Genomic DNA, 72,089 nt, shown 5'->3' with positions numbered 1-72,089 from the left:
AAACCGAAGTCTACCGCGAAGACTATCCGCGCAGAAGTCGCCTAAGGGTGCAGCCGGACTAGCACAACAAGTGCGTAAAAACCGAAGTCTACCGCGAAGACTATCCACGCAGAAGTCGCCTAAGGGTGCAGCCGGACTAGCACAACAAGTGCGAAAAGAAACCAAAGTCTACCGCGAAGACTATCCGCGCAGAAGTCGCCTAAGGGTGCAGCCGGACTAGCACAACAAAAGCAAAAACGACAACACCAAACTGGCCGCGCCAAGACCCACTATATGCGCACCAGCACAGCATAACAAAACACACCAGAGGAATAAAGCATTCGCAAGCATAGCCAAGTGTGCGGGGGCACACAACCTCATCATACAAGCCTTTACACATGTACAAGCGAGGGCACCACACTCTACATCGGCTCAACCTTAGGAATAATTCCCATCTCCCTATAATTAAATAACATTATCCTAAGCTCCTCACCCGCAAAAGACTCCGCAATTCCCCTTCACCTGTACTCACAGCGGCTGGCAAAGACAATAGTCCCTGCCGGCCAGCCCTACTCACACGAAGCCGACCTCCCTCTGCTTCACTCACTCTGCGTTTCGCAACCGCCCTTCGTCGCCGGCGCCCAGTACTAGGACCAGGCACATCTTCTGTGTCCGCAGCGTGCGGTGAAGCCTCCGCCGTAGCCACATCCAAGGCCGCAAAATAGTCCAAATCCTCCTCCGACGACTCCTAAGTCCACTCAACCGAGCTCCCAGAGTCAGCAAAATCAGAAAACTCAGACGCAGAACCATCACATTTATTACCACCATCCACGGTCGAAGCCGCCAAAAATTTAGTAGTGGCGGTTGCGTGCGCAGGCCCAAAATCTTGAACCTGCGTAGCAACCAAAATTCAGCAACATATCCAAAATTCCCTAACTATCTACACCCACTACGCCACCTGCGAAGACCCTGTCGTTGCGGGAGCCTCCGCCGTTGCTTCCGCCGCCACCGTCGCAGGATCTTCAGCACTCGGCGCAGCGGCTGCGGGGGCATCAGGCGCGCCTTCGGCGGTCTCTGGGGGCAGGTCTCCGCCGGCCGCTGCGGATGCGGGGGCATCCGGTGCGCCTTCCGCAGTCTCCGGGGGCGGCTCCAGGGCGGCCCCGGACACGGCCTCCGCCGGGGTCGGCTCTGGGTCAGGCAGCGCGCTGTTCAACGCCCCGAAGTCGTCCACCCTCTTGCCACGCGCCGCCTAAGACACAACACACAAAATTCAGCAAACCCACACACAGCCCACATCCAGCAAACGCCAAACATACGAAAACGTTACCTGAGCCCTCGCCGTCTCGGCCCGCTCCCTGACCACCTCGCGACCGTGCGGACCCCACATCCGGTCGTAGATGGCTCCGGCGGATTCCTTCACTATGGGGTCCTCAACCTTATAGATATCTCGCTCAAAATCTTCATCGGCTTGGTCGAAGACCTCGATGTGCCGGCACCCTTCGCGGGAGAGCGCGTTCATCGCCCCCTCGCAGGTGACCAGGGAGGCATACGACATAAACCCCTCCACGACAATGGGGAGTGCCTGCAACTCCTCCTGCACCCACTCCAGGCAGCGAAGTCCGGGCTCTCGGTCCGGCACTTCGAAGTCACCGGTCCGCGCGCCCAGCTCATGGTATGTATCCATAAGCTGTTTGCGCGTCCGCTCTGCCTCCGTGCGCGCCGCGGCCTCGGCCCTCTCCACGCGGCTCTCCAGGGCGGTGAGCCGCTCCTGCAGCTGCTCGGCGCGCTCCCTGGCAATATTGCCCTCCGCCCGCGCCAATTTGGCCTCCGCCTGCGCAGCCTGCTCCTTGGCGAGGGCCTCGTTGGCCTCCCTCCTCTCCCCCGCTAGTTGGCGCCGGAGGTCAGCCTTCTCCCTCTCCAGTGCGGCCACCTTGTCCGCCAGCTTGCGGCACTTACTGTCGGCGGCTGATTTTTCACAGACGGCGTCAGCATGTTGCGTCCGAAGTCTCTCGACTTCGGCAGACACAACTGCCGTGAGCGCCCCCGACGCTGTGCGGTCGACGAAGTCAGCCGCCTGCAAAACACACGTAAGACCGCGGCCCCAGCAAAGCCGCCGTAAAAAAAACACACCGAAGTCTAGCTCAACGGACCTGACTTAGTGCCTCCTTCACCTCCTTCAGCCGGCGGGACACGGCGCCCACCTCATCCCTGACTGCCGCAAGGGCCGACACCTCGCCTTCGGCGCTAAGAGCCCCGCCCTTCGCCTTCGGCACTACGGCAGCCGTCGTGGTCGCCGCGGCAGGCGCAACTATAGCAAGTTGGCCTTCGTCCGACCCTGCGACGTATCAACGAATAAATTAAAAAAAACGAGCCAACGACTTACCACCAAGATAGTCGTCCACACTAATATCGGTGGCGAAGTCGGCGACACACTTGCCTGACGACGGCAACGCTCGGGCCGCCTTCGCGACCTCCGGCACTCTGCTGGACGGCGGCACAACCTTCGTCGATTTGGAGCCTCCGGCGCCTGCCGTTGCCTCCGGCGCCTTGCAAGATGCACGGACGCCCGACTTCGCCGCCAGCGGCGGCTTGCCTCCGCCGGGGGCCGCAGCCTTCGCAGCCCCCCGCTGCCTCTTCGGCCTGGCTTCAACAAGCCTGACAGCCGCCTGGTGCTTTTGTGCAGCTCCCTGGCGATCCTTGTCCATCACTGCTGACACAACAGCAGCAATATTCCGCCCGTAAGGAAAAACTCTCCATTCACGAACCATGCGAGATGTAAAAAAGTCTTCGCCGGTCGCGCGGGGGATAGGAACATTCCTAGGCCAACAACCCCCGGTAACCCTCAGCATCCGAGCCGAAGACTCCCGGAGCTCGGGCGAAGACATCCTTCCCCCCGGGGCCGCGCATGTCCTCATCAACTCTCTAGCAAAACCATCGGAAACCCCAAGTCCTCCCATAGCAGTACCTAATTTCCTCTTTTTAGAGGATGGGGCGACCGCCGGCGCAGGGTCGTCTCTAGTCTCCACCACCGGTTTCTTCCCACGGCGGTCCACATCGTCTTGACCGGGATAGCCGTCATACAGCAATTGATTCAATTCAAAAACCCTGTTCAGACGGTCATTCGACCCGCGAATTTCCCAGCTACGCTGGCCCTCTGTCCTCGGCACGTAACGACCAACGAGCCGCACTGCCCCATCCTCCGCCTCACGCACAAAGGCGGCCGGATCGCGGCTTTGCAGATTCAGCGCGAAGGCGGGACTTCGCACCACCCTCCCACCGTGGAAAGGCATCTGGCGAGGGCACACTTCGCCCAATGCCCAGCCATGCGCCAAGGGCCATACCCCGTACGCCACAAATTCTTCAACCAAATCGCGCCCACTGCTCAGGCCGGCGGCGCACCGAAGGGCCCCTTCGTCCGCATCCTCCTCCGCCACCTCAAAGGGCGGGTACGCTGAGTAAAAATGAGAACACATCTCGGACACGGGGAGTCCCTCATGGTCTTCGACGGTACCCTCAGCAACGTAAAACCAAAACTCATTCCAGTTGCCCCACTTGTTGCGGGCGCAGGGAACCAACTCGACTACCTGCATCGTGGTCTTGCCGGTCTTCGGCGTAAACGTGCAGGACCCAAACTGAGCAACTTCATCTCCAATCATCCTCTTCTGCCAGTGCAAGCAATAATACTTCGCAAAGACTTCGACCGATGGCTGTCCGCCATACGAAGTCGTCGCCCAGACATACATCGACAGAGCCACCACGGTGTTCGGTGTCAGCTGATGTATCTGAACGTTAAACCTGCGCAGGACTTCACCAACAAATCGGTGCGCAGGCAGGCGGAGACCGGCGGCGAAGAACGCCTCGAACACAACCAACTCGCCCTCTGGCTCGGGGACTTCCTCCGTCCCCGGGACACGAGCAACTCCGCCGCCGAAGTAACCCAACCGCTGCATATCTTGCACACAGACCGACGACATCCGCGACATGCCAAAATCCATAGAATCGCCGGCGCGCAACTCTTCTGCCATCAAACTACTCAGCGTCTCCTCAGATGAGGCGTTGGCCGGCGGCGAGGCGTCGGCCGGCGGCGTAGCGGCAGCGGAAGAAGAGGAGGTCGGCATCGCTATGTACCATCGACGGCGGCGGGCGGTCTGCTTCACTCGAGCCAGATCTCCCGCGAACAAGAGCACGGTGGGCAGACGAGCAACAAGACGGTGAAAAAAGGCGGCTAGGGTTTTCACGGAGCGCGGAAAGTGAAGTTCAAAAAGCACTGACCCTCGCCCCCTTTTATAGACAGGGCGCGGCTCTTCGGGAAACCCGCAATCCAACAGGGCGCGGCGCTTTGGGAAACCCGCAATCCAACAGTACGCTGTCAATCAACGGTCACGTCAAAAACCCCCGCGGAACCGCTTCGAGCGAGGGCAGCGTCTCCGCCATCTAGCGACGTCTTCGGCACCAGGTGACTTTGTCGAACTGGTCCCTCGGAGGGCAAATGTTGGGGCGAAGGCAAAGACGCCACCCTTCGCTCGAGGCCTTCGCTGATGTCGCTGGTCTGACAGAGACAAAACGGGCAGGGACACCCTTCGCTCGATTCGGCACCAGACGAAGGCCTGCGACGGCGTCATCCCACAGTGCAGCCTCGCCCAGCTCAGAGGCTCATGTGTGATCCGGCCCATCGTGACGGGCCCTGCGTGGCCGCCGCGTGTTACAGGCCTAATTTGTAATGGCATCCCTGTAATTACAGTCTGTAACCCTGCTTTATGGGAATATTCTGGGGATAACCTAGGTAGCTGAGGGCACATGCGTCCTTAACACAAGGCACTGGGCGCTCAGGTACCTATAAATACCCCCGCACAGTGCCCGTGAGAGGCCATATTAACAGAGCTATTGCCATCTTGCGCGTAACCCTGTTGACGTCATTGTTCACCCTTGTTGGCCCCCCTTGCGACCGAGAGCAAGTTCCAACATCTTTCTCCGGGGACTTCATTTTTCTTACAATGAGACTACTACATGAAACAAACTTGAAAAAAGTATTAGTCTCAAAGTCTTAGATTATAGAGTAACCTCCCCCTGAAAGTGTGCATACAAGTTTTGAATACTTGTAGGAGACATGCACTTTGATTTGATATCAAGAGGGACAGATTATCCATAATCCGAGCTTTGGCACATATAAGTTAAATGATACCAATTAAAGCATACCAAATGAAGTATAATTGAAGTGTTATACCACTTGAAGTATTTCACCATATCAATTGATGTATCATTTTATTAGGAATGTTAAGTAAGGTATGTGCCTTCCTTATCATCTTAAACCATGGAGGTTTGCTCAAGAGTATGAATTGAAAATGAGCAATCCAACCATATGATTTACCTAGTATGCATGCATTTTTAATAAATACCAATTGAAGTACTAGGTATGACAAGTAAAACTAGATACAGGAAAATAAATACACATATCTAAAAACAAGAAATACAATAAATCTAGTTACCTTAGCCATGGGTGGGGAATTTGGGTCCAAAGTATGCACTAACCTACTTGGCAATAGACTTGATCCATTATGACGTATCCCATGATATACATCCCAATTTTTCCAAGTCTCCAAATTCCTCGACGTCCTTAGGACATCTCACTTCCCTCCCGGGATCCAAACCTTCTTGGTGCTTTTCATGGTTGAAATAACTTCCTTTGGCACCCAGATGCGTTTGGCCCCCTTTCCTTTGTTGGCTTGCTTGTTAGTCTTGATTGCTATCACCTTTCCATTCTTTTTCTTCTTGATTAAGTATGGTGTAGCAGCCTTTTGTCCACCTTGTTGATATAGGTGTTTGATATTTTGCTTGTTGGCTTTTGCTTGAGCTTTTGCCTTTGCTTATCTCTGGTTTTCGCCTTGCATTGGAAATACTTGTGGACTTCTTTATGACATAGCCTACAAATCACAGTTTCGCCCTCCACAGGCTTGTTCACTCCCGCAGTGGTGTTACCCTGTGGCGGTTGGATTTGTTTGGCTTTGCCTTTCTAGTCATACAAGGCTTTGCTAAGACGATCCACCTCTTGCTTTAAATGCTCATTCTCCATTGCAATCTCGTTCGAACATGTTTCTATAACAACATTCTTAACAAGAACTTGATTGCAGGGGTTAGAATTATCAATTAAATCAAAGCAAGAAGTAGAAGCATCTTTCTTAATAATATCAAGAATTTCAACTAAAGATGCCCCTGGGATGGTACCAATGTTTTCTAGCTTAGTAGTTAGCTCATTATTGTGTATGCAAAGAATTTCCATTTTCTCTAGCAAATTTTCAATGCCTTCTTGGGAGCTAGCTAACTTAGCCTTAAGTTTTTCATTCTTGTTAATAAGGCCATCATCGGTAGCTGTAGATGGAGCACTAGATTCTAATTGCTCAATTTTAGTTGATAGCTCACATTTCAAATTTGCAAATGTTTAAAATTTTTCTAGCAAACCTTTATAATCATTTTTCTAGCAAATCAACTTATTTTTCAAAATTTTAAGTTGAGCTTTTTGTTTAGTTCAAACATTCTGAAAAAGTTTAACGGCTTCCGCAAGCTCATCTATGGAGGGCTTTCCCTCACCTTCATCATCACTACTGCTATCATCGCTAGAGGATGGAATACTCATTTTACCTCTTGCCATAAGGCACTTGCGTGATGATCGTGATGAGTGTGATGAGGACCGGTGGCTGCGCATCCTTGGAGGTTCATCTTCGCTTGAAGAATCATCCCAAGTTTTGACACTTGTTAGCGTCTTGCCTTTGCTCCTCCCCTTTTTGGGTTCGTCCATAGTTGGACAACTGTCCGTGAAGTGGTCCTTCTCCCCGCATGCGAAGCATCCTCTCTTTCTTTGCTTTTTCTTGTCAATGTTAAAGAGTAGATCCTCTACCTGCAGGGACACACCCATTAGATTAATCTTGCGGATCATCCCCATTACCTTTCCGATGCGTCGGATTGTTTCTTCTTCCTCAGAGGATGATGTTGATGGATGATGATGATCATCATCATCACTTTCTTCTTCCTCCTCTTCTTCACTTGAGGAACTTGGAGTGGGAGCCTTCTTTTTACCCTTCCTTTCATCACATGCAAAAGCATATGGCCTTAAAGAAGTTGGCTCCTCTCCCCGATACATTTTTCGCGACATCTCAAAGGCCACGATTTTCCCAATCACAATGGTTAGGGTCATTGTACTCAAGTCCTCCATGTTGTGAAAAATAGTGATGATGCTCCAATATCTTTGTTGTGGTAGCAGGGAGATAATCTTCCTCACAATGTCCGCATCACCTAGCTTATTAATGCCAATAGAATTGAGCTCATTGATGATTAGATTCAAACGAGAATACATATATCTAACAAGCTCATTTTCTTTCATAGCAAAAGAATTAAACTCATTTAAGACTAGGCAATGTTTTTGCTCACGAACATTAGATGTGTCGTCATGGAGCTCATGCAATTTTAGCCAAATCTCATCAGTAGTTTTCAATGTAAAAACTTGATCAAAAATATCCATGCTAAGAGATTCATACAAGCAATTTTTGGCTTTAGCATTTAAATGAATTTCTTTTTCCTCACTCGTGGTGGGTTTCTCGGGATTCTTGGGAGGTTTCATCCTGTCATGAGTGACTCTCCAAACACCTAGATCAATGGATTCTAGGTAACAAGCCATTCTAGCACTATAATATGGGAAGTTAGTGCCGTCGAAGTGTGGTGGCCTATGGGTATCCATCTCCTTTCTCTAAAAAGTGTTGGCTCTTTTAGCGGCGAAGCAAAAGCATTTCAAATGAGCCAAACCAGGATCTGATACCAATTGAAGGAAAAAGGTGACATCTAAGAGGGGGTGAATTATGACTTCTAAAACTTTCTCTAAACTAGGCCACTAATAAATCTCTAGTGCAAAACCTATGCAAATAATCAATCTAGAATGTGCAAACTAGGTTTTGTCTAAGTGTTGCTATCTCTACTGCAATGTCTAAGTTTCAACCTAAACAATATAAGTATGAAGACAAGATTGAAACTTAAATGCTTAATATAAATGCGGAAGCTAAAGAGCAAGGTAGAGAAGCAAACTCTTGTGGATTACGCCGGTATTTTTACCGAGGTATCCGGAACCACACAAGGTCCTGACTAATCCTCGTTGGTGCCCCTACGCAAAGGGAAGCCCCCACGAGGGCCAAGTACCACGGTCGAGTAACTCCGTAGAGAGCCGCGGGCCTTCTCCACGCGCAAGTGGTGCTCCGCTTCTGGCTCATCTCGGACGCTCCCCACCGTCTCCACTATCGAGCTTCTGGCTAAAAACACCGCTGGCCTCGTTCCCTCCGGTACATGGTGGTGGTCGTGACACAAATGCGGTTGTCACGGTCTCGCAAGACTCTCGCCCCACTCGGTACAATTACAACAGCTCGCGCAAGATCTGAGGGGTCGTGTGGTTTTTCTAAACTCACTCAACTAACTAGGGTTCACCTAGAGCAAGCGCTAAAGCAGTCTAACTAACCTAAGCACTTTGCAAAGCACCTATGCTAATCAACGAGTGATTCTATTAAGCACATGGGTGTATGAGCACTTGGGTATGTCTACTATATGCCTTAGTATGTTGTTTGGGCTCCCACACCTTGGAATGACCAGTTGGGGTGATATTTATAGACCCCAACACAAAAACTAGTCGTTGGAGAAAAGCTACTGCTCTCTGCGGCACACCGGACAGTCTGGTGCCCCTGTCCGGTGCGCCTAGTCGTTGGATCTGACACCATAGGTGACCGTTGGCGCTGCAGGCTTTTACACCGGACAGTCTGGTAGGTTCTCTCCACCAGTGCCACCTGGAACTAGCCGTTGGGCTACTGTTCCCTGGGGCACCGGACAGTTCGGCGTGTGGCACCGGACAGTTCGGTACTCCTTAGCTGGACAATCCGCCAGTGACAACACTTGTCTTCGTTTCTTGGACTTGCTTGATACTTTGTTGATCTTCTTGTGACCTTCACAATGTTTTCTTTTGAGGTGTTGCTTTCCTAATTGCCTTAGTCCAAATAACCTTAGCATCCTGTGAACTACAAGCATAAACACTAGCAAACACATTAGTCCACAGGTTATGCTGATCATCAAACACCAAAACCTATTGAGCCAAATTACCCAGGGTCCATTTTCCTTACAGGTACCTACAACATTTTGGTTAGGACGTGAAACTAAATGCCATACCTCATTCCTTGTGAAGTTGTTGAGCTCCTCTTGCATTGCCACCACCCAGTCTAGATCTCTAAGTGCATCCTCTATCCTGTATGGCTCAATAGAAGACACAAAAGAGTAATGTTCACAAAAATGAGCAACTCGAGATCGAGTGGTTACCCCCTTTTGAATGTCACCAAGTATGGAATTGACAGGGTGATCTCGTTGAATTGCTTGGTGGACTCTTGGGTGAGGTGGTCTTTGATCTTGAATCTCTTGTTCATCCTCCTTTTCTTGATCAACTTCATCTCCCCCTTGATCGATGCCTTCTTCTTGAGGTGGCTCATTGTCTTGATCTTGATCCTCTTCTTATTGAGCCAATTCTTCATCTTGAGTTGGTGGAGATGCTTGTATGGAAGATGATGGTTGATCTTGTGCTTGTGAAGGCTATTCAGGTTCTTGTGGACACACATCTCAATGGACATGTTCCTTAGTGCGATGCATGGAGCCTCTTCATCATCTAACTCATCAAGGTCAACTTGCTCTACTTGAGATCCATTAGTCTGATCAAACATAATGTCACAAGAAACTTCAACTAATCTAGTGGACTTGTCGAAGACTCTATATGCCCTTGTGTTTGAGTCATAACCAAGTAAAAAGCCTTCTACTGCTTTAGGAGCAAATTTTGAATTTCTACCTCTCTTAACAAGAATAAAGCACTTGCTCCCAAAAATTCTAAAATAAGACACATTGGGCTTTTTACCAGTAAGGAGTTCATATGATGTTTTTTTGAGGATTCAGTGAAGGTAGAGTCGGTTGATGGAGTAGCAAGCAGTGTTAATCGCCTCCGCCCAAAACTGATCTAATGTCTTGTATTCTTCAAGCATGGTCCTAGCCATATACAAAAGAGTTCTATTCTTTATCTCCACAACACCATTTTGTTGAGGTGTGTAGGGAGAAGAGAACTCATGATTGATGCCCTCCTCCGCAAGAAATCCTTCAATTTGAGAGTTCTTGAACTCTGTTCCATTATCGCTTCTAATCTTGATTATCAATTTAAACTCATTTTGAGCCCATCTCAAGAATTTCTTTAACGTCTCTTGGGTTTGTGATTTTTCCTGCAAAAAGAATACCTAAGTGAAGCGAGAATAATCATCCACAATTACAATACAATATTTAACCCACCGATGCTTATGTAAGCAATCAGGCCGAATAGATCCATGTGGAGTAGCTCGAGTGGCCCTTCGGTCGTCATGATGTTCTTGTGTGGATGATGAGTTCCAACCGGCTTCCCTGCTTGACATACACTACAAATTCTGTCTTTCTCAAAATGAACATTGGTTAGTCCTAAAATGTGTTCCCCCTTTAGAAGTTTGTGAAGATTTTTCATCCCAACATGAGCAAGTCGGCGATGCCAGAGCCAGCCCATGTTAGTATTAGCAATTAAGCAAGTGTCTAGTTCAACATTGTTATCAGTGAATATAGCTGACCATCTAACACTCCCTTAAAAGCTAGTGAATCATCATTTCTTCTAAATACGGTAACATCAACATCAATAAATAAATAGTTGTAGCCCATTTTGCATAATTGAGATACAGAAAGCAAGTTGTAACCTAGAGATTCTACAAGAAATACATTAGAAATGGAATGATTAGGAGATATAGCAATTTTACACAATCCTTTGACCAAACCTTGATTTTCATCCCCGAATGTGATTGCTCTTTGGGGATCATCATTTTTTCTCATATGAAGAGACCATTTTTTTCTCCCCTGTCATGTGGTTTGTGCACCCGCTGTCGATTATCCAACTTGTTCCGGTGGATGCATAAACCTATAACAAAAATTTAGGCCTTGTTCTTAGGTACCCAAATGGTCTTAGGTCCTTTCACATTAGAAACAAGCACCTTGTGCACCCAAACACAAGTCTTTGGACTCATGTACTTGCCCCCAACATATTTGGCAACTACTTTGCCAGATTTGTTAGTAAGAACAAATGATACATCAAAGGTTTTAAATGAAATGCTATGGTCATTTGAAGCATCAACGGTCTTTTTCTTGGACATCTTAATATGAGTTGTATGCCTAGAACTAGAAGCCTCATTACTGTAAATATCAGCATGGTGAGCAACATGATGAGATTTCTTAGCATGAATTCTTCTAATCTTATGCTCAGGATAGTTTTCAGGATATAAAATGTAACCTTCTTTATCTTGAACCATGGGAGCCTTGCCCTTAACAAAGTTGGAAATCTTGTTTCTATTATCATTAATTTTGATGTTGTTTTGGCTTCCAGGTTGGAAGCCAACCCCATCCTTAATGACAGGGCGTCTCCCCTTGTAAAGCATATTATGAGCAAATTTAAATTTTTCGTTTTCAAGTTCATGCTTAGAAATTTTGGCATTCAAGTTAGCTATGTGATCATTTTGTTCTTTAATCATAGCAAGGTGATCATTCATAGCATTAACATCAATATATCTACATCAAGTTCAAATAGTAACATGCTCAATGGTAGATGTAGGTACTTTGCAAGCATTCAATTCCTCAATCTTAGCAATTAAACTAACATTTTCAGTTCTAAGACAAGAAATTGAATCATTGCATGTATTTAGCTCTTTAGTCAAGTTTTTGCATTTTTCAACTTCAAGAGCAAAAGCATATTTTCGCATAACATTTTTTTGTTTTCCTTAACGAGCAAGTCTTCTTGGCATTCCAAGATTTCATCCTTCTTGTTAATGGTTTTTATCAATTCATTAATTTTCTCCTTTTGTTCTATGGTAAGGTTTGCAAAAATAGAAGACAAATCATCATTCTTTTCACTAGAGCTACCCTCATCATCAGAATTAAGTAGTGTATTTGGGGGTGTCTCTAGAGTATATCTTCTTATTTTTGCCTTCCTTGGCCATGATACATTTGTGGACGACATTGGGGAAGAGAAAACCTTTGTTGATGGCGATGTTGGCGGCATCCTTGTCAGAGGAGGAGTCGGTGGAGCTCTCGTCGGAGTCCCATTCCCATCCTATGTGCGCCTCACCACCCTTCTTCTTGTTGTAGTATTTCTTTGTCTCCATCTTCTTCTTCCCTTTCTTGTTGACGTCCCTGTCACTATCACTTATATATGTACATTTAGCAATATAGTGACCGGACTTACCGCACCGGTAGCAAACCCTCTTGGAGCGGGGTTTGTAATCCTTTCCTTTCCTTTGCTTGAGGATTTGTCGAAAGCTCTTAATGATAAGAGCCATTTCATCGTTGTCAAGCTTGGAGGCATCAATTGGGAGCCTATTTGTTGGTGTAGGCTCTTCCTTCTTTTCTTTTGTTGCCTTGAATGCAACGGGTTGCACCTCGAGTGTGGAGGTGGTGCCTTGCTCCAAGTTGACAATGTGTTTGTAGTCTTTGACCATAAGTTCAAAGCTCACAAACTTGTCAATCACCTCCCCGAGAGACATCTGCTTATACCTAGGATTCTCACGAATTGAACTAATTGCACTTGAGTGGGGGTTATGAAAAACAAGAGATCTTAGAATAACCTTGACCATTTCATGGTCATCCCACTTGGTGCTCCTAAGGTTGCAGACTTAATTCACCATTGTCTTGAGCCGATTGTACATGGCTTGTGGCTCTTCTCCTTTGTTGAGGATGAACCGACCGAGTTCTCCCTCGATCATTTCACGCTTGGTGATCTTGGTCACTTCGTCCCCTTCATGTGCCGTCTTGAGGACGTCCCAAATTTCTTTGGCACTTTTCAACCCTTGCACCTTGTTGTAGTCCTCTCTACACAAGGAAGCGAGGAGTATGGAGGTGGCTTAGGAGTTGAAGTGCCTCACTTGTGCGGCCTCATCAGAGTCATAATCCTCATCGTCCACTTGTGGTGCCTGCGCTACAAATTCAACGATATCCCAAATGCTTTCATGGAGTGAGGTTAGATGGTGCCTCATTTTATCACTCCACATAGAATAATCTTCACCATCAAATTATGGTGGTTTGCCTAGGGGAACGGAAAGTAAAGTAGCGTGTTTAGGAATACGAGGATAGCAAAGAGGGATCTTATTATACTTCTTACGCTCTTGGTGCTTTGAAGATGTTGATTCGACGCTAGAGGTTGAAGGCATGGAAGAGTCGGTCTCGTAGTAGACCACCTTCTTCATCTTCTTTTTCTTCTTGTTGCCCTTCTTGTGTGAATTGATTGAGCTGGTGGATTCATCCTTGCCTTCCTTGTGCTTGTTGCCGGTCTCCTTTGATGGAGTCTTGCCTTCATTCTTCTTCTCTGAAGATCCAGGCTTTTCCTCGGTGATCAACTCCTTTTTGGCATGTTCCCGATATCACTTCGAGTTGTTAGACTCTAATTAAGCACCAGGCTTTGATACCAATTGAAAATCACCTAGAGGTGGGTGAATAGGCAAAACCTGTAAATTATAAACTTTGAATACGAACTTCACAGAGTTAGGATTAGAAACAAATTATAATGAATGCGGAGTGCGGAAGAGAGTTCTTCTTGCTATGAGTTGCTCAATCGATGCGGATGACTTTGGGAGCTAACTCAAAAGATTGTGAGCAAGAGAACTTAGAGAGAGGGGAGGGGAAGAATCAAATCAAACGGTGATGATCAACACAAATGAACATAACGATTTGTTTCCCGAGATTCGGTTCCCATGAACCTACTCCCTGTTGAGGAGGCCACGGAGATCAGGTCTTTTTCAACCCTTTCCCTCTCACAATCGATCACTTAGACTAGTTGAGTGCTTCTTCTTAATCTCAAGGATCACTAAGGCCCCGCAAGGATCACCACACACTTAGGTGTCTCTTGCTAGCTTTACAAGTCACTTAGAGAGTTTAGAACGAGATGAAGAAAGCATGATTAAAAAGACAAACAACAAGATGAACAAATGAAACACGAATCACACTCTCTCAAGTCACTAATCACTAATGATCACTTGTCTTAATTGTGGCTCTTGAGGAGATTGGAAGCTTTGAATGTGTCTTGGAATTGATTTTTTGCTCTTGTATTGAATGTGTGAGAGTGGAAGGCTTGGATGTATTGAATGGAGGTGGTTGGGGTATTTATAGGCCCCAACCCCATTTCTAGTCGTTGGACAGAAAACAACAACTTTCTGTCGACATACGCACCGGACAGTCCGGTGCATACCGAACAGGGCATTGTTCACTATCCGGTGCCTGCCACGTCAGCCGATCGTTGGGGTTTGTAGCAGTCGACCATTGGATCCGACTGTTACCCACACTGTCCGATGCACACTAGACAGTATGGTGCTACAGCCTAAGCGTTTCTGTCTGCGGGCCCCTCTGCGCAGAATGTCCGATTATCCCACCGGACAGTCTGGTGCACATCGGATAGTTATTGTTCACAGTCCGGTGCGCTACCAGGCGCTGGCTGATTGCCTTTTTCATGGATTTCTTTGCTGATTCTTTTGGGCTTCTATTCTTCTTGAGTCTTGGACTTCTATGCTTCTTTTTATGTCTTTTTGGGTGTTGCATCCTCATGTCCTTAGTCCAATCCTCTTCGCATCCTATGAACTACAAACATAAAGACTAGCACACTCATTAGTCCACTGACTATGTTGATCATAAAACACCAAAATCCCTTTAGCCAAATGGCTCGGGGTCCATTTTCCTTACAGGAGTATATGAACTTTATGCACCTGAGAAAAGACCAACTAGGAAAACTATTAGTCCATAAGTTTTGTGATGGTCGTCAAATACCAAAATCGATTCTAGGAGATGGTTGAGGCCATTTCCCTTTCACCTGGGGCGGAACGACGATCGGGGCTGTTGCGGGCCACAGAACGACTACGTGGGGAGAGGTGACAGGCCCCTCCTCCGTGTTCCCCATAGCGTGTGGCCGCTGAGGGGTTCTGTCCTGTGCACCTGCAGGTGCCCCAATGGCTTCCTCAGGGAGGGGGCGACTTCCTCCTCCACGACCCCTGCCTTTTCCACCAAGGCAGGGGTGGGGCAGGATCAGCTGACACCCGCGTCCCGGACAGGGATGCTGTTGGCCCTTGTGTGGATGGGACCGTGCCGCTAGAGGGGCCCACCGAGGCCGGCGCGGACCCAGACCCAACCTCGAGACTGAAGCCCATACGGAACTCCATCTCCTCCTCCTCCTCGTCCTCCTCCTCCTCCTCCTCGGTGCTGGGAGAGGCTTCGAGCGTAAGCCCCTCCCTCGCCTGCGGTCTATAGTGCTTTTCCAGTGAATCATGGACCAGCATCTTCTTGCGGGCCCGCTTCTTCTCCTCGTCCTTCTTCTTCTTCTCCTCGGCCGCCACCATCACACCTCCCTGGCAACTACGTCTTCCAGGACTGGGGGTCGAGCGGTCCGAAAGCCTCGCAGCCCCTACAGAGGGATGAGAAGGGTAAGACGAGAAGAGAAAAAAATAAAAACATAGAAAAAAATAGGGGACTCACCAGAGACACGTAGCCCTACTCGGGGCGCATCAGCACCACGACGAAGTAGTCCGCCTTCACCACCGTTCCCTTCACCCGCCAGCGGAGTTCGTCAGTGGGGAGGGCGGCCGAGACCATCCGAGAACTTTCCACGGAGGCCTCTGGTGTCATCTCGTCAAGGTGGAGCCTGTGGTCGGCTAGCGGCAGAACCTACCACCGATGGAAAGTAGCGACAACTCCGGCCACGGTGATACCGCGGTCCCGGAGCTTCTGCAGGGCGTCCAGCAACATCCTTAGGTGGGTCTAGAGCTCCCAAGGCAGGCCACACCTCCATCACTCCTCCGCTCTGAGGACGACGTGGTGCGTGAATGCCGGTAACCGCTCGTCATCGTTGCAGAGGTAGAACCACCGGCTCTGCCACCCCTTGTTCGATGAGGTGAGGGTGGCAGGGATGTACAATTGTGTCTGGTCCGAGCGCAACTAGAGCATGCAGCCGCCGGCCCAGACGGTGTGGCACGCCCTCCTCACCTCGCTGGGGAGGGATAAGGGCTCCGCCCAGAAGAGATGGAGCCACACGCCCCAATGGGGCTCAATCCCCAAGTACCACTCGCAGACGGTGGTGAAGATGGCCGCCTGAGCGATGGAGTTTGGGTTGAAGTTGTGCAGCACCACCCCATAGTAGTGCGGAAGAGCCAGGATGAAGCGGCTCGCCGGAACTCCAAACCCCCGCTCATGAAACGAGGTGAAGCTCACCACATATCTTGCGAGCGGATCCGACATCTGCTCATCGCCCGACGGGAACCACTCGGGTTGTGGGCCGTGGGAGCGGGGCGAAGCAGACCTGCATCGACCAACACCTCCAAATCCTCATCGGTGATGGAGGAGATGGGCCATGGGTCGCGAGGGGAAGAACACTAATCTTCTCGGCCATCGGGATGGAGGAAGAAGACGATGAGCTCTTTTTTTGCAGAAGGCGAGGACGACGTGTAAAGCAGGGATGCTGAAGCGACACGGTAACGGTCTGAAGCGTCTATCTCGAGCTAATTTATAGGGGCGGGCAAAGCCACCAAGGTGTGAATCGTAACAGACTAGACGATGGTCGTTTTGAATCCCGCGTGCATGCCGCCGCAAATGGTTGGCTGACCGACAGGACGTCCTGTCGCATTAAATGACTGTGCCCCCTCCGAGAAAAAACACGCCAAGCGCCGTTTCGCTTTCTGACTCAAAAGGTACACCCTCCACCCTCTGCCTCCCTTCCCCTTTATCCCCTCAGCAGTTAACCAGAAGAAGGCGTCTTCTACCTCGGGCGCCTCACTCGGGAGGGAAAAAGGCAAGGAGGAATATTGTTCAGAGGTTCGAAGGTTAGGCCCTCAGCAGGGTTCGGAAAAGCCGCCTCAAGATGCCAGGGCTCCCATCCCATCACTGATCAGGGGTTCGAAGGTTGGCCTCTCGGAAGGGCTCCATAACCGCCCCAGAGCCAGAGTCAGGGATGACTGTGGGTACGCCCGTACGTGGCCCTAGCTCGGGTTGCGACACAAGGTACCTTAAGACATATCCGAGACCCCCGGGAGCGATTCGTGATGGTGTCCCACGTAGGGAGGCATCGAGCCCTCGAACCCCATCAAATGGGTTTGGGACCAGGCGAATCACCCGTAGGTATCTTTTGGGGTGTGTCTCCGGACCACTAGCCGACTCTTATCGAAAGGAGCATGGACCCCCGCTCAGATTACCCGATAAGAGCTCAACAGAAACATCATGCTTGTCGCCCATCGAGGGTAGCATGACGCATTCCCCCTTCCTCCTCATGGAGAGGCGACGAAGGGGCGTATGAACCAAAAGTCGAAACACCCCTCAACCGACCTCTTGCCCCGTGCAAAGGCTCGGGGGCTGTCCTCACAAACCACGCTGAAGGTGCAAACAGATTGACTGAAGATCAAATTGGACCTATTAAGAGTAAAAGCGCCTGAAGGAGTCAACTACTCCTTCGGAGCCTTGGGGGCTACACCCGACGGGTGCGCTCGCGTGCACCCATCAGAAACCAATGTCCTACTCGTCAAGAAAATGTGGCACACCCACGAGCAAGCAGCAGAGCCTCCAAACAAGTACCAAAGTACTTTCTTGGAAGGCTCAGGGGCTACTGTCGAGGGTTATAATTAAGGGTACCCAGATTATCCCTCTGAAAAATGCACTCAAGAGAAGTAAATACATAACCCTTGAGAGGAAGCAGCCGAGGTACCTCCTAACCCGAGGCCTCTCCCCGAGAGTCTCCCACCTCAGGCAGAACTCCACCTTGCCCGAAGTCACCACCGTTTCGTCCGTCTCACCCGAACTGATCCCAGGAAGATAAGACAAAGGCGCCCAAAAATAGGTGGGGAACACTCACATTTAATGCACATACCTACCCAACGCTGCGACAGCAGGAGCACAGTGGCTAACAAGACAACAGTCATATCCGGGCGCAACAACATGATTACACCCCGCTACAGTACGCGCACGCCGCTTGCCATCCCCCCGATGGGACATCTAATGCGACAAGAGAAGTAGATCGGCCCTCGGACGCAAATCTCTGCCTCGCCCAACGCTGAGTCTAGACCTCGAGCACAAACTTCCGCCTCGCTCGATAATGAGTTTGGCCTCGGGCGCAATCTCTGTCTTGCCCGACGCTGAGTTCAGCCTTGGATGATTTCTCCACCTCGCTGGAGCTCGGCCTCGGCTACCTACTCCACTGTGAATCCTGCGGGCGGCCACTCCGCTGACTGTGGCACACATCAAGGGATGGCTCAACCAACGCCTCGGGAAGACTTCCACCTCGCCCAAGCAGGGCTCTGACCTCAATAAACACAACAAGTAATCACGACGTCACTCTGCATAGGGATGCTGATGCACCCTGTAAGAAGGCTTTTGCCCATACCACGGTGTTGTTACAACAACTACGATAAGATCAACCTCTCCCCTGGGGGGCTCGGGCATACGACCAACCCCTCAACCTCGGCCTCGGCTCTCAGTAGGAATTCAGCAGGCACAAGTCAACAATGTAGTGCACCGTCACGTCGGCTTACAGGATGCCAAGACATCTCCCCTTGGAATACGACGACTCTAGGCTTCACAACATACATTTGCTACATGTATAAATAGGACAGTGTAGTTCTTCCAAGGGGTAGGCAGACACACAAACAAACGCCTAGTCATTTCCCACTAAGTCTTAGGATATTGGCACTTGCCTCAATCAGTTCTGGGGACTTGGGAACTTTCCTTCTCCCGTCGTGCTTGTAATCCCTATTGCAGACACTCAGGTGCGAGTAATATAAGCCTCATCCCCCTCTGCTGGAAGTAGGGCTTTCCATTGCCTAAACCAGGATAAATCTGCTTGTGTCAACTTGCATACCATCTAGATTCTGGGCACGCAACATTATTTACTAGTTGGTTAGGACCCTTAGTCCAAACATCGACAGTTTTAACTCCGATTTTAGTGGTCCTCAAACCTACGATCTCGTAGCAACGCGTAGAATATTATTCTGTAGTTTGTTCTCATATTTTGGTGTTATGTTATCATATCCATTAATTTGTATTTGTATGTATTGCTATGAGTGAAAGCGAGGTTGTGAGGAACCTACTTGGAGAAGTACCTAGAGTTTCACCAAAAAGACAAGTTGTGTCCTTGATCACATTCTTTGACCTAATAATGTTCCTATTTCTGATAATCACCATGACATGCTTAGACTAAATTGATGGGACCTAATAGGTTATCAAGTTTTGTTTACCCTACACCTTGCATACAAATGAATTCTTGGGTAGTCTTTCTATTGCTCTACCTGATTTTGGAATTAATGTTATATATGAATTACGACCATGCTTTATTATTGTCAATGGATTATTTAATTGTTCATGATAAGACTTATGTGTTAATTGGAACATGAAGCTTAACATGAGAAAACAGTGCTACCACAAGGGTGGAATAGGATGCCCTTGGCCAATTAATTAGGAAAGGTAGGGAGATATTACCTTACCCGAAAGGGGCAAGCAGGGAGTGCATCGCTAAAGAGTATAGGGAGGTTCTCGGGTCGAACTGTCTGTGATAAGTTTTCGAACGAGGGATTCTTATACTCCTTTCTTCCTGACACCATTACGGGTTTTCTCAAACTAGTGAAACTTTGGAAAGGCCTCGTAGTGCTACCCTGCCTCGTCTCCTCGGTAGATATGAATGTGATTCGAGACTGTCACACCCGGGTTTCGGGGGCACCAAGACCCGGGCGTGAATATAATTACCAAGTGTGCTGGGACCAAGTCTCACACATATGATGACTCATGGTATATAAACGAATGTCACATCTTTACTATATAATAGGAGTTCTGTACAAAATAAATAAATAATTACATCATATGGAGACAACGATCCAGCAACCCAAAGTTGAATGGGAGACGATGGCCTAGACCTCTCACGAACTCATCCCAGCATCCTCCATGCGCCTCATCATGCGGGTACCTGTTCTTGACCTGTGGGGGTGTGAGACAGCAAGGGTGAGCTCACATACGTTCATCGCTCAACAAGTTGTGGGGAATAAAGTGCATGAACTCACCAAAGGTGGGAGCTTATGTGAAGTGTAAGGCTTACCAAAGAGGATGGTTAAAGCTGAGCATTGCTTTTAAAGTTGGTCAAAATTTTATTAGCAGTTACTAAGTGTAAGTAGATACTAACCCAAATAAGTAGTAGATCAAAATTGATAACAACACCCACAATGCAATGCATATGGCAAATTAAGTTTAATTCCATAAGTTAATCATGTGAGTGTCCGAGCTGCTCATGACCGTGAGCACGACTAATATACTAGTTTTACACTTTGCAGAGGTTGCACATTTTTACCCATAAGTCATGTTACCCATCTGCCAAGGGGTCATGAATCCCATACACCTGTACCAAGGAGGCGAGGTAGGGTAACACTATGAGGCCTTTACAAAGTTCCACTAGCTTCAGAAACCCTGCTACAGTTTCTAGGAAGCTCCATTGCAGGGATCCCTTGCCTGATCGCCATCGCAGCAAAATCAACCCAAGGACCTTCCTACACTGACCACTCCCCTACTGCCTTGAGCATGTCACAGTGATTAATAGTGAAAATTATTAGGTAAAAATGAGTGATCAAGGGCACAACTTGCCAGAGACTCAAAATTCTAGGTACCAACTTGCTCTTCAGATGACTCGTACCCTCGCTGCTAGTCGTAGCAATACAAACAAACATGGTATATGCAAAATTAACATCACACCAAACATTAGAACAAATTGCATAAGAGTAATCTATGTGTTGCTATGAGATCGTAGGTTCGAGAACCACTAAAATCGGACTTACGGTTTTGGGAGATATGATTTCCAAAGGTTTAGGTGATTAAACCATAAAAGATATATATTATATGTTAATTAATATAAATCATGTGAGGAATAACTAATTAAACTTTTAATCCGAGATATATCTTGATTATAGGTCATATCTCTAGTCAGTTTATGATCATGGACAATTATCTTTGATTAAAAATATAAATCACCAAACATAGGGTAAACAATATCTAACTATACCAGTAAGTAGTATGTTGTAAATAATGTTGTAATTGCGTAGGCAAATTTATTACGAAGCCAACGCAACATGAACGAACCAAATCGGAGTTAAGGTGTAAAAGTTATGATTTTCTAAATAATTTGGGTGTTAACATAAAACAAAACGAGTGTTATTTTTATAACTAAGTTACATAGTAAAATAAGGTTACTAAACGATAGACAATATTATCATGAGTCTAATGCAGTTGGAACGAATCGAATCGGAGTTAAAATGGGGGATCTATGATTTATACAAGTTCCTGGGTTTATTTCTCTACTATAAATATTTTTTCAGATTCGTTTATATGCTTTATAAAAGTCCAGGGGTGGTGGGTATGGTTTTCTAGAAGTCCAGGCTATAAAAAGTAAATTTCAGGGACCCTGGAGTAATATTCGTGCGTTATGGTTGGATGGAGGGTTTATTCTAGGGAAAGACAGGGGCTCTTTTGCGAAAATGGTGCGGCGAAGGGGTATGAATGGTTTTCGGCCGCCAGATTGGAAACCTACGGTCTCGATTAAATCATAGCGCGCACGAATCAGTACGCTATCCTAGCCGCCGGATCCACGATGGACGGACACTACCTAAAAACAGGTTGATAGATTCTCCCACGTCCGATCTAAATCGGATGGCTTACCGCGCACACACCGAAGCGTTTCGCGCAATTAGATCTCGGGCGCCCAGATTTGATCCGAAGGCTGAACCCCTTGTCCCCTCTAGATCTAATCGCGACGGTTGATTCCTATCCCTATGGCTCAAATCTATTCAAGCCACAAAACCTAACTGTGGCCACAGATCCCAAATCTAACGGTCACGCACTATTCTCCTTCCTCAGTCCGAGCTGGGCGACGCCTTGCCCCAACCGCGGCGGCGCCCTGGCCGAGCCCCGGACCACCGACACCCCGATGACCACTGGTGCACGTGACCCAATTGCTGCGGCGGCTCACGCCCTGGAGGTTGCAAAACAATCAGATTCCAAGGTCACTTACCCCCGATGGCAGTGCGACGCTTACTGCCCACGGATAGAGGCGCTCCACAATGACGTGTAACTCCGACGAGGGATAACATGCACCTCGGCTACTCCCTCGAGCATGACTAGGAGTGGAGGACGCACGACACGCTCCAATGAAGCTTCACGACCGTTTCCCCCTGGCTAGACATCATGGACACGGCGAGATGGAACCCCGCGACGACCGCGATTCACTCTCTCTTCTACCGTCCATGGCGTTACGAGTGTGCACGGTTATGCCCACGACACCATGGGCTGGTCAAGGCAAGATAGGACGGATGAAGAGGTTATGGAGAACGACTTTTATAGACCACGGTGGAGTCCGACCAGAGGAGCAACAGTAGCGAAAACCACTGTGTTTGTTGGCGCAAGCTTCGGCGAAAGGGTTATGGAGAACAACTTTTATAGACCACGGTGGAGTCCGACTAGAGGAGCAACAGCAGCGAAAACCATGGTGTTTGTTGGTGCAAGCTTCGGCGAAGGGGATGAACTGGACATGTAGGCCCCAGCCACCAGTGACCCCACAACCACCCAGGCGCGCGAGACGATGGCCGGAGCCGCTGTCGCGTGGGCCCGGTGGCTCAGTGAGTGCGGCTATGCACGGAAGTTAGGCCGAACAGCGTGTAATCTGAGCTAGGCCGAGTAAGGATTCAGCCCAACCGCGGGTAAGTCCTTCACTTTTTTCTGTTTTGTTCTTAATTCAAATCAAAATTCCAATTCTATATTCAAATTTCAAATTTGAAGATGCACAATAAAAATTCCATCATGAAAATGAAAAGATATATATTTGCTTTTTTGTTTACTTATTATTAATTCTCTTTAGTAATGCTCCAAAACATATAATAAAGATAAATTTACTTATTGTTTGTTTTAGAATAAATTTCATGAGTGGTCATTAATCCAAAAATGAATATTTGTTTCTTACTTACTTTGAGTGAAAGTGATATATATATACTTTATATTTATTTACTTTTTTTATTCTGCTTCGATAAGTGTTTGTATGCATGAAATATAATGAGCCTGGGGTTTACATCTCTACTACTTATTAAGGCGATAAGGGGTAGGCTGTCATTCCATGTTCTGCCATTCCTATTCCCGCACTGTCTTTCTCATTCTCCTCTCCCCGCAAAGGCCATTCACATTCCCGTTCCCGGCTGCCATTCCGTGTTCTACCATTCCCATTACCCCCTCCCCGCACTGTCTTTCTCATTCCCCCTCCCCGCAAATCCCATTCCCACGTGCATCCCACGCCTAGCTAAAATTAAATTAAAAAACACAAATGTGGCTCTAATGGGATTTGAACCTGCGACCTCTCAAGCAAATGCGCTCGTAGCTACCACTACACCACATGTGCGTTTATGTCAATATCTATTACAGTAACAATATATACTATATCTCTCCCAAAGCCCACCTGCTACCTTTGCACAATGTGTAGTAGTAGATAATTATCAACGAGATTCCTGAATTATATTTTTGGATAGAGGGAGTAGTATTTAAAAAAGAGCCTTGCATGCAATATCTTTTGTTTTAATAATATTTTCAACTTAAATTCTTTTTTATATGTGTGACATTTATTCTCCGTAATATTTTTTCATGGCTCTGACTTGTGAGTCATTTTCATAAACCAACGCCAAAGATGAATCCATGTTTCTTACTTGGAAACCCCGAACAAACACCGCTGGCAGGAGGCACTCGCGTTGGCGTCGCTCATCGACGACGAAAAGAAGCTTGGCGACTGCCAGTTCGACCTCTGGAAGCAGTACTACGTGACCGCATGCGTCGCTGTGTTAGGCAAGCTCCGGCGCAGCCGCCGCTTGGATGCGGTCCAGAGCGGCTGCACCGCGCTGTCCATCTTCAAATAGGGGGACCTCATGGTCGTCGCCAACGCCGGCGACTCTCGGGTTGTTCTGGGCACCGCATCCGACAACGGCGCTGTCACACCGTCCAGCTCATCATCCACCTAAAGCTCAACCTCCCACGTAAGTCACTACTGACCGGCCATGAATTCTTGTGCGCTGGGACGACGATCGTTGCTGACGTTGAGTGAGTGTCCTCGAACAAGATTTATGTAGAGGAGTAGCACATCCGGTGGTGCAACGACTAGGTGTATTACCTCGCTGATGAGCCCGGGGTGCACTTCATTTGGCAGCCCAGCCAAGAGTCATCGGTACTCGCCATGTCGTGCGCGTTCGACGACTACTATATCAAGGAATATGGCGTCATCTTGGCACCAGAGGTGACGCAGAGGAGGACCGACAACAATGACCACTCGCCATCGTTGGGGTAGCTTTTGTGCCGACCTGCCTTTAATTCTCTTCGCAAACACATACACTTGCTTTTTTGTTTAAGCAAGCGTGTATGGTGGTGCGTACCTGATGACTGACAATGTATGAGGGAACTTCTACCGGCAGGTGTGACACGTGCTCTTCAATGATGAGACCATGCAAATCGTGGCATATATCGAAGTCTGCATGATACTGATGGTTGCAATGGAGTAGTGAAACAGCTAAATTAAAATAACAAAATTTATGTATGGCTAGGATTACAAATGGATTATGAAATATTTTTTATAACAATATAAGACACATTTTGTATATAAGTTATTATGTTATTATATGTTCCCGTTGCAACGCACGGGTACTCACCTAGTAGTTATATAACCAAATAGGAGTATTTTATATAGGATAACTTACCATCATGTTCACTTAAGAATATAATTTAAATACATAACCAAAATTTTATATTTACTATTTTCTAAATATTAATTTTTAGGGAAGTTTCTTAATCTATCATGATACAGTTTTGGATTGTTACAAATTCTACCCCCTTAACAATAATCTCGTCCTCGAGATTAGTAAGAAAAGGAATACACAAGATTGGTTTGCAATTGAGATTCTAGGTTCATAACTTAAGAGTCCTCTTTTTTTAATACTAAGTAGCAGGTGATTAGAAAAGCATTAACATCTTTTATGTCTAGCCATCTAGTAGACAAGATTTGATTAGAGCAAGGATAGGTTGAGGCGAGAAAGACAGGGCAAGGAAAGACTTCATCTTGGATGGTGGATCTTGATTCAGTTGAAGTTCTCATTCTATTCACATCCTTCCTTGTCGAGGTTGATCTTCTCCTTCTTGGATCTGGGTGTCTTCATCTTTGTTAGGGACATGCAATTAATACAGATTTATAGGTGAACCAAATAGTTTAGTAGGTAGAGCCAACAATTTTAGTAGGTGGCCTTTGGATAAGAGAGATTAGGTAGAATCTGGTTTGATGTTAGGTTGGGATGGATGGTTATCATTTAAGTCATTTGTTCCTGGCCGAGTTGGTCTAAGTCACCAATTTAGGCCTTAAGTGAATTAGGAGTATGGCCTAATCCTTTGTACCAGCATTACGTAACTCACTCTTGATTAGATCATACTAGATTAGATAGGATCTATATTAGGTTGGATAGGACTAGATTAGACTAGTTTAGGCTAGATAGATCTACCAGGGTAGGATAAATATTATTAGGATATGTCAGAATCTTTTGAGATAGAATGGATTATATGGTGTAGGTAGGTCAGAATGTCTGATAGGTTAAAATAGAGGGGTTATGCAACTATCAGATGGGTAAGGTAGTTGCATATGGCCGAGTTGGTCTGTCGTTCTTAATTTAGTATAGAGTGAACTAAGTTAAACATGTTTTATAGGAGTGGAGTCTAATCTATTTCATCAGTATTAACTTTCCTGTTAAGCAACTTACATTAGATTAGCTCAACTTAAGGTTAGCCATCGTTAGATTAGATTAATCTACCACATTAGATCAGATCTAGGTTAAATTGGTATGACTAGTTTGGACTAGATAAAATTTAATTAATTTGGTTTAGATCCTAGTTGTTACTCTAGGATGAGATAAGTAAAGTGGTTAGGATAAGATGAATCCTTCAAGATAAGATGAATTTATTAAAATAAGAGATAATCTTTTAAGATAAGATGGATCTATTAAGTTAGATATATTTTAATGGGGGATAATCTAAGTTGTATGTATATGCAGATGCAATTGTGGACATTACTCCACAACTCATCACGCTCAATCAAAGATCTAGATCAGACAAGTACCATAAGAACAAATATTCAAACACATAGATATATATATAAATAGATTTATTTTTGTTCGTAAGATTAGGTCTCCTATTCCTAAAAGTCACTTTAGGCACAGGATTTCAAAGTGTGAAATCAACTTTTGTCTTTAGAGTGAAAAGGTAAGAGTAATTAGAGTAAATCAGCACTAGATGAGAAAAGATTAAGAAAAGTTTAGAAAGAATCAGAGTAGCAAAGGTAAGTAAGTAAGGGTTGTCCAGTTTATCTAGGTTTCGTCCTACAATCAACATCACTCTGATACCACTTCTCTCACACCCAGGTTTCGGGGGCACCAAGACCCGGGCGCGAACATAATTACCAAGTGTGCTGGGACCAAGTCTCACACATATGATGACTCATGGTACAGAAACGAATGTCACATCTTTACAATATAATAGGAGTTCTATACAAAATAAATAAGTAATTTCATCATATGGAGACAACGATCCAGCAACCCAAAGTTGACTAGGAGACGACGACCTAGACCTCTCACGAACTCATCCCAGCATCCTCCATACGCCTCATCCTGCGGGTACCTGTTCTTGACCTGTGGGGGTGTGAGATAGCAAGGGTGAGCTCACATAGATCTAATTGCGTGCACCGCTTCGGTGTGTGCGCGGTAAGCCATCTGATTCAGATCGGACGTGGGAGAATCAATCAACTTGTTTTTAAGTAGTGTTCGTCCTCGTGGACCCGACGGCTAGGATAGTGTACCAGTTCGTGCGCGGTATGATTTAATCATGACCGTAGGTTTCCAATCCGGCGTCCGAAAACCGTTCATACCCCTTCACCGCACCCTTTTCGCAAAAGAGCCCCTGCCTTTCCCTAGAATAAACCATCCATCCAACCATAGCGCACGAATATTACTCTAAGGTCCCTGAAATTTACTTTTTAAACCCTAGACTTCTAGAAAACCATACCCACCGCCCCTGGACTTTTATAAAGCATATAAATGAATTTGAAAAAAAAATATTTATAGTAGAGAAATAAACCCAGGAACTTGTATAAATCATAGATCCCCCATTTTAACTCTGATTCGATCCGTTCCAATTGCATTAGACTCATGATAATATTGTCTATCGTTTAGTAACCTTATTTTTACTATGTAACATAGTTATAAAAATAACACTACTTTTATTTTATGTTAACATCCAAATTATTCAGAAAATCATAACTTTTACACCTTAACTCTGATCTGGTCCGTTCATGTTGCGTTGGCTTCGTAATAAATTTGCCTACGCAAACAACATTATTTACAACATACTACTTACTGGTATAATTAGATATTGTTTACTCTATGTTTGGTGATTCATATTTTTAATCAAAGATAATTGTCCATGATTATAAACTAACTAGACCTACGACCTATAATCAAGATATATTTCAGATTAAAAGTTTAATTAGTTATTCCTCACATGATTTATATTAATTAACATATAATATATATTGTCGGGGACCATAATTAGGGGTATCCTCAAGACGCCTAATTCTCAGCTGGTAACCCCCATCAGCATAAAGCTGCAGAGGCCTGATGGGTGCGATTAAGTCAGGGATCAGTCCATACGAGCGACTCGATCACGCCTCGTCCGAGCCTAGCCTCGGACAAGGGCAGCCGACCCCGAGGGGTTTCCGTCTCGCCCGAGGCCCCCCTTTAACGGCGGACACATCTCCGGCTCGCCCGAGGCCTTGCCTTCGCTAAGAAGCAACCCTGACTAGATCGCCGCACCGACCGACCGAGTCGCAGGGGCATTTAACGCAAAGGTGGCCTGACACCTTTATCCTGACGCGCGCCCCCCAGCAGAGCCGAAGTGACCGCCGTCACTTCGCCGCGCCACTGACCGGTCTGACAGAAGGACAGCGCCGCCTGCGCCACTCCGACTGCAGTGCCACTTGACAGAGTGAGGCTGACAGGCAGTCAGGCCCTGCCAAAGGCGCCATAGGAAACTCCGCTCCGCCCGACCCAGGGCTCGGACTCGGGCTAGGACCCGGAAGACGGCGAACTCCGCTCCGCCCGACCCTAGGGCTCGGAGTCGGGCTAAGACCCGGAAGACGGCGAACTCCGCTCCGCCCGACCCCAGGGCTCGGACTCGGGCTAAGACCCGGAAGACGGTGAACTCCGCTCCGCCCGACCCCAGGGCTCAGACTCGGGCTAAGACCAGGAAGACGGCGAACTCCGTTCCGCCTGACCCCAGGGCTCGGACTCGGGCTAAGACCCGGAAGACGGCGAACTCCGTTCCGCCCGACCCCAGGGCTCGGACTCGGGCTAAGACCCGGAAGACGGCGAACTCCGCTCCGCCCGACCCCAGGGCTCGGACTCGGGCTAAGACCTGGAAGACGGCGAACTCCGCTCCGCCCGACCCCAGGGCTCGGACTCGGGCTAAGACCCAGAAGACGACGAACTCCGCTTCGCCCGACCCCAGGGCTCGGACTCCGCCCTGGCCTCTGCCGAACGACCTCCGCCTCGCCCGACCCAGGGGCTCGGGCTCGGCCTCGGCAACGGAAGACAGATTCGACCCCAGCTTCGGAGGAGCCCCCACGTCGCCCGGCCTCGGGCACGGGCCCGCCACGTCAACAGGGAGCGCCATCATCACTCCACCCCGAGCTGACTCGGGCCGCAGAGAACAAGACCGGTGTCCCATCTGGCTAGCTCCGCCAGATAGGCAATGATGGCGCCCCGCGTGCCCTGTGACGACGGCGGCTCTCAGCTCCCTTACGGAAGCAGGGGGACGTCAGCAAAGACTCGACCGCTCCGACAGCTGTCCCTCCGCCAAACTCCGTTGCTCCTCCGACAGCCACGACATCACGCCAGCAGGGTGCCAAGATCTCTCTGGCTGCCACATTGGCATGTACTTAGGGCGCTAGCTCTCCCTCCGCTAGACACGTAGCACTCTGCTACACCCCCATTGTACACCTGGATCCTCTCCTTATGACTATAAAAGGAAGGACCAGGGCCTTCTTAGAGAAGGTTGGCCGCGCGGGACGAGGACGGGACAGGCGCTCTCTTGGGGCCGCTCGCTTCCCTCACCCGCGTGGACGCTTGTAACCCCCCTACTGCAAGCGCACCCGACCTGGGCGCGGGACGAACACGAAGGCCGCGGGATTTCCACCTCTCTTCACGCCCGTCTCCGGCCACCTCGCTCTCCCCCCTTCGCGCTCGCCCACGCGCTCGACCCATCTGGGCTGGGGCACGCGACACACTCACTCGTCGGCTCAGGGACCCCCCGGTCTCGAAACGCCGACAGTTGGCGCGCCAGGTAGGGGCCTGCTGCGTGCTGACGAACAGCTTCCCGTCAAGCTCCAGATGGGCAGTCTCCAGCAACCTCTCCGGCCCGGGACGGTGCTCCGTTTCGGGAGTCTTGAGTTCATGTCCTTCGACGGCAGCTACGACATGATACTCCTTCCACCACCGCGCGACAACGACAATGGCGGCCGACAACCCGCCCGCCGGTGGCGGAATCGACGACATCTTCCCCGCGTGGTGGAAGAGCAACATTCGAGCTTGCCCAGTCCTCTCCTCCGCCAACGGAGGGGGAGGCGGGGCAACCAAGGCCAAGCGGGAGGCCGCGCTTCATCGGCCGTCGAGCGAATCGACGTTCCCAGCGCCCCGACGGAAGGCACGCCGGGCGTCGACCTCGCGTTCGAGACGAAGGCAAGCATCGTCCCCCCGCGACGCACTGATCCCGAGCAAGAAGACGACGCCAGCGCGCTCGCGGAGGGCTTGCAGGACGTCGCCCTTGTACCTGAGACGACGGTGCAACCAGTCCCCGATGTGACTACGTCGCTCCTCGTCGACCAAAAGGTACGGACTAATTCCCATCCTACGTCATTTCGACTCGGCCTCAACCCGCCTAGCGACCTCGCTTTGGCGGGCACTCTCGTTGAGGCGAGTGCAACCCCACTGGGGTTTCGTGTGCGGTCGCCCTGGGACCGATTGACGGACGTCTCGACCTACGGGCCCTCTGGGTCCGAGGAAGATGACGCTCCCAGCATCTGTTGGGATTTCTCCGGATTTGGCAACCCTGGTGCCATGCGGGACTTCATGACCGCATGTGACTACTGCCTCTCCGACTGTTCCGACGGTAGCCGCAGCCTTGACGACGAGGACTGCGGCCCAAGCCGCGAATGTTTCCACGTCGAGCTGGGGGATCCCTCCGAAGGCAACCATCTTGGCATGCCGGAGGACGGTGATCTTCCTAGGCCGGTGCCTCGTGCTGACATCCCGCGGGAGCTAGCTGTGGTCCCCGTTCCGGCGGGGGGTCACGACCCACAGCTCGAGCAAGTCCGCGGGGCGCAGGCCAGGCTCGACGAGGGAGCAGGAGCGCTTGAGCCGGTCCGCCGGGACGTCGGGCAGGTATGGGCGGGCCAACCCCCGGCCAGAGAAATACGTCACCTGCCCCAAGGTTTCCAACACCGCGTCGCCAACGACGTCAGGGTCAGGCCGCCGCCCGCATCCAGCGGGGTCGGTCAGAACCTGGCAGCCGTAGTGATGCTCCTCCGCACGATGCCGGAGCCATCAACCACCGAGGGTCGGCGAATCCGGGGAGAGCTCAAGAATCTCCTGGAAGGCGCTGCGGCCCGACGGGCCGAGAGCTCTGCCTCCCGAAGGCAGGGGTACCCCTCGGAACCTCATGCCGCGACTTCCCGATTCATGCGGGAAGCCTTGGTCTACACCGGGCGCACGCGCAACACCGCGCCTGCGGCCCCGGGCCACCTCGGCAACGAGCACCACCGTCGCGACCGTCGGGCCCATCTCGACGAAAGGGTGCGCCGAGGCTACCACCCCAGGCGTGGGGGCGCTACGACAGCGGGGAGGATCGGAGTCCCTCGCCCGAACCACCCGGTCCGCAGGCCTTCAGTCGGGCCATCCGACGGGCGCCGTTCCCGACCCGGTTCCGACCCCCGACTACTATCACAAAGTACTCGGGGGAAACGAGGCCGGAACTGTGGCTTGCAGACTACCGACTGGCCTGCCAACTGGGTGGAACGGACGACGACAACCTCATCATCCGCAACCTCCCCCTGTTCCTCTCCGACACTGCTCGCGCCTGGTTGGAGCACCTGCCTCCGGGGCAGATCTCCAACTGGGATGATTTGGTCCAAGCCTTCGCCGGCAATTTCCAGGGCACGTACGTGCGCCCCGGGAATTCCTGGGACCTCCGGAGCTGCCGGCAACAGCCGGGAGAGTCTCTCCGGGACTACATCCGGCGATTCTCGAAGCAGCGCACCGAGCTGCCTAACATCACCGACTCGGATGTCATCGGCGCGTTCCTTGCCGGCACCACCTGCCGTGACCTGGTGAGTAAGTTGGGTCGCAAGACCCCCACCAGGGCGAGCGAGCTGATGGACATCGCCACCAAGTTCGCCTCTGGCCAGGAGGCGGTCGAGGCTATCTTCCGAAAGGACAAGCAGCCCCAGGGCCGCCCATCGGAAGAGGCTCCCGAGGCGTCTACTCCGCGCGGCGCCAAGAAGAAAGGCAAGAAGAAGTCGCAATCGAAACGCGACGCCGCCGACGCGGACCTCGTCGCTGCCGCCGAGTTCAAGAACCCTCGGAAGCCCCCCGGAGGTGCTAACCTCTTCGACAAGATGCTCAAGGAGCCGTGCCCCTATCATCAGGGGCCCGTCAAGCACACCCTCGAGGAGTGCGTCATGCTTCGGCGCCACTTCCACAGGGCCGGGCCACCCGCGGAGGGTGGCAGGGCCCGCGACGACGACAAGAAGGAAGATCACCAAGCAGGAGAGTACCCCGAGGTCCGCGACTGCTTTATGATCTACGGTGCGCATGTGGCGAATGCCTCGGCTCGGCATCGCAAGCAAGAGCGCCGGGAGGTCTGCTCGGTGAAGGTGGCGGCGCCAGTCTACCTAGACTGGTCCGACATGCCCATCACCTTCGACCAAGCTGACCACCTCGACCACGTGCCGAGCCCGAGGAAATACCCGCTCGTCGTCGACCCCGTCATCGGCGACGTCAGGCTCACCAAGGTCCTGATGGACGGGGGCAGCTGCCTCAACATCATCTACGCCGAGACCCTCAGGCTCCTGCGCGTCGATCTGTCCTCCGTCCGGGCAGGCGCTGCGCCCTTCCACGGGATCATCCCTGGGAAGCGCGTCCAGCCCCTCGGACGACTCGACCTTCCCGTCTGCTTCGGAACGCCCTCCAACTTCCGAAGGGAGACCTTGACGTTCGAGGTGGTCGGGTTCCGAGGAACCTACCACGCGGTACTGGGGAGGCCATGCTACGCGAAGTTCATGGCCGTCCCCAACTACACCTACCTGAAGCTCAAGATGCCGGGCCCCAACGGGGTCATCACCGTCGGCCCCACGTACAAACACGCGTTCGAATGCGACGTGGAGTGCGTGGAGTACGCCGAGGCCCTCGCCGAGTCCGAGGCCCTCATCGCCGACCTGGAGAACCTCTCCAAAGAGGTGCCAGACGTGAAGCGCCATGCCGGCAACTTCGAGCCAGCGGAGACGGTTAAGGCCGTCCCACTCGACCCCAGTGGTGACACCTCCAAGCAGATCCGGGTTGGTTCCGGGCTCGACCCCAAATAGGAAGCAGTGCTCGTCGACTTTCTCCGCGCAAACGCCGACGTCTTTGCGTGGAGTCCCTCGGACATGCCCGGCATACCAAGGGATGTCGCCGAGCACTCGCTGGATATTCGGGCCGGAGCCCGACCCATCAGGCAGCCTCTGCGCCGATTCGACGAGGAGAAGCGCAGAGTGATAGGCGAGGAGATCCACAAGCTAATGGCGGCAGGGTTCATCAAAGAGGTATTCCATCCCGAATGGCTTGCCAACCCTGTGCTTGTGAGGAAGAAAGGGGGGAAATGGCGGATGTGTGTAGACTACACTGGTCTCAACAAAGCATGTCCGAAGGTTCCCTACCCTCTACCTCGCATCGATCAAATCGTGGATTCCACCGCTGGGTGCGAAACCCTGTCCTTCCTCGATGCCTACTCAGGGTATCACCAAATCCAGATGAAAGAGTCCAACCAGCTCGCGACTTCTTTCATCACGCCCTTCGGCATGTACTGCTATGTCACCATGCCGTTCGGTTTGAGGAATGCGGGCGCGACGTACCAGCGGTGCATGAACCATGTGTTCGGCGAACACATCGGTCGCACAGTCGAGGCCTACGTCGACGACATCGTGGTCACAACAAGGAAGGCTTCCGACCTCCTCTCCGACCTTGAAGTGACATTCCGATGTCTCAAGGCAAAAGGAGTCAAGCTCAATCCTGAGAAGTGTGTCTTCGGGGTACCCCGGGGCATGCTCCTGGGGTTCATCGTCTCCGAGCGAGGCATCGAAGCCAACCCGGAGAAGATCGCAGCTATCACCAGCATGGGGCCCATCAAGGACTTAAAAGGCGTACAGAGGGTCATGGGATGTCTCGCGGCCCTGAGCCGCTTCATCTCACGCCTCGGCGAAAGAGGTCTGCCTCTGTACCGCCTCTTAAGGAAGACCGAGTGTTTCACTTGGACCCCTGAGGCCGAGGAAGCTCTCGGGAACCTGAAGGCGCTCCTTACAAAGGCGCCTATCTTGGTGCCCCCAGCTGTTGGAGAAGCCCTCTTGGTCTACGTCGCCGCGACCACCCAAGTGGTTAGCGCCGCGATTGTGGTCGAGAGGCAAGAAGAAGGGCATGCATTGCCCGTTCAGAGGCCAGTCTACTTCGTCAGCGAGGTACTGTCCGAGACCAAGATCCGCTACCCACAAGTTCAGAAACTGCTGTATGCAGTGATCCTGACGAGGCGGAAGTTGCGACATTACTTCGAGTCTCATCCGGTAACTGTGGTGTCATCCTTCCCCCTGGGGGAGATCATCCAGTGCCGAGAGGCCTCGGGCAGGATCGCAAAGTGGGCGGTGGAAATCATGGGCGAAACGATCTCGTTCGCCCCTCGGAAGGCCATCAAGTCCCAGGTGTTGGCGGACTTCGTAGCTGAATGGGTCGACACCCAGCTGCCAACGGCTCCGATCCAACCGGAGCTCTGGACCATGTTTTTCGACGGGTCGCTGATGAAGACAGGAGCCGGCGCGGGCCTGCTCTTCATCTCGCCCCTCGGGAAGCACCTACGCTACGTGCTACGCCTCCATTTCCCGGCGTCCAACAATGTGGCTGAGTACGAGGCTCTGGTCAACGGGTTGCGGATCGCCATCGAGCTAGGGGTCAGACGCCTCGACGCCCGCGGTGACTCGCAGCTCGTCATCGACCAAGTCATGAAGAACTCCCACTGCCGCGACCCGAAGATGGAGGCCTACTGCGATGAGGTTCGGCGCCTGGAAGACAAGTTCTACGGGCTCGAGCTCAACCACATCGCTCGACGCTACAACGAGACCGCGGACGAGCTGGCTAAAATAGCCTCGGGGCGAACAACGGTTCCCCTGGACGTCTTCTCTCGGGATCTGCATCAACCCTCCGTCAAGATCGACGACACGCCCGAGCCCGAGGCACCCTCGACACAGCCCGAGGGACCCTCGGCACAGCCCGAGGCACCCTCGGCTCAGCCCGAGGCGTCCTCGGTTCAGCCCGAGGTAACCTCGGCCCCCGAGGGCGAGGCACTGGACGTCGAGGAGGAGCAGAGTGGGGCCACGCCTGATCGAAATTGGTAGACCCTGTACCTGCAATATCTCCGCCGAGGAGAGCTACCCCTCAATCAAGCCGAGGCTCGGCGGGTAGCGCGACGCGCCAAGTCGTTCGTCTTGCTGGGCGATGAGGAGGAGCTCTACCACCGCAGCCCCTCGGGCATCCTCCAGCGATGCATCTCCAACGCCGAAGGTCAGGAACTCCTGCAAGAAATACACTCGGGGGCTACACCCACATAAGGGAGGAAGAAGACATGGTTGCCTTCCGAAAGGGGTCACCCTCCTTTTAAAGGCAACTCTCCCTACGTGCGCCCCCAAACGCCACGGGCTGAGTCTTCTCCAACACGTTCCAAGGCCCTCCCCTGCGGCGCGGGGGCTGGGTCCCGCATGTCATGCAAACCGGCTCAGAGCAGAAGAAGCCAAAGCGCCGCGCGTGGTGCACACAACCGCCCAGCGGTTACAAGCGACCCCCCACTTTTGCCCAGACCAACGGGCGGAAGGAGTGGGCAGCCATGCAGGCGGCATGCAACCGCGCCAAGTGGACACGCTTCTCCGACTCCCAGCGCGCCAGCATGGAGGCCCAGGCCCACGCGTCGCGCAACCGGCACGCCGGATGCTGCATGCAGGCAACTGCACAGCCACTTGCGCCACCGTCGCGCCTCTTCGGTTGCGGAACCAATGCTGCGACTCGAGGCGACCCAGCGGCGCCAGCCTGGCGCGACGGTCAATTCGGCCGAAAGTGGGCCGGCAGTAATGACGGTGGCAGGCGGGCGGGAGCAGCGGTCACGTCGTCAGCCAGGCTCACGTCCCATCCAGGGGCAGCAAGAGAGCCTCCTCTCACGACGTGAAGACGGCGCGTCCGTGATCCGTCCCTCGAACGGCTCGCGCACGCACAACGGCCGCCCCGCCAACCACTCGCCCCGTCGCATTAACTCCGCGGCGGGATAGGCGGCGCCCCTGGCGGGAGAAGCGGGCGACGCTTCGCCTTCGCCGTAATAACCGCGCCCAAAGAGGTACGCCACGTCGTTCGATTTCGTATCCTTTTCCTTTTTTCCTCTTTCTCTATCTCTTGCAACAGGGACCGGGAAAGGGGGATACCCCGAAAAGGATCCTTCCCTGTGAAGGAACCGGGCTCCGAGCCCCCCCTTACTGATCAGAGGTTCGAAGGCTGGCCCTCCGCGGGGTTCAACAGCCGCCTCAGATCGCGTGGGCCCTACACCCACTACTGGTCAGAGGTTCGAAGGCCGGCCCCCCGAAGGGCTCCACGGCCGCCTCAGGCTACTCGGGCTCCGCGCCCATTACTGATCAGGGGTTCGAAGGCTGGCCCCCGAAGGGTTCACAGTCGCCTCAGACGCCGAGCGAGGGATGACCAGGGGTACGTTCGATACATAACCAAGGCTCGGGCTGCGCTCCCGAGGTACCCTAGGACATTTCCGAGACCAGCGGGAGCGATCTTGTAACGGAATCCCATCGGAGGGAGGCATCGAGCCCTCGGACCCCATCGCCAGGGGACCGGGTCCAGCAGATCACCCGCAGGTACTTTTGGGCGTGCCTCTGGGCCCCTAGCCGACCCCCAACGAATGGGGCACGGACGTCCACTCGGATTACCCGCTTGCAGCTCACCGGAGACACCATGTTCGGTGCCCATCGAGGGTAACATGGCGCACTCCCCCCCTCCTCCTTGCAGAAAGGCGACGTAGGGGCGTATGTAAAAAAGCCGAGTCTATCCCTGATCGCCCTCTCGCCCTGTGCGGAGGCTCGGGGGCTGCTCTCGCAAACCCGGCTCCGGCCGAACCGTTGACAGCGTCAACATACCAGCCCGAGAGCTTGGGCCCCGACCGTGCACCCGGGCTACGGCCAGTTCGCATGAGGGAACAACCAGACCAGCCGAAGCATTACGCAAGGCATTAAGACCTCGAAGGAGTGAAACCACTCCTCCGAGGCCTCGGGGGCTACACCCGGCGGGTGCGCTCGCGCGCACCCACCGGAACAAAATGCAACCGAGAAAGGCTGGTCCCCTTGCAAAAAAGTGCGACGAAAGCCTCCAAGCGAGTGCTAACACTCCCTTCGAGGCTCGGGGGCTACTGTCGGGGACCATAATTAGGGGTACCCTCAAGACGCCTAATTCTCAGCTGGTAACCCCCATCAGCATAAAGCTGCAGAGGCCTGATGGGTGCGATTAAGTCAGGGATCAGTCCATACGAGCGACTCGATCACGCCTCGTCCGAGCCTAGCCTCGGACAAGGGCAGCTGACCCCGAGGGGTTTCCGTCTCGCCCGAGGCCCCCCTTTAACGGCGGACACATCTCCGGCTCGCCCGAGGCCTTGCCTTCGCTAAGAAGCAACCCTGACTAGATCGCCGCACCGACCGACCGAGTCGCAGGGGCATTTAACGCAAAGGTGGCCTGACACCTTTATCCTGACGCGCGCCCTCGGCAGAGCCGAAGTGACCGTCGTCACTTCGCCGCGCCACTGACCAGTCTGACAGAAGGACAGCGCCGCCTGCGCCACTCCGACTGCAGTGCCACTTGACAGAGTGAGGCTGACAGGCAGTCAGGCCCTGCCAAAGGCGCCATAGGAAACTCCGCTCCGCCCGACCCAGGGCTCGGACTCGGGCTAGGACCCGGAAGACGGCGAACTCCGCTCCGCCCGACCCCAGGGCTCGGACTCGGGCTAAGACCCGGAAGACGGCGAACTCCGCTCCGCCCGACCCCAGGGCTCGGACTCGGGCTAAGACCCGGAAGACGGCGAACTCCGCTCCGCCCGACCCCAGGGCTCGGACTCGGGCTAAGACCCGGAAGACGGCGAACTCCGTTCCGCCCGACCCCAGGGCTCGGACTCGGGCTAAGACCCGGAAGACGGCGAACTCCGTTCCGCCCGACCCCAGGGCTCGGACTCGGGCTAAGACCCGGAAGACAGCGAACTCCGCTCCGCCCGACCCCAGGGCTCGGACTCGGGCTAAGACCCGGAAGACGGCGAACTCCGCTTCGCCCGACCCCAGGGCTCGGACTCGGGCTAAGACCCGGAAGACGACGAACTCCGCTTCGCCCGACCCCAGGGCTCGGACTCCGCCCTGGCCTCTACCGAACGACCTCCGCCTCGCCCGACCCAGGGGCTCGGGCTCGGCCTCGGCAACGGAAGACAGATTCGACCCCAGCTTCGGAGGAGCCCCCACGTCGCCCGGCCTCGGGCACGGGCCCGCCACGTCAACAGGGAGTGCCATCATCACTCCACCCCGAGCCGACTCGGGCCGCAGAGAACAAGACCGGTGTCCCATCTGGCTAGCTCCGCCAGATAGGCAATGATGGCGCCCCGCGTGCCCTGTGACGACGGCGGCTCTCAGCTCCCTTACGGAAGCAGGGGGACGTCAGCAAAGACTCGATCGCTCCGACAGCTGTCCCTCCGCCAAGCTCCGTTGCTCCTCCGACAGCCACGACATCACGCCAGCAGGGTGCCAAGATCTCTCCGGCTGCCACATTGGCATGTACTTAGGGCGCTAGCTCTCCCTCCGCTAGACACGTAGCACTCTGCTACACCCCCATTGTACACCTGGATCCTCTCCTTACGACTATAAAAGGAAGGACCAGGGCCTTCTTAGAGAAGGTTGGCCGCGCGGGACGAGGACGGGACAGGCGCTCTCTTGGGGCCGCTCGCTTCCCTCACCCGCGTGGACGCTTGTAACCCCCTACTGCAAGCGCACCCGACCTGGGCGCGGGACGAACACGAAGGCCACGGGATTTCCACCTCTCTTCACGCCCGTCTCCGGCCACCTCGCTCTCCCCCCTTCGCGCTCGCCCACGCGCTCGACCCATCTGGGCTGGGGCACGCGGCACACTCACTCGTCGGCTCAGGGACCCCCCGGTCTCGAAACGCCGACATATATCTTTTATGGTTTAATCACCTAAACCTTTGGAAAGTCATATCTTCTTAAAACATAACTCCGATTTTAGTAGTTCTCGAACCCACGATCTCGTAGCAACACATATATTACTCTTATGCAATTTGTTCTAATGTCTGGTGTAATGTTAATTTTGCCTATACCATGTTTGTTTGTATTGCTATGACTAACAACGAGGCTACAAGTCATCTGAAGAGCAAGTTGGTACCTGGAATCTTGAGTCTCAGGCAAGTCGTGCCCTTGATCACTCCTTTCTACCTAATAATGTTCACTATTAATCACTGTGACATGCTCGGGATTAATTCGATGGGACCTAATAGGTTTTCCCTAGCACTGTTCATCCCTCACCTTGCAGACAGATGAATTATTGGGTAGATTTGCTATTGCTCCACCTGGTTTTGAGAAACTAATGTTTTATTATGATCATGTTCCAATTATGTTGTTGTTTAATTATTGTTCATAATAAGATCATATTGTTAATTGGAACATGGATAACCATATGGTAAAATAGTGCTACCACAAGGGTGGTATGGGACGCCCTTGGCTGACTAATTAGGAAAGATAGTGGAGGACTACCTTATCCAAAAGGGGCAAGGGCAGTAGGGGAGTGGTCAGTGTAGGGAGGTCCTTGGGTTGATTTTGCTGCGATGAACGTCAAGCGAGGGTATCCTGCATTGGAGCTTCCTAGAACTGTAGTGGGTTTTCTGAAGCTAGTGGAACTTTGTAAAGGCCTCGTAGTGTTACCCTGCCTCGCCTCCTTGGTAGAGGTGTATGGGATTCATGGCCCCTTGACAAATGGGTAACATGACTTGTGGGTAAAAATGCACAACCTCTGCAGAGTGTAAAACTGGTGTATCAGCTGTTGGGGTCCTTCCTCTTCCGAAGGTCCTAAAAAATGTGTCTAACCATATGTCTTCAGCATGATTATGAATAATTACATGAAGCTTCGACTTTGGGATGAAGAACTTCTTTTATGACGGGAGACAAAGAGTGGGCGATGAAGCTAAAAGCCAAGGACCTTCGGCCTAACATATTGACGAAGCTCAAAGCGTGATGATAACTGAAAAGGGCTAAAGACCTTATAGTCCTCAATAATTCATGTTAGGATTATAGGCAGTTACCAGGGATATAAATGTACTTTTATCCGGGCTGCGTCCCGTGCCTATAAATAGATGAACAGTAACACCGTACTGTTCACGCTGGATTGTAATCGCTCTCGCGTCATTCTTGCTCTCCTACCTTTTGGCAAGCCGAATGTACCATTATAATATGAATATTCTTAATACTTATTCATGTTTAACAAAGATAATAATGAATGAGTTATTGATATACAACAATTATTATCTTTGTTCCTCTGTATTCTTCTGTACTCATTCACTTTTCTATTTATATTCATGCCTATATATTAATATGATGAAGGTGTGTCCTTCATGACCTTCGTCTGAAGATCATTATATCCGAGAGGAAATAATGCTTCGAAGGACGAAGGCCTTTAACCATTAACAATTGTGTTGCCTTGTTCTTGATTTATAGCATTTGAGAACAAGCAGACAACATCAGCCGTGCTCACGATCATGAGCAGCTCGGACACTCACATGATTAACTTATGGAATTAAACTTAATTTTTCATATGCATTGCATTGTGGGTGTTATTATCAATTTTGATCTACTACTTATTTGGGTTGGTATCTACTTACACTTAGTAACTGCTAATAAAATTTTGACCAACTTTAAAAGCAATGCTCAACTTTAACCATTCTCTTTGGTAAGCCTTACACTTCACATGAGCTCCCACCTTTGGTGTGTTCATGCACATTATTCCCCACAACTTGTTGAGCGATGAACATATGTGAGCTCACCCATGATGTCTCACACCCCACAGGTCAAGAATAGGTACCCACAGGATGAAGCGCATGGAGGATGCTGAGATGAGTTCGTGAGAGGTCTAGATCATCGTCTCCCAGTCAACTTTGGGTTGCTGGATTGTTGTCTACATATGATGTAATTATTTATTTATTTTATACAGAACTCCTATTATATAGTAAAGATGTGACATTCATTTCTGTACCATGAGTCATCATATGTGTGAGACTTGGTCCCAGCACACTTGGTAATTATGTTCGCGTCCGGGTCTTGGTGCCCCCGAAAGTCGGGTGTGTCAGAGACCTCTTGGCAAATGGGTAACGCGGCTTGTGGGTAAAGACGTGTAACCTCTGCAAAGTGTAAACCTGGTATATCAATCGTGCTCACAGTCATGACCGATTCAGGACTCTCGCATGATTAAATGATGGAACTAAACTTAAATTTGGCATGCATTGTAAGATTTTATTCATCTATGATCTCTTATTTAATTAGGATGGTATCTACTTACACTTAGTAATTGTTAATAAAATTTTGATCAACTTATTAAAAGCAATGCTCAGTATTAACTATTTACCTTGGTAAGTCGTTCCCACCGTAAGTGAGCTCATGCATATTATTCCCCACACTTGCTGAGCGATGAACGTATGTGAGCTCACCCTTGTTATAATCACACTAGGTCAAGAACATGTACCACTGGAGGAGCATGAATGATGCTACGATAAGATTCAGAGAGGTCTAGGTCGTCGTCTCTCAGTCCACTATGGTTGTGAAGGATCGTGTCGTCACATGATGTAATTTATTTAGCTATTTTGTACAGAACTTTTATTATATAATAAAAATGTGACATTGATTATGTACCATGAACTATCATATGTGTGAGACTTGATCCTAGTACATATTCAATACACACCTGAGTTTGCCCTTAAATCCGGATGTGATAACTGTCGATAGCGGAAACAATAAAACATCGATTGAATTGTCTCAAACAAAAAAATGGTGTGACATGAATGCATCACTCAAGTTTTAAAAATTGCATTTCATAAATTTTCAATTTAAAAATAATGTGTGTCATACTCCACAAATTCAAACAAAAAATATTATTTAAAATAAAATTTGGCATTCAAAATTTTTTAGAATGTTACAGATGGGTGGACTCTCCTGACTTGTTACAGATACGGTGGACTCTCCTGACTTGTGTCATACTCCACAAATTCGATCAAGTTTTTCACTTTGTTGCTTTTGAATGATAGACTTGAGACTAGAAATATATCTTTAGAAGGACGAGTCAATTTCCACAAGACTGTCGTGATGACGTTGAAGGGACATTAGTATATCTCTTCCTTGATTTCTCGACTTTCTTCTATCATTAGATGGTTCATTTTGAATATTTAGTAGAGTGTGAAAGGCGTCATATTTCTCTATGCTCGCTAGTTTATTTTTAACTAAAACACAATAAATAAAAAAGAATAGATGAAATCACAAATAAATATAATACAATCGTTACTATTGGTTTCAGATTAAAACTAATGGTTTGAACTATTAAATTATAATCTATAGAGATAAAACAATATAAAATACTAAATCAGTAGAATTCGTTGCGGAAGGCAAACGAACAGTATCAAAGCCTAGTACCAATGGTATGTTTCGCTCGCAATGTTACGTGCGCTCGTAATGCATTTAGATGTGTTATAGACCTACTAGACAAGTATTTAGAGCTAGCAAAACTAAAATGACAAAGGAACAAATGACAAAAAAAAATCCGTAAAAGAAGACTGCAGGGCAGGCAGCCAGTGAAGAAGAAGGGAGGGGCGAGTCAGAGAGAACAAGTACAACAACATCGAGACCGAGACGGAACGGAGAACGGCCGCAGCTCAAACACCAGGCAAGCCCAACCCGACAGCAGTCAGCAACCTCGCACCACCACCTCCGTCGCAGCATCAGGCCAGCAGCCGCCGGCGCCGGGAGCCGTCGCGAAGCACCCCAGGCCTTGCCCCCTCCTGCAAACGAAGTGTTCCGTGAGAGCACGCTTCGGCGACATAGCGGCCACAGCTGCAGCATCCTGTGGAGACCGGCGAGAACAGCACCAGGAGCTGCTCCCGATCACTCCTGCAACACACGGCCTCGCCCGTGCCTGCGCGCGCGCAGAAGTAGCAAAGGTGAGAGCTCTGGGCCCCCGTTCCAATCCCCCCGCCTCTAACCGACCCCACGCGCGGTGCGGCTGCGGCCGGCAATGGCGGACCGGCGGCCAATGGCGGCCGCGCCAGTTGCCAGCGCAGCCTCGGACTCACTATTTGGGCGCCGGGGAGCTAGAATTCGGGTGCGGAAGCTTCGCTTTGGGGTCGGAATTGGGTGACCCGGATTGGATCAGAGAAGGCGAGCTGGGGATTGGGGAGTTTGAGCTCTACACTCGTGTGACTCGTGTCGTGGCAGGGTTTGGTGTTGCCGTGTAAGCTGTGCTGCGGTTTCTTTATTCCCTTTGTTTGGTCGATGTCTTCTTGCTCTGTGCACGGGTTCGAGCCTGAAAGTTTGAATTTCGTGCGAAACCCTAGCTGTATTGTCTCTTTGATTGAGATGACGTGGATTTGATCGGCAAACCTTGTGTTTGTGGAATTACATATATGATCTGAACTTTTCAACAGTATCTTAACACAATCTGGTCACTCTGGAGCTTGTTATTTGGGCTCTCTGTTTGGTGGATATTTGGAGATGTTGTTGTCCTTCGATTAGAAGTAAGACGATTTTACAGAATCAGGCTTATCTGGCAGCAGATGGTCACAATTTTTTTTGTGTGGACCTAGATTGGAGTGCTCTTGGTAATGTCATAGCTGGTTCGGTTTACCCCAGGAAAACATCAGATTGAATTTTGTGCTGTTGTGAATAAAGGCAGGTTGGTCACCTCAGGGAAACATGCCCCCTTTTTTCTCTTTAGTATCTGTTTCAGAATTGCTTTTCTTTTAGTTTAGAGTTGACCTGAACATGCCATTTTTAACGGAATTAGTAGTGTGAGTTCCTTTGTTTGTGGTTCATTTTCAACATGAGTTGGATTCCATTCCTACATTTGTTAAAGCTATGCTGGCCTGTATTGGATTACAAGAGTTTGTACCATTATGGGCTAATGCATCTTTGGTTTATGCATAGCGATTGACATATGGGGTAGAGTAATCCTAATTTCTGATTGCTTTCTATAATTTTTTTTATCCCACAGTCACCTCTTATCTCAATCCCAATCCCGTCTGCCAAATTTATACTAAGCACAACTTTAGTATTCTATTAGTTGGAGATACTGATTAACTATTCTTGGGTAAGCCAGTGTCTACTGGTGGCATGTTTTTCCATGCTTTTTCTCATGACTTTACACTTTTTATATGTTTTTGATTGAGATATTTTTCATTGCAGTGATTTTCCATGATTGGCAGTGTAGTATCGGATTCAGAGTTCTTCGTGGTATTCTACTTTGCAGTTCAGTTGTAGATATATGGAATTCTTTTCCTGAGAAATGCCGTCCTCTACACCACCATCAGTACAACCCACTCCAAGCCTTCAGACATTAACATCTCCTGCAGTAGCCCAGAATACTCATATTGATGTTAGTGAGATCAAGTCCAAGATTTTTAAGAGGATAGGACATGAACGAGGAAATAAATACTTTCAGCACCTGGAAAGGTTCTTATCTTCAAGATTGAGCAAGAATGAATTCGAGAAGCTCTGTCTTGTGGCACTTGGCCGTGAAAACCTCCCATTGCACAACCACCTTATCTGTTCCATTCTACATAATGCCAGTCGAGCTTGTGGCCCACCTGTAATTAATGACCCTAAGCTGGTCAGAGGTGCCACCACTTCTGGCCATGCAGTTGTTCCTCCTGTCTGGGACAATGGTGGTGCCTTGAACCTAAATGCCAAAGAGAAAAAACCATTAATCAGAAGGGAAAATGTACTAACCCAAAAGTCATCACTGAATCATTGTGAGACTATTATGCTGGAGAATGGTGTTCATCATTTGAGTGATCTGAAGAGATGTACACAATTTCAAAAAAAAGACCATGTAGAGCTGCTCATCAAGCGACCGCGTGTGGAGAAGGAACCAGTCAGTTTACATAATTCTCTACACAGCAATAGGTTTTCTAAGGCTTCAAGAGAAAACCTGGGTCAAGAAATTATACACCAATTCCAAGGTCCAGTTCAAGCACCACTTGGCATTCAGTTACGTCATGGCAGTTTTGGTGTGGCCCAAATACCTTTACCCCTTGCTTCTGTGAGTTCAAAGGATACCTCTGATACTTGTATTGAAGATGGTGAACTCTGTGATACTTCGTCAGTGAAGAAAAGGATGGACAAAGTGGCAGGAGCAAATGGGTTGGAAGGGGTCTCGATAGAGTGTGCTAATTTGTTGAATAATGGCATTGATGTTTTCATGAAGCAGTTAATTGGATCTTGCATTGAATTAGTTAGAGCAAGGTCTCGACATGGCAAACTAAGGCATGAGACATTGAAGCAGCAGCTGTGCCGAAAGCTAATAAATGGTGTATCAGTGCATAACCATGTTCCTGGGCAGAGTTCTGTTATACCTCCAGAGACAAATTCCATCTCCATGCAGGACTTAAAGGCAGTAATAGAGTTAAACCCTTGTTTGCTTGGGATTAATGCATCACTGCTACACGAAAAGATCAATTCATATGACTAGTAGGATGGAGCTAGTTGTATTCATCTCGTCACAAGATCCTATGATCTTGATGGTCTGTCTTGTTTCATGGCTGTTGTAATCAAGCCATAAGTTTATTGATGGGTGGCGGTGAAGGCAAGCGCATTCTGTGCAGTACCCTGATTGTTTTGCATGTCATCTCCAGTGCAATCTTCCAGAATGAACAAAAAACTGTGTACCTGCTGGGTGCAGTACTAAAATAATTCATTTCATCCACCTAAGGAGTAAGGACTACGATGGGCGAAAGTGCTCCAGAGATAACTATGTTGCTGGACTCCAGACAAATTGAGGAACCATATCAAAGATTTGATCTGTAAGTTTATCATAACTAATATGTGCTTGTGCATTTCAACTTTTACATTTGTAGCATAGATACAACTGTTTCTAGTTATTTATTTGCACTCAGTTTTGTTTCAATGTCACAATAAATAGAAACTTTTTATAAGTCATGTCGGGAACACTTGTAGCGTTGATGTGTGAGTATATTTTCATCAGAACTGATGGTAACAAAGACTAAACTGACACTAGTCATGTCCAACTATTAAGACAACAATTGTTTCTCAAAGATGAACAGTGGAAACACCCTTTTGTAAGATAGTAGATTCTGTTGAGCTCTTGGCCCCAATTATGCCAATAACACTCTGTTTATATTGTGGTACTTGGCACACGATTTTCTTATAATCATCTGCTGTTGCTGAGACAAAGCAGTCCTATGGTGTCAAGTACACTTTCTTCTTTCACTTGAGTTTTATATTTTATCTTACTTGCATGTGTTTGACATCATTTGCAGTTTGAATGAATATATTAAAAAAAACTCGACCGGGGAGGGTAAGACCACCCTCGCGGCTTTCCATGGATAGAAGATCACAGCGAACGATCCTGACCGAGAAACCCCCGAACCCTGCCCTCCCGTCACTAACGGGTCGACTCACAGGCTTTCCACACTGCAAAGGCCCACCCAGGCCAGAGCCAGCCACAGCCGAGTCGCTCCCCTGAGAGCGGGTGAGGACAGCAAGCAGATTTTTTTGTGAGAAATCGGGGATCGAATCCCCGACCTGGTGAAGGGGACCTCGCCGCCTTCACCACCCGGGCTAAGCCTGGTCCTCTTTGAATGAATAGATTGTTTCTTACTATTATGAATTTGTGCTTAATTGGCCATTATTCTTCAGTAGCACTGCTAATCAATGGGATCGTAGCAGTCAGCACCTGGTTCAGAGAGATTTATCCATGTTCCCTAGAAATTTCATCCTAGTGAAGTTTTCAAGCGGTTTAGTAAGGTTAATGGATCCTGTTTTTCAGAACTTTACCTATCATTATCATTAATAAAGAATATGGATGAACAACTTTTGAGGATTGGTAGCTATAGATAAGGGTATCAAGTGCAGAAAGGGCAAACTTTTCTGTGGGATAGAAGGGATCCACTTGGAAGGTGTATAATATTGGACTGAATAGCTAAATGTAAATAATGATAAACTATATATGTCTTTGTGATGGGCTTAGATTGGTAGGGGATGAGAAGCGTAGATTGTAGTGGAAGGAGGTTGGAGGGCAAAGGACGACGGGGACATGGCGGTGGCCATGGTGCCCGTGCCGTAGGAGGCTGGCAGCCTGGGCAGCAGGGGCAGGGACAGTGTGCGGCACAGGAGGGAGGGGGAATCTAGTATCTCAGTCTGAACCACTTTGTTATTCCGCTATGATAAATGACAGGGCAAACCTCGTTTACCAATGCAATTTAATATTTTAATCTGAACACCTTTGAGGTGGAATACACATGTTGGTAGATGCACTTTTATGCAGGCTTATGAATTAGAGGCCTAATCTTGTCATGTTATACAATTGCATTAATATCTACACACCTATTCGTGGTTCATATATCACCCACACTGTTTCTGCAAAACCCACCAGCACCTTGTGAGTTGAAAACTAGAGATAAGAACAGTTCTGTTAGTTTGGAAGGTTTCTTTTTCTATATGTTCTATGTATTAGGCATATGTTTCTTCAGTCTAAAGATCTCTGTTTCAAAGGTGTTGCCTAGGCACTTAGGCTTATGTTTCTTCAGTCTAGAGTTCTCTCTCCCTTAGGCACCTAGGTGTCCAGGTGGCTGCAGCTCACCTTCGGTGTCTAGTTATGCCTTGCCGCCTAGTTGATAAGGTGTGTGCCTTGGGTCACCTTGTCATCTTTGAAACCATTTTAGAGATCATTTCTTAAATCTCATATTGGGTCATGCCTACAAGGGAGAAGTTTCATACCCATTATGAATTGTACAATAGTGAACTAGCTGTACACTTTTGTAAAGTTCTTACATCAGTATTTAGTCTACTTGGCAGTTAGCCCCTTCTAAATATGTTCACAACATCTACAAATAAAAAATAAAGGGTATAGGTTACAACTACATAAGTCGCTGAATCTCTGGCATGATACAATGCATTTGGGGATCTTTTCACCATGTGATACACCTTGTGGTCTGGATGGCTTGTTGTCAAGGACTCCAGCTTACGTCCCTTAATATACCACTGTTGCTTAATGCTTAGAAAACATAAGGCCAGTATCTTGTGGAGGTCTGCTGTATGCATGATCATCTGAGAAGGTTTTCGATCTCTTTGATGCAGATAGAGATGCAGGAAAATAGCATTATGAAATTGGAAGTTTGCATTTCATAATGCTCCTGTCGTGATCTTTTGACAATTCATAAAAAAGATGTTGATAGACAGATAGGGAATAGATCTAGGGAGGCGGATCTATTTGGAATTATTGCAACACATCTCACTATGTACATGGCTCTATTAATAGTTGTAGTTAGTTGATGTAAATAATTCATTCCCAACTAATAGAGAAGATACCATACAGTCCCATTTGAAGTGATAAGCCTCATTAAGCCTTGCCATAGCACCAACTGTCAGTATTACTACTGTTTACACATGAATATTCTCATATAGCTATTGAAGTGCTTGACAAATCTATTGTACAGCAGTTCTAGTGAGGCATTGGTTGTCAGGTTATTACTGCCGACATAACAAGAGTGACCGACATTTAACCACTTAGTTCCTTGATTTATTGTTACTGAGTTGCTCTCCTAGGTGTTATGCACAGCACAGCAATCCTGAACATTCTGTATCTTGATATGATAGACTAATAAAACAAGAGGCTATGGCATGAGGGTGTGTACTAAGAAGGTTTGCTGTAGCCCTCCTGTTTGTACGATTTCCTTTCTTAGAGCAAGTACAATAATGATCTTATAGCCAAGCTAATGCTGATGTTGAGAAGAGAAGAGGCAAGAGCTTATTTCTCATGCAAGTGACTTGCTGGGCACGGGAGCTTATGCGTAGTGGGCCCAAGTAGCAAGTGTATTGAGAAGACAGAAAAGAGAATTTGAGACATTGTACCACATAATAAAAAAACCTTTTTATATAAACAAGAGACGACTAATGTAGTAATGTATAACATAGCTCTTATAACTTGACCTATAGCCAAGCACTTGACTGTACCATTGACCTTGCTTTTAATGAAATGCCATGCAGCCTTCATGCGTTGTTCGATAAAAAAATATTAAATAGGGAGTTAGTAAATTTCTGTTTCATGTTTAAGGGATTATTCTCTTTTCTGAGGATGTAGCGCTAGTAATGATATTTAGAGTATTACCTCTTGAGTAAATGTACCCTAGAGATTGGACCATTTTTTATGCATCATTTGTTTAAAGCCCACTTATTGATAAACAAATGATGTTTATAAGGCATGCAATGTTTGAGTCTTTGTATACATGCCCTCAGCTTGATTAATCTTTTGTACCATAATACAAGGATAAACATCTGCGTTACATTTGGTGAAGAACATTACTCGTGAAGTTTTATACGTGTCTCAATTTTCTTTCAAGCTTCAAGCATTATATGCTGATGATACCAATCTGTAGATGGGTTATGTCCAGGTTTGGGTGTCACGGCCCCACAAAGCTTTCCTCTGCAATTGATACAAAGATAGGGTAGTGTGAAACAAAGCCTGGTGGCTGTTTCTTCGTGCTGTTTGCCCGAGCGTTGGCAAAGCATTTGGTAGGCTCATTATCTTGTGGCAGAAGTACATATTTCGGTATATTCGGTTCCCTTAACTGACAAATAGTGGAATATCTTATTTTGGGATGTGCAGTTCTTAATCATGGTTTATTGGCACGCTCAGTGTTGCGTCCCCAGGCACTCTCCTTACAGAAGTGCAATAATGCGGACAAACCACTCCACTGGTTTTTCTATGTTGATTGTTGTGTAAACGCCGATTGATTTGTACAAGTAAATCAATGTATCATGTCTAAATAACTCATACATAGTGTTGGTTTCATGTTTTAGTTCCCAAGTTTTGCAAATATATGTTTACGGTATTATGTTTGTATAAACAAGTTTTGTGACGACACTTCTCGATTCTTCATGACTACTTGCATTGTAATGCAATAAAGTCGTCATAGTATCCACATCCTTTGTTTGGTTCTGACGTAATAAACATATGCTACCACGGTTTCATTTTGCGCTACTCTATCTTTGGAAGGAAGATTTTGTAAATTTAGGGAGTGTTTGTTTTTGAGTCATCCTCCTAAACTTTGGGGTGCCGTTTGGCTCACATATTGGTAACATTATAGTTAACCAATAACATAAAATCATGTTTGTTTAAGTTCAACCGTAATTGAATACCACACTAGAAATAAATATCGGCCTATTCAAACTTGTTACCATTGGTATTCGAGTGTGAATCATTACTATTTACGTTACATTTCGTGAACCAAATGGCACCAGAGTTTAGTGACTAAGATTTTTCTATTTGGAATATCACATTTAGTCATGTTGTTTGAAAGTTTAGGGACTAAAAGTGACTAAAATTTAGTCACTAAAGTTTAGAAGGTGCGAATCAAACACCCCCTTAGTGGAGTGGGTCACTGGGAGTTTAGTGTAGTGGTGGTAAACATTTAAATAAGTTATTTTGTTTCTTTTTAGATTTAAAATAATTTTTAAAATTATAAAAATTTATATTATAAATTATAGCTTCGAGAACCTAGAGCAGTTTTAAATAGATCTTAAGGCCATCTCGAGCTAGGGATGGCAACAGGGAATAGCTCCCCATTCTTGCAACGAATAAGATTTTCTATAGGTATTCCCACGAATGCTTGTTGTGGACATTTCTTCCACATCTTTATTTCCTACGGGGATAAAACCCTGGCAGGTATCCAGGAATGGGGTATCCAAAATAAGCCCATAACTTATGGTGGCCTGTCTAGGTTAGCAAAGTCCCGACGAGCAACTCTGCGAGGTGGATGGGTCAACCAAGTCCCATTGAGCAACTCTGCAAGGCGGAAGAGCCGACCTTGTCCCATCGAGCAACTCTACGAGGTGGACTGACCGACCAAGTCTCGCTGAGCAACTTTGCGAGCAGGACTGGCCAACCAAGGCCCACCGAGCAACTCTGCGAGGCGGAGAAGTAAAGGCCCAAACGGGGCTAGTACACCTGTGGGCCCCAACGTAATGTCCTCATGTCACGCGCGCGGCAGGAGCACGCCTATACTTGACTAATGTGGAGGCAAGGCAAGCACTCTTATCCCACGCCGGACACGGTAGGGCACGTCATTACCACACACCATCTTAGATGATGCCATGACGCGTCGGAGGAATGACGTGGTCTCTAACGATGGGACGAGTCGTCGCCACATACGACCCTTAGTATCCCCTAACTCTGCCCCATGGGTCCTGACAGGCGCTGCTACATGGAACCTCGTCATTGGAATCCCTACAGTGAACTGTATATCGGATAAATAGAGTGATCCACCGTACTGGGAGTACGATTACGCACGTACCAGAAGACGACGTTAGAACTATGTTAGCGGGACCACCGTAGAAAAATAGGTCGTGCCCTCTGTAGGAAATGGGTGACACCTAAGAGGGGGGGGGGGGTGAATTAGGACTTCTAAAACTTTCGCTAATCTAGACCACAAATAAATCCCTAGAGCAAAATCTATGCAAATGATCAAACTAGAAAGTGCAAACTAGGTTTTGTCTAAGTGTTGCTATCTCTACCGCAATGGCTAAGTTTCAATCTACACTATATAAGTATGAATACAAGATTGAAACTTAAATACTTAATATAAATGCGGAAACTTTAAAGAGCAAAGTAGAGAAGCAAACTCTCGTGGATGACACTGGTATTTTTACCGAGGTATCCGGAACCGCGCAAGGTCCCGACTAATCCTCGTTGGTGCCCTACGCAAAGGGAAGCTCACGCGAGGGCCAAGCACCTCAGTCGAGTAACTCCGTAGAGAGCGGTGGGCCTTCTCCACGCGCAATTGGTGCTCCGCTTCTGGCTCCTCTAGGACGCTCCCCGCCGTCTCCACTATCGAGCTTCCGGCCGAAACGCCGCGGGCCTCGTTCCCTTTGGTACACGGTGGTGGCCGTGCACAAACGCGGTTGTCACGGTCTCGCAAAACTTTCGCCCCACTCAGTACAATTATAACGGCTCACGCAAGAGCCAAGAGGTTGTGTGGTTTTACAAAACTCACTCAACTAACTAGGGTTCACCTAGAGCAAGCGCTAGAACGGTCTAACTAACCTAAGCACTTCACAAAGCACCTACGCTAATCACCGAGTGATTCTATTAAGCACTTGGGTGTAAGAGCACTTGGGAATGTCTACTATATGCCTTGGTATGTCTCTTGGGCTCCCACACATGGAAATGGCCGGTTGGGGTGTATTTATAGCCTCCAACACAAATCTAGCCGTTGGAGGAAAGTTGCTGCTTTCTGCGGTCACACCGGACAGCACACTGTTCCTTGTCCGGTGCGCCTAGCCGTTACCCTGTCAGAGCAGGTGATTGTTGGCGCCGCATGCTTTCACACCGGACAATCCAGACTTCACACCGGACAGTTTGGTGCTCTTCCCTCCGAGTGCCACCTGGAACTAGCCGTTAGGGCTGATGTTCCTGGGTCACTGGACAGCCCGGCGTGTGGGCACCGGACAGTCCGGTGCTCCTCGCACAGACAGTCCGCAGGCAACACACATCTTCATTTTTGGACTTTTCTTGGATCTTTTTAATGTCTTCTTTTGAGGTGTTGCTTTCCTCAATTCCTTGGTCCAAGTAATTCTAGCATCCTGTGAACTACAAACACAAACACTAGGAAATTCATTAGTTCACGGATTGTGTTAATCATCAAACACCAAAACTCATTAAGCCAAATAGCCCGTTGTCCATTTTCATTACAATCTCCCCCCTTTTTGGTGATTGATGACAACACAACCAAAACAAGCAAATAATACAAGTATTTAAATGAAAATATGCAATCTACTTGCTAGGATGCATGTTTGTCCCCACAATGTGATATTATGGACTTAAGCCTCCCCCTAACTCCATGATTCACTTACTTCCTATTTTGGACCAAATAACCAAAACCACTTGAAAAACCACTTACAGATTTTAAAATTTTGAATTGGTGGTGTTTGGTGTTTGATACATTTTTCATTGCTTTGGTCCCTAGACTTCTCCCCCTTTGGCATCAACCATCGAAAAGGAAGACATTGATAGCATGTAGGAAGTAAGTAAGACTTGCCCTCATAAGGAATTGAAACACTTGTAGGTTACCATGAAATGATAACTCCCCCTAAATGAGTGTTCTCTTTAGAAAGAAATTTCTCCCCCTTTTTAGAGACGAAGAAATACTCCCCCTGACAGAGGTCTTCTACTTAGGAAAAATCATGTGAAAATTAGAGGTGCAAGACATAATTTGAAAAGACTAACTTCCCTTATGCATAGATAACATAATGTGAGTTAACCACATATGCATTTTTTAGCAACATGGAAGTATATGATATAAAAATATAGCCTGATCAAATATTGGAGAAGACGTGTAAATGATACTAAATATAGTCTCAAAAGATACCAATTGAAAGTCAATGGCAGGCCAATTGAAAGTCAATGGCGGGCCGATTGAAAACCAATGGCAGGTTTGTGAGACATGAGAGTTCTTGGAGATTTTGCAGTGGAAGATTATTGTCTTTCTCTGGGGACTTCATTTTCCTTACAATGAGACTATCACAAGAAATAGACTTGAAAGAGGTGTTAGTCTCAAAGTCTTAGATTATAGAGTAACCCCCCTGAAAGTGTGCATACAAGTTTTGAATACTTATAGGAGACATACACTTTGATTTGATATCAATAGGGGCGATTTATCTATAATCCGAACTTTGGCACATATAAAATTAAATGATACAAATTGTAGAATATGAGTGTTTTACTACTTGTAGGATTTTAAAAATATCAATTGATGTATCATTTACTATGGAGTGATATAGAAGCTATGTGCTGTGCTTAAATAAACATTTTAAACCATGTAGGTTTGCTTAAGTGTGTGAATTGAAAGCAAGCAATCCTACCATGTGGTTTACCTAGTATGCATGCATTTAAGCAAAAGTAAGTACAAATTGTAATACTAGGCATGAAAGGTAAACTAGATATAAAATAAATAGATACACATATCTAAAAATAAGAAATACAATAAATCTAGTTACCTTAGTCATGGGTGGGAGATTTGGGTCCAAACGTTTTCATTAACTTACTTGGCAATAACTTGATCCAATATGATGTATCCCATGATATACATCTCCACTTTGCCAAGTCTCCAAATTTCCCTTTGACCATCGGTCCACTCACTTCCCTTTCGTGATCCAAACTTTCTTGGCGCTTTTCATGTCTGAAATTATTTCCTTTGGCACCCAGATGCGTTTGACCCCTTTTTCTTTGTTGTCTTGCTTGTTGGCTTTGATTGCTATCATCTTTCCATTCTTTTTCTTTTTGATCAGATATGATGTAACGGTCTTTTTATCCACCTTTTTTATGTAGGTGTTGGAGATTTTGCTTGATGGCTTTTGCTTGAGCTTTTGCTTTTGCTTATTCCCGGTCATCGCATTGCATTGGAAAGACTTATGGCCTTCCTTGTGTCATATCCTACAAATCACAGTTTCACCCTCCATAGGCTTGTTCACTCTGGCAGTGGTGTTATCCTCTGGAGGTTAAATTTGTTTGGCTTTGCCTTTCTTGTTATACAAGGCTTTTCCAAGGCGAGCCACTTCTTGCTTTAATTGCTCATTTTTCTTTGCAATCTCGTTAGAACAGGTTTCTATAATAACATTCTTAACAAGAACTTGATTGCAGGAGTTAGAATCATCAATTAAATTAAAGCAGGAAGTAGAAGCATCTTTTTTAATAATTTCAGGAATTTCAATCAAAGATACTTCTGGGGTGCTACCAATGTTTTCTAGCTTAGTAGTTAGCTCATTGTTGTGTATGCTAAGAATTTCTATTTTTCTAGCAAATTTTCAATAGCTTCTTGAGAGCTAGCTAACTTAGCCTTAAGTTTTTCATTCTTTTTAATAAGGCCATCATCGGTAGCAGTGGATGGAGCACTAGATTCTAATAGCTCAATTTTAGTTGACAACTCACTATTTAAGTTTGCAAAAGTTTTAAATTTTTCTAGCAGACCTTTATAATCATTTTGGGAGCTAATAAACTTATTTTTCAAAGTTTTAAGTTGAGCTTTTTGCTTAGTGCAAACATCCTGAAAAAATTTAATGGATTCCGCAAGCTCATCTACGGAGGGCTTTCCCCCAACTTCATTATCACTACTACTTTCATCACTAGAGGATGGAATGCTTTTGTTACCTCTTGCCATAAGGCATTTGTGTGATGACCGTGATGAGCATGATGAGGACCGGTGGCTGCGCATCCTTGGAGGTTCATCTTCGCTTGAAGAATCATCCCAAGTTCTGACACTTGTTAGCGCCTTGCCTTTGCTCCTCTCCTTTTTGGGTTCGGCCATAGTTGGACAGTTGTCCCTGAAGTGGCCCTTCTCCCCGCATGCAAAGCACCCTCTCTTTCTTTGCTTTTTCCTGTCAATGTTAAAGAGAAGATCATCGACCTGCAGGGGCACACCCATTAAATTAATCTTGCAAATCATCCCCATTACCTTTCCGACGCGTCAGATTGTTTCTTCGTCCTCGGAGGATGATGTGCACGATTGATTATCTTCATCATCATCACTTTCTTCTTCTTCCTCTTCTTCACTTGAGGAACTTGAAGTGGGAGCCTTCTTTTACCCTTCCTTTCATCACATGTAAAAGCATATCTGTCGGGGACCATAATTAGGGGTACCCCCAAGACTCCTAATCTCAGCTGGTAACCCCCATCAGCACAAAGCTGCAAAGGCCTGATGGGCGCGATTCCGGTCAAGGCTCCGTCCACACAAGGGACACGATCTCGTCTCACCCGAGCCCAACCTCGGGCAGGAACAGTAGACCAAGGCAGATTCACGCCTTGCCCGAGGGTCTCCTCAAACAACAGACGTACCTTTGACTCGCCCGAGGCCCAGCTCGGGCAGGCTTCGCGGAGAAGCAACCTTGGCCAGATCGCCACACCAACCGACCGTATCGCAGGAGCATTCAATGCAAGGATCGCCTGATACCTTATCCTGACGCACGCTCCTCAGTCGACAAGGCCACAGTGACCGCAGTCACTTCGCCGCTCCACTGACTGACCTGACAGGAAAATAGCGCCGCCTGCCCTGCTCCGACTGCTGTGCCACTCGCCAGAGTGAGGCCGACAGCAGCTAAGTCCAGCCCCGGGCGCCATAGGAAGCTCCGCCTCGCCCGACCCCAGGGCTCGGCCCCCGTCTCGACCTCGGACGACAGACTCCGCCTCGCCCGACCCGAGGGCTCGGACTCAACCTCGACGCCGGAAGACGGTCTCCGCCTCGCCCGACCCCAGGGCTCGGACTTAACCTCGACGCCGGAAGACGGTCTCCGCCTCGCCTGACCCCAGGGCTCGGACTCAACCTCGACGCCGGAAGACGGTCTCCGCCTCGCCCGACCCCAGGGCTCGGACTCAACCTCGACCTCGGACGACGGTCTCCGCCTCGCCCGACCCCAGGGCTCGGACTCAGCCTCGACCTCGGAGGAGTCACCACCTCGCCCGACCTCGGGCTCGGACCAACCACGTCACAGGGGGGCCATCATTACCCTACCCCTAGCTAGCTCAGGCTATGGGGAACAAGACCGGCGTCCCATCTGGCTCGCCCCGGTAAAACAAGTAATGATGGCACCCCGCGTGCTCCATGACGACGGCGGTTCTCTGCCCCTTACGGAAGCAAGGAGACGTCAGCAAGGATCCAACAGCCCCGACAGCTGTGCTTCCACAGGGCTCAAGCGCTCCTCCGACGGCCACGACATCACATGAACAGGGCAGCAACACCTCTCCGACAGCCACGACGACATGTACATAGGGCTCTGGCTCCCCTTTGCTAGACACGTTAGCACATTGCTACACCCCCATTGTACACCTGGGCCCTCTCCTTACATCTATAAAAGGAAGGTCCAGGGCTCTCGTACGAGAAGGTGGTCGCGCGGGAGAACGGGCTGGCGGACAGTCTCTCTCTCTATCTCCCTCGCGAACGCTTGTAACCCCCTACTGCAAGTGCATCCGCCCTGGGCGCAGGACAACACGAGGCCGCGATTTCCCTTACTGTTTTCCCCCCCTTGTGTTCCGTCTCGCGTCGACCCATCTGGGCTGGGACACGCAGCGACAATTTACTCGTCGGTCTAGGGACCCCCCGGGGTCGAAACGCCGACAGTTGGCGCGCCAGGTAGGGGCCTGCTGCGTGTTGACGAACAGCTTCCCGTCAAGCTCCAGATGGGTAGTCTCCAGCAACCTCTCCAACCCGGGACGGTGCTCCGTTTCAGAAGCCTTGAGTTCATGTCCCTCGACGGCAGCTACGACATGATACTCCTTCCTCCGTCGCGCGACAACGACAATGGCGGCCGTCAGCCCGCCCGCCGGCGGCGGAATCGACGACGTCTTCCCCACGTGGCGGAAGAGCAACATCCGGGTCTGTCCCGTCACCTTCCCCGCCGACGGAGGAGGAGGCGGGGCAGGCATGGCCAAGCAGGAGGCGGCACTTCGTCGACTATCGAGCGAGTCGACGGCGCCGGCGCCCCAACGGGGGACACGTCGGGCGTTGACCTCGCGTCTGAGATGAAGACGAGCGTCGTTTCCCCGCAACATGCCAACCCCAAGCAGACGGACGACGCAAGCACGCTCGCGAAGGACTTGCTGGGCGTTAGCCTCGTACCTGAGATAACGGTGCAGTCCGTCCCAGACGCGACTTTGTCACCATCCGTCGATCAAGAGGTACCGTCCGTTTCCCATCCTATGCCTTTTAGATTCAGCTTCGACCCACCAAGCGACCCCGCTTCGGTGGATGCTTTCATAAAGGCATATCCGAACCTTACGGGGTATCATATGCGGTCAACCTGGGACCGACTGACGGCCGTCTCGACCTACGGGCCCCCGGGTTCTGAGGAAGATGACGAGCCCGACTATGGTTGGGATTTCTTCGGGCTCGATAACCCCAGTGCCATGCGGGACTTCATGACCGCATGTGACTACTGCCTCTCCGATTGCTCCGATAGTAGCCACAGCCTCGGCGACGAGGACTATGGCCCAAGTCGCGAATGTTTCCACGTCGATCTAGGGGGTCTCGACAAAGGCAACCACCTTGGTATGTCGGAGGACGGCGATCCCCCTAGGCCCGCGCCTCGCATTGACATCCTTCGGGAGCTAGCTGTGGTCCCAGTTCCTGCGGGGGGTCAGGACGCACAGCTCGAGCAAATCCGCGAGGTACAGGCCAGGCTCGACGAGGAAGCAGGACAACTTGTGCAGCTTCGGCAAAATATCGGGCAGGAGTGGGCAAGCCGAGCACCGGCCGGAGAAACACGTCATCTGGCCCAGGACGTCAGGCACCGCATCGCCGATGATGTCAGGGCAAGGCTGCCCCCGGCTTCCAGTGGGGTCGGCCAGAACCTGGCTGCAGCAGCAATACTACTCCGAGCGATGCCGGAACCATCCACCACCGAGGGGCGGCGTATCCAGGGAGAGCTCAAGAATCTCCTGGAGGATGCCGCGGTCCGACGGGCCGAAAGCTCTGCCTCCCGAAGGCAGCGGTACCCCCCGGAGCATCACGCCGCGACTTCCCGATTCATGCGGGAAGCCTCGGTCCACACCGGGCGCACGCGGAACACGGCACCTGCGCCCCCGGGTCGCCTCGGCAACGAGCACCACCGCCGCGACCGTCAAGCCCACCTCGACGATAAGGTGCGCCGAGGCTACCACCCCAGGCGTGGGGGACGCTACGACAACGGGGAGGATCAGAGCCCCTCGCCCGAACCACCCGGTCCGCAGGCTTTCAGCTGGGCCATATGACAGGCGCCGTTCCCAACTCGGTTCCGAACCCCGACTACCATCACCAAGTACTCGGGGGAGACAAGGACGGAACTATGGCTCGCGGATTACCGGCTGGCCTGCCAGCTGGGTGGAATGGACGATGACAACCTCATCATCCGCAACCTCCCCCTGTTCCTCTCCGACGCCGCCCGAGCCTGGCTGGAGCATCTGCCTCCTGCGCAGATCTCCAACTGGGACGACCTGATCAAAGCTTTCGCCGGCAACTTCCAGGGCACATACGTGCGCCCTGAGAACTACTGGGATCTCTGAAGCTGCCGCCAGCAGCCGGGAGAATCCCTCCGGGACTACATCCGACGATTTTCGAAGCAGCGCACCGAGCTGCCCAACATTACTGACTCGGATGTCATCGGCGCGTTCCTCGCCGGCACCACTTGCCGCGACCTGGTGAGCAAGCTGGGTCGCAAGACTCCCACCAGGGCGAGCGAGCTGATGGACATCGCCACCAAGTTCGCCTCTGGTCAGGAGGCGGTCGAGGCCATCTTCCGGAAGGACAAGCAACCTCAGGGGCGCCAACCGAAAGACGTCCCCGAGGCGTCCGCTCAGCGCGGCACCAAGAAGAAGGGCAAGAAGAAGTCGCAAGCGAAACGCGACGCCACCGACGCAGATCTTGTCGCCGCCGTCGAGCACAGGAACCCTCGGAAGCCTCCTGGAGGCGCCAACCTGTTCGACAAGATGCTCAAGGAGTCGTGCCCCTATCATCAGGGTCCCGTCAAGCACACCCTTGAGGAGTGTGTCATGCTTCGGCGCTACTTCCACAAGGCCGGGCCCCCGGTGGAAGGTGTCACAGCCCACAACAACGACAAAAAGGAGGGCCACAAGGCAGAAGAGTTCCCCGAGGTCCATGATTGCTTCATGATCTACGGTGGGCAAGTGGCGAACGCCTCGGCTCGGCACCGCAAGCAAGAGCGCCGGGAGGTCTGCTCGGTGAAGGTGGCGGTGCCAGTCTACCTAGACTGGTCCGACAAGCCCATCACCTTCGACCAAGGCGACCACCCCGACCGCGTGCCGAGCCCGGGGAAGTACCCGCTTGTTGTCGATCCCATCATCGGCAACGTCAGGCTTACCAAGGTCCTCATGGACGGAGGCAGCAGCCTCAACATCATCTACGCCAAGACCCTCGGGCTCCTGTAGATCGATCTGTCCTCGATCCGGGCTGGCATGACGCCCTTTCACGGGATCATCCCTGGGAAACGTGTCCAACCCCTTGGGCAACTCGATCTGCCCATCTGCTTCGGGACTCCCTCCAACTTCCGAAAGGAAACCCTCACGTTCGAGGTGGTCGGGTTCCGAGGAACCTACCACACAGTGTTGGGGAGACCATGCTACGCCAAGTTCATGGCCGTCCCCAACTACACCTACCTCAAGCTCAAGATGCCGGGCCCCAAAGGGGTCATCACCGTCGGCTCCACGTACCGACACGCGTACGAATGCGACGTGGAGTGCGTGGAGTACGCCGAGGCCCTCGCCGAATCCGAGGCCCTCATCGCCGACCTGGAGAGCCTTTCCAAGGAAGCGCCAGATGCGAAGCGCCACGCTGGCAACTTCAAACCAGCAGAGGCGGTTAAGTCCGTCCCTCTCGACCCCAGCAACGACGCCTCCAAGCAAGTCCGGATCGGTTCCGAGCTCGACCCCAAATAGGAAGCAGTGCTCGTCGACTTTCTCCGTGCGAATGTCGAGGTTTTTGCGTGGAGTCCCTCGGACATGCCTGGCATACCGAGGGATGTCGCCGATCACTCGCTGGATATCCGAGCTGGAGCCCGACCCGTGAAGCAGCCTCAGCGCCGATTCGACGAAGAAAAGCGCAAAGCCATAGGCGAGGAGATCCACAAGCTGATGGCTGCAGGGTTCATCAAAGAGGTATTCCATCCCGAATGGCTAGCCAACCCTGTGCTTGTGAGAAAGAAAGGCGGGAAATGGCGGATGTGTGTAGACTACACTGGTCTAAACAAAGCATGTCCGAAAGTTCCCTACCCTCTGCCTCGCATCGATCAAATCGTGGATTCCACTATTGGATGCGAAACCCTGTCTTTCCTCGATGCCTACTCAGGGTATCACCAAATCAGGATGAAAGAGTCCGACCAGCTCGCGAATTCTTTCATCACACCCTTTGGCATGTACTGCTACGTTACTATGCCATTCGGTTTGAGGAATGCGGGTGCGACATACCAAAGGTGCATGAACCACGTGTTAGGAGAGCACATTGGCCGAACGGTCGAGGCTTACGTCGATGACATCATAGTCAAGACGAGGAAAGCCTCCAACCTCCTCTCCGACCTCGAAACGACATTCAAGTGTCTCAAGGCGAAAGGCGTAAAACTCAATCCCGAGGCATGCTCCTGGGGTTCATCGTCTCCGAGCGGGGTATCGAGGCCAACCCGGAGAAAATCGTGGCCATCACCAACATGGGCCCCATCAAGGACTTGAAAGGAGTACAGAGGGTAATGGGATGCCTTGCGGCTCTGAGCCGCTTCATCTCGCGCCTCGGCGAAAGAGGCCTACCTCTGTACCGCCTCTTAAGGAAGACCGAGCGCTTCACTTGGACCCCCGAGGCCGAGGAAGCCCTCGGGAACCTAAAGGCGCTCCTTACAAGCGCGCCCATCTTGGTGCCCCCCGCTGCCGGAGAAGCCCTCTTGATCTACGTCGCCGCTACCACTCAGGTGGTCAGCGCCGCGATCGTGGTCGAGAGACGAGAAGAGGGGGCACGCATTGCCCATCCAGAGGCCGGTCTACTTCATCAGTGAGGTACTGTCTGAGACCAAGATCCGCTACCCGCAAATTCAGAAGCTACTGTACGCGGTAATTCTGACGCGGTGAAAGTTGCGACACTACTTCGAGTCTCATCCGGTGACTGTGGTGTCATCCTTCCCCCTGGGGGAGATCATCCAGTGCCGAGAGGCCTCAGGTAGGATTGCAAAGTGGGCGGTGGAGATCATGGGCGAGACAATCTCGTTCGCCCCTCGGAAGGCGATCAAGTCCCAAGTCCTGGCAGCCTTTTGCTGAATGGGTCGACACCTAGCTTCCAGCAGCTCCGATCCAACCAGAACTCTGGACCATGTTTTTCGATGGGTCGTTGATGAAAACAGGAGCGGGCGCGGGCCTGCTCTTCATCTCACCCCTCGGGAAGCACCTCCGCTACGTGTTGCGCCTCCATTTCCCGGCATCCAACAACGTGGCCGAGTACGAGGCTCTGGTTAACGGGTTGCGCATCGCCATCGAGCTAGGGGTCCGACGCCTCAAAGCTCGTGGCGACTCACAGCTTGTCATCGACCAAGTCATGAAGAACTCCCATTGCCGCGACCCGAAGATGGAAGCCTACTGCGATGAGGTTCGACGCCTGGAGGACAAGTTCTACGGGCTCGAGCTCAACCACATCGCCCGACGATACGACGAGACTGCGGACGAGCTGGCTAAGATAGCCTCGGGTCGGACAACGGTTCCTCCGGACATCTTCTCCCGAGACCTACATCAGCCCTCAGTCAAGACCGACGACACGCTCGAGCCCGAGAAGGCCTCGGTTCAGCCCGAGGCACCCTCAGCTCAGCCCGAGGCACCCTCGGCCCCCGAGGGTGAGGCACTGCGCGTCGAGGAAGAGCGGAATGGGGTCACGCCTAATCGAAACTGGCAGACCCCGTACCTGCAATATCTCCACCGGGGGGAGCTACCCCACGACGAAGCCGAAGCTCGGCGACTGGCGCGACGCGCCAAGTCGTTCGTCTTGCTGGGTGACGGAAAGGAGCTCTACCACCGTAGCACCTCGGGCATCCTCCAGCGATGCATATCCATCGCCAAAGGTCAGGAGCTATTACAAGAAATACACTCGGGGGCTTGCGGTCATCACGCAGCGCCTCGAGCCCTTGTTGGAAACGCCTTCCGACAGGGTTTCTACTGGCCAACCGTGGTGGCTGACGCCACTAGGATTGTATGCACCTACCAAGGGTGTCAATTCTACGCAAAGCAGACCACCTGCCCGCTCAGGCTCTGCAAACAATACCCATCACCTGGCCGTTTGCTGTGTGGGGTCTGGACCTCGTCGGTCCCTTGCAGAAGGCACCCGGGGGCTACACGCACCTGCTGGTCGCCATCGACAAATTCTCCAAGTGGATCGAGGTCAGACCCCTAAACAGCATCAGGTCCGAACAGGCGGTGGCGTTCTTCACTAACATCATCCATCGCTTTGGAGTCCCGAACTCCATCATCACCGACAATGGCACCCAGTTCACTGGCAGAAAGTTCCTGGACTTCTGCGAGGACCACCACATCCGAGTGGACTGGGCCGCCGTAGCTCACCCCATGACGAATGGGCAGGTAGAACGTGCCAACGACATGATTCTGCAAGGACTCAAGCCACGGATCTACAATGACCTCAACAAGTTCGGCAGGCGGTGGATGAAGTAACTCCCCTCGGTGGTCTGGAGTCTGAGAACGACGCCAAGCCAAGCCACGGGCTTCACGCCGTTCTTTCTAGTCTATGGGGCCGAGGCTATCTTGCCCACAGACTTAGAATACGGTTCCCCGAGGACAAGGGCGTATGACGACCGAAGCAATCGGACCAACCGAGAAGACTCATTGGACCAGCTGGAAGAGGCTCGGGACATGTCCTTACTACACTCGGCGCGGTATCAGCAGTCCCTGCGACGCTACCACGCCCGAGGGGTTCGGTCCCGAGACCTCAAGGTGGGCGACCTGGTGCTTCGGCTACGACAAGACGCCCGAGGGCGCCACAAGCTAACGCCTCCCTGGGAAGGGCCTTTCATCATCGCCAAGATTTTGAAGCCCAGAACGTACAAGCTGGCCAACAGTCGAGGCGAGGTCTACAACAACACTTGGAATATCCGACAGCTACGTCGCTTGTACCCTTAAGATGTTTTCAAGTCGTTCATATACCTCGTTTACATACACAAATAAAGTCTAACCATCAAGGAAGGGTCAGCCTTGCTTCGGCAAAGCCCGACCCTCCCTCGGGGGCTAGAAGGGGGGAACCCCCTCTGCGTCAAAATTTTCCTCGGAAAAAATCTTTCTGCCAGAACATCTTTCGTGCTTTTTGACTACTTCGATAGTGGGATCCTGAAAATGACGGAGTACACGTAAGCAGGCAACGCCGACCGAGCCGAGGGACTCCTACGCCTCTGGGATACGGATACCTCACTCATCACCTTCTGCGATAAGTAACTCACGCTCGGATAAGCGATTCCGCTGACCAAACAAGTCTTAACGCTCGAAGGCTTTTCTGCCGAAACGATTTTTCGTGCCTTCTCGACTATATCGATAACAGAATCCTACGGACGAGTAAGAGTACACGTAAGCGGCAAGGCCGACCGAGCCGAGGGACTCCTACGCCCCCGGGATACGGATACCTCACTCATCACCTTCCGCAATAAGTAACTATCGCTCGGATAAACAATTCTGTTACCGACGAACAAGTCCTGATACTCGAAACAAGGGGAAAAGAAACACAGCTTTACAACACGACGACAGTATGTTTGGGCCTCGGCGTCCGCAAAAAAAAACATACGCACACTACAGATAAATTGTTCCTACAGGTTCAGACATCAATAGGGGGAATAGCAGCACCCTCGCATCGACTCCACCTTCGGCGGTGTCCGACCCAGCCTCGAACGGTGACACGGTCAAAGGATCTCCACCTCGAGGAAAGATGTCAGCATCGCGCCTGAGCCGTCGCCGCCAGGGTCTCCTCCAGGAACCCGGCCCAAGCAGACGGCTGGACCGGCCGTCCCGAAGCCTCAACCAGCTGTCCCCCGAGGACATCAGCCCGACCCATGGCCTCGGCAGCCCGACTCTAGGGTTAGTCCCACCAGTGGACGACCTAGCCAGGTTCCAGCCGCCGCTGCTATGCCTCCTCGGCCTGGGAAGTCACCTGCTCCTGGGCCGACGAAGTCTTCTTTTCGAGCCAACTCCGCCTCTGTCCGTGCTGACACCGTTGCCTCCAGCTCCGGCTCAACGCAGAGCGGCCGAGGGTTTTCTTTAACTGAGCAAGAGAAGCCTCGGGCGGCAAGGCCGACCGAGCCCAGGGACTCCTACGCCTCCGGGATACGGATACCTCACTCGTAACCTTCCGCACGAGGCAACTCACACTTGGTTAAGTGGTTCAGCTAGCCGACAGGCGAGTCCTAGTGCTCGAAATGAGGAAACAACATGGCTTTACGCCCAAATACATACATGTTCAGGCCCCGACAGCCACAATGAACAGACACCGGCACTCAAGGTGCCATTACAAACGGAACTCCGGTTCCACCCCCACAGGCACGAACAGCCCCCCACATTGGAGGGCATGCGGGGCGACAGAACCCCAGGTGGCTCGCCGACGCCCGCTCCGGCAGCAGCGACAACGACCTCCGCTCCGGGCGGCCAAACAGCAGCAGCGATGACCTCAGGGCAGACGCTGCTGCGAAGAGACCCTCGCCCACGTCCCCACTCGAGGGGCGAGGACAAGCTATCAAAGCCAAAGAGCCAGAGGCCCGGAGCGCGGATGGTGGCGGCGATCTCGTCGGTGACGAGGACTTCTCCAGCCGCCACCACCTCAGCACCAACCTCCACGCGGAGGCGTTGTACCGGAGCAAGGGCATGGCAGCCTAAGAACACGAACGCCGCCCTAGCAGTGCGTGACGTCTTGGGCGGTCCCCCGGTGCGCGCGGCGCGACCCCGTACAGCGGCCGGATAGCCACACTCCACCCGACGACGGGAGGGGGCACCAGGAGCCGAGCCAGAGCCAGCTGAGCCAGCGAGCCCAACGCGCTGAAGCTGACGACGCTCGCGGCCGACCAGCCTCGCGTTTTCGAAGTCCGCCCCTTCCGCTAGGCCGGTGAGCGCCTTCTCCCCTGAATGCTGAAGGAGAAGGTGGCCCATGAACCCGTGCGGGAGGAAGAGCTCCGGCTCAGCCCGGCCTCCGCCCCAGCAAGGATGATGAAGATCCTTGAAGCTGAGGGCGGGGCAGAGGTCGCAGCCCGGCTTGCTTCTCCCCACCATCAAACTGGTGGTCGCCGTCTTGGGTGACCATCGACAAGGGGATGCAGCTGGGCTGCCTGATGAAAATCCTTGAAGCCGAGCGATGGCTGAAAGGTACCAACTTCCGCGAAGTTGCGTTCCTCCAACGACAGCAAGACAAAAGCAACACGGGCGCTCCCCATCCGGGGGCTCGGAAGGTGGAAGGACGCGATGCATGAGGGGAGTGCGAAGGCATGGCTGCCATCCAAGGGGGTCTCCCCCCTTTTTAAAGGCGACTCTCCCCACTTGCGTCCTCAGCCGCCGCGGACTGAGTCTTCACCAACACGCTCCAAGGTTCTCCCCCTGTGACACGGGGGCTGGGCCCCGCGCGTCATGCAAGCTGGCCTAGGGCAGAAGAAGCCAAACCGTCGCGCGCGGAGCGCGTAACTGCCCAGCGGTTACAAGCACTCCTCCACTTTCGCCCAGACCAGCGGGTGAAAGGGCGGACCACCATGCAGGCGACATGCAACTGCACCAAGGGGGCGCACCCTTTCGGCTTCGACGCATCCAGCATGGAGGCCCAGGCCCACACGTCATGTAACCGGCGCGCCGGTTACTACGAGCGAGAAACTGCACCGCCACTTGCACCAGTACCGCGCCTTCTTGACTGCGGAACCGGAGCCGTGACTCGAGGCGACCCTGCGCATGGCCCAACAGTGCCAACTGAGCACATCGGTCACGGGTCAGTCAGCCGCGGGAGAAGGCGCGATGGTCGATACGGCCAGAAGTGGGCCGACAGTAATGGCGGCAGCAGGCGAGCGGAAGCGGCGATCAAATCGACTGCAGGCTCACGTCCCCTCCTGGAGCAGCAGGAGAGCCCTCTCTCACGGCGTGAAGACGACGCGCCCGTGTTCCGTTCCTCGAACGGCTCGCGCACGCACAACGGCTGCCCCGCGAACCACTCGTCCCGTCGCATTAACTCTGCGGCAGGGCAGGCGACACCTTTGGCAGGCGAAGCGGGCGACGCTTCACCCCCGCCATGATGACCGCGTCAAAAAAGGTATGCCACATCGTTCAATTTCATATCCCTTTTTCTCTTCCCCTTTCTCTCTCTTGCTACAGGGACCGGGAAAGGGGATACTCCGAAAGGGATCCTTCTCCGCGAAGGAAGCGGGCCCCGAGCCCTCCTACTGATCAGAGGTTCGAAGGCTGGCCCCTCGGAAGGGTTCGACAGCCGCCTCAGAGCACTCGGGCTCCACGCCCACTACTGGTCAGAGGTTCGAAGGCTGGCCCCTCAGAAGGGTTCGACAGCCGCCTCAGGCCACTCGGGCTCCGCGCCCACTACTAATCAGGGGTTCGTAGAATGCCCCTGAAGGGTTCGACAGCCGCCTCAGAGCACGCAGAGCGAGGAATGACTCTGGGTACGTCCGATACATGGCCGAGGCTCGGGCTACGCTCCCGAGGTACCCTAGGACATTTCCGAGACCAGAGGGAGCGATTCTGTAACGGAATCCCATCAGAGGGAGGCATCGAGCCCTCAGACCCTATCAAACGGGACCGGGTCCGGCAAATCACCTGCAGGTACTTTTGGAGCGCGCCTCTGGGCCACTAGCCGACCCTTATCGAACGGGGCACGGGCGTCCACTCGGATCACCCGTTAGCAACTCACTAGAGACACCATGTTCGGCGCCCTCCGAGGGCAACATGGCGCTTTCCCCCCTCCTCCTTGCGGAAAGGCGATGCAGGGGTGTATGAAAAAAGCCGAGTCAGTCCTTGACCGTCCTCTCGCTCTGTGCGGAGGCTCGGGGGCTGCTCTCGCAAACCCGGCTCCAGCCAAACCGTTGACAGCGTCAACATACCAGCCCGAGAACTCGGAACCTGACTATGCACCCGGGCTACGGCCAGTTCGCATGAGGGAACAACCAGACCGACCGAGGCATCACGAAAGGCATTAAGATCTCGAAGGAGTCAAACCACTCCTCCGAGGCCTCGGAGGCTACACCCGGCGGGTGCGCTCGCGCTCACCCACCGGAACGAAATGCAACCGAGAAAGGCCAGTCCCCTTGCAAAAAAGTGCGACAAAAGCCTCCAAGCGAGTACTAACACTCCCTTCGAGGCTCGGGGCCTACTGTCGGGGACCATAATTAGGGGTACCCCCAAGACTCCTAATCTCAGCTGGTAACCCCCATCAGCACAAAGCTGCAAAGGCCTGATGGGCGCGATTCTGGTCAAGGCTCCATCCACACAAGGGACATGATCTCGTCTCACCCGAGCCCAACCTCGGGCAGGAACAGTAGACCAAGGCAGATTCACGCCTCGCCCTAGGGTCTCCTCAAACAACGGACGCACCTTCGACTCACCCGAGGCCCAGCTCAGGCAGGCTTCGCGAAGAAGCAACCTTGGCCAGATCGCCACACCAACCGACCGTATCGCAGGAGCATTCAATGCAAGGATCGCCTGACACCTTATCCTGACGCACGCTCCTCAGTCGACAAGGCCATAGTGACCGCAGTCACTTCACCGCTCCACTGACTGACCTGACAGGAAAACAGCGCCGCCTGCCCTGCTCCGACTGCTGTGCCACTCGCCAGAGTGAGGCCGACAACAGCTAAGTCTAGCCTCGGGCGCCATAGGAAGCTCCGCCTCGCTCGACCCCAGGGCTCGGCCCCCGTCTCGACCTCAGACGACGGACTTCGCCTCGCCCGACCCCAGAGCTCGGACTCAGCCTCGACGCCGGAAGACGGTCTCCGCCTCGCCCGACCCTAGGGCTCGGACTCAACCTCGACGCCGGGAGACGGTCTCCGCCTCGCCCGACCCCAGGGCTCGGACTCAACCTCGACGCCGGAAGATGGTCTCCGCCTCGCCCGACCCCAGGGCTCGGACTCAACCTCGACGCCGGAAGACGGTCTCCGCCTCGCCCGACCCCATGGCTCGGACTCAACCTCGGACGACGGTCTCCGCCTCGCCCGACCCTAGGGCTCGGACTCAGCCTCGACCTCGGAGGAGTCACCACCTCGCCCAACCTCGGGCTCGGACCGACCACGTCACAGGGGGGCCATCATTACCCTACCCCTAGCTAGCTCAGGCTATGGGGAACAAGACCGGCGTCCCATCTGGCTCGCCCCGGTAAAACAAGTAATGATGGCACCCCGCGTGCTCCATGACAATGACGGTTCTCAGCCCCTTACGGAAGCAAGGAGACGTCAGCAAGGATCCGACAGCCCCGACAGCTGTGCTTCCACAGGGCTCAAGCGCTCCTCCGACGGCCACGACATCACATGAACAGGGCAGCAACACCTCTCCGACAGCCACGACGACATGTACATAGGGCTCTGGCTCCCCTTTGCTAGACACGTTAGCACATTGCTACACCCCCATTGTACACCTAGGCCCTCTCCTTACATCTATAAAAGGAAGGTCCAGGGCTCTCGTACGAGAAGGTGGCCACGCGGGAGAACGGGCTGGCGGACAGTCTCTCTCTCTCTCTCCCTCGCGAACGCTTGTAACCCCCTACTGTAAGCGCATCCGACCTGGGCGCAGGACAACACGAGGCCGCGGTTTCCCCTTACTGTTTCCCCCCTTGTGTTCCGTCTCGCGCCGACCCATCTGGGCTGGGACACGCAGCGACAATTTACTCGTCGGTCCAGGGACCCCCCGGGGTCGAAACGCTGACAATATCGTCTTGAGAAAGTTGGCTCCTCTCCCCGACATATTTTTTGCGACATCTCAAAAGCCACGATTTTCCAATCACAATGGTCGGGGTCATGGTACTCAAGTCCTCCATGTTGTGAAGGATGGTGATGATGCTCCTATATCTTCGTTGTGGTAGCAGGGAGATAATGTTCCTTACAATGTCCGCATCACCTAGCTTATTTATGCCAATAGAGTTGAGCGCATTGATGATTAGATTTAAACGAGAATACATGTCTCTAACAAGCTCATCATCTCTCATAGCAAAAGAATTATACTCATTTAAGACTAGGCAATGTTTTTGCTCACGGACATTTGATGTGCCGTCATGGAGCTCATGCAATTTTAGCCAATCTTATTAGCAGTTTTCAATGTAAATACTTGATTAAAAATATCCATGCTAAGAGATTCATACTGTGGTGGAACTGCCCGAATTATTCCAACTTAAGTGCCTAAGTCCCGCCTCAGAGGCTAGACCACACTTAAATGGGAATAACCCGTCAATCCCTCGGATCTAGTCCAACACGACCACTGACAGGATCAAGTACCACAATCTCACTCGATGATGAGTCACAGAGCAAATACAATAAAGCATAAAACCATGCATGAAAGAGTATTAAATTATTACATCATCATAGGAGTTTTGCAAAAGTAGTCATCATTGTTCGAAGTGCAGTGGAATAAAACTAACGGTAAATAAACAGAGAGATGGGAAAGCCTGTCCCATCACTCCTCATGCTCCTCCTCAGCCGAGGCGGGGTCCCACTCGACAGTCCAACCCGGTGGCAAGATGGACGGCCAAGTCACTCCAGCAACCATGTCCTCCAGAGAACCTGTAAAAATTATGCCACAAGCAAGGCTGAGTATACTAATACTCAGCTAGACTTACCCGGTGTGAGGAGTCTACTCCTCTACCTCTAGACATGCAGCTGTTTGGCTGTGGGGTTTGGTTGCCAAAAGCACTAGCTGAGTTTCTAAATCAAGTTTTTAACTTTGTCAAAATTAAGTGTGACTCTCTTAAGGCTAAAGATGTACTATCTACTAATACATAGTAGCAAACATTTTTAGCAATCAACATCTTGTATCATCTCAGCACAATTCCACTTATTACTCAATGTAGCAGCATGGATCAAGCAGTCTCATTAGCTGCGAGAAGCAGACGATTCGAATCGAGTTTTTAAACCTTGCAAGGTAAACCTAAACACACGACATGTAGGGGCACTCCGTCCCCACACACATCAACCGTCCCCATCGATTCCCCGTCAGCAGAGAGGGGCTCACCGCCTTGGCGTACAATGCCTCACTGACCCCGACTGTCGTCGTGCAGTGACCGCACTTGTACCCACCATAACCGGAATGGGAGACCAAGTCGTGTCAAACGCCCTAGGGTAGGTGTTCACCTCTTTCCAGGGCATTCTAGGGTTAATTTGGCGCCACTTTGTCAATTGGGTCGAAGTGTTTTGAATTTTGGATTAAGGTGAACATGTGGGATCTTTGTTCAAGGGTTAGTTTTTAGACTTAGGCAAATTCTGAATTTTCCCTTGTGCTCAACCTTGGGTGAACATTTTGGGGCTATTCTGAAAACTTTTTGGGGTACTTCCTTACTATTATTTGTAGGTTATGAAGCATATTACAACCTTTATAATTTGCCCAAGCCATGATCATAAGGTTTACATGGCCTTTTGATCCTAGCTTCAAATAGGGTTCCTATTGCCCAAGAGGGGTTTGGCTTTAGGGTTTTGGGAAATTCCCCACTTAGATGTGCATGACAAGCTAGGGTATGATATCCAAGATGGTTTGCACTTGCTTAGGACCTTGAATTCCAAGTTTGATGCACTTTGCCCAAAATCAATCCTCATGTGATAATAGGTTAAAAGGGGGTAGCCCTGGGTGGACACCCTGAGTAACACCTTGGGTTGTTACAGCCCTCCCCCCTTAAAAGAATCTCGTCCCGAGATTTTAGGTAGAGTCCCTTGGAGGGGTGCTTGAAGGTGTGTGGGTGTGCTACCCTTTCTTTATACTCAAGTTTCTCTTATTAACTGCTCTTCGAATGTCATTCTCTTTGCAACTTCAGAAGGAAGCCCTTTTTAAGTTAAATCCACAACTTAGACTACCCTGTTATCTAAGTTTCTCTTATAATGAGTTCAAAGGGCAGGTGGGGGTGGGGTTTTCGGGTTACGTACCGACTCCTTGGGGCAAGAAAGTCGGGGAAGCGGGAGCGTAGAAAATCCTCCGTCTCCCATGTAGCTTCCTCCGCTGAATGGTGACTCTTGGTAAGACAAGTCTGGTTCTATCTCAATGTATGGTTCCGGTAGCACTTTCAGTGGGTAGACGAACACATTTCCGCACTGAGATACATGGAACACATCGTGAACAGCTGACATGCTGGTTGGCAATTTCAGTTGATAGGCAACGGGTCCACAAGCTTCCTTGATCTCGTAGGGGGTCCTATGTAACGAGGAGCTAACTTGCCCTTGATCCCAAATCTCTGGATACCCTTGGTGGGTGACACCTTAAGATAAACATGATCTCCCACCTCAAACTGTAGAGGCTTCCGCCTCTTATCATGATAGCTCTTTTGCCTGGCCTGAGCAGCTTCTAGGTTCTTCTTGATGATCCTGACCTTTGCCTCCGCTTCAAGTACCAAATCTGGCCCAAAAATTTCCCTCTCTCCTGCTTGAGACCAATTTAGTGGGGTCCTACACCTTCTCCCATATAATGCCTCAAAGGGTGCCATCTTCAGACTGGACTGATAGCTGTTATTGTAAGAAAACTCTGCAAGGAAAGACACTTGTCCCAATCCTTCCCGTAGTGTAGTGCACATGCTCGCAACATGTCTTCCAAAATCTGATTCACCCTTTCTGTCTGGCC

General features: G+C 50.8%; 1 protein-coding gene across 6 annotated transcripts; it reads left to right on the top strand.

The window, feature by feature from the left end:
* The first annotated feature begins 42,315 nt into the window (after positions 1–42,315).
* Positions 42,316–49,733, top strand: LOC100193654 (uncharacterized). 6 transcript variants are annotated; one of them, XR_559662.4, is made up of 4 exons: positions 42,316–42,735; positions 43,976–45,591; positions 49,201–49,321; positions 49,416–49,733. XR_559662.4 is itself a non-coding variant. In NM_001138748.1 (2 exons), exon 2 carries the CDS (start codon positions 44,076–44,078, stop codon positions 45,258–45,260), a length of 1,185 nt encoding a protein of 394 aa, NP_001132220.1. In that variant the 5' UTR covers positions 42,412–42,735; positions 43,976–44,075; the 3' UTR covers positions 45,261–45,726. The 6 variants fall into 6 exon arrangements, 1 of the variants encoding a protein (NP_001132220.1); XR_559661.4 differs by having other exon boundaries at positions 49,186–49,321; XR_002265406.3 differs by having other exon boundaries at positions 49,150–49,321.
* The last annotated feature ends 22,356 nt before the right edge of the window (positions 49,734–72,089 follow it).

The sequence above is a fragment of the Zea mays genome, chromosome 10 (assembly GCF_902167145.1).
Source record: "Zea mays cultivar B73 chromosome 10, Zm-B73-REFERENCE-NAM-5.0, whole genome shotgun sequence".
Taxonomy (NCBI): Eukaryota; Viridiplantae; Streptophyta; class Magnoliopsida; order Poales; family Poaceae; genus Zea; species Zea mays.
Note: the sequence above shows the minus strand (reverse complement) of the source record. Positions and strands in the feature narration are given on the sequence as shown.

What these genes read in the sequence shown, in the direction of transcription:
- LOC100193654 (NM_001138748.1), top strand. Translation starts at nt 44,076, where the DNA reads ATGCCGTCCTCTACACCACCATCAGTACAACCCACTCCAAGCCTTCAG.